The sequence below is a fragment of the Nicotiana tabacum genome, chromosome 10, assembly GCF_000715075.1.
Source record: "Nicotiana tabacum cultivar K326 chromosome 10, ASM71507v2, whole genome shotgun sequence".
NCBI classification, from domain to species: Eukaryota; Viridiplantae; Streptophyta; class Magnoliopsida; order Solanales; family Solanaceae; genus Nicotiana; species Nicotiana tabacum.
Genome location: NC_134089.1, coordinates 53,969,046 through 54,041,134, shown reverse-complemented (window position 1 = coordinate 54,041,134; position 72,089 = coordinate 53,969,046). Strand labels below are relative to the sequence as shown.

The 72,089-nt window shown below is 37.2% G+C and overlaps 3 protein-coding genes across 4 annotated transcripts; 2 read left to right on the top strand and 1 right to left on the bottom strand.

Annotated features, from left to right (window-relative positions):
• The first annotated feature begins 31,581 nt into the window (after positions 1 to 31,581).
• On the top strand, positions 31,582 to 37,672 carry LOC107764653 (protein PIN-LIKES 6). The gene is made up of 11 exons (XM_075222864.1): positions 31,582 to 31,730; positions 31,921 to 32,131; positions 32,626 to 32,705; positions 32,783 to 32,907; positions 33,246 to 33,367; positions 34,054 to 34,242; positions 35,423 to 35,497; positions 36,542 to 36,642; positions 36,880 to 36,932; positions 37,026 to 37,220; positions 37,369 to 37,672. Exons 2-11 carry the CDS (start codon positions 31,973 to 31,975, stop codon positions 37,488 to 37,490), a joined length of 1,221 nt encoding a protein of 406 aa, XP_075078965.1. The 5' UTR covers positions 31,582 to 31,730; positions 31,921 to 31,972; the 3' UTR covers positions 37,491 to 37,672.
• A 287-nt stretch (positions 37,673 to 37,959) lies between these two features.
• Positions 37,960 to 42,943, bottom strand: LOC107818206 (uncharacterized). Of its 2 annotated transcripts, none has more exons than XM_075222863.1 (3): positions 42,552 to 42,943; positions 42,226 to 42,313; positions 37,960 to 39,857 (listed from the first exon to the last, which is right to left on the bottom strand). In XM_075222863.1, exon 3 carries the CDS (start codon positions 39,855 to 39,857, stop codon positions 38,211 to 38,213), a length of 1,647 nt encoding a protein of 548 aa, XP_075078964.1. In that variant the 5' UTR covers positions 42,226 to 42,313; positions 42,552 to 42,943; the 3' UTR covers positions 37,960 to 38,210. The 2 variants fall into 2 exon arrangements, with proteins under 2 accessions (XP_075078964.1, XP_075078963.1); XM_075222862.1 differs by having other exon boundaries at positions 42,226 to 42,355; positions 42,552 to 42,942.
• Positions 42,944 to 54,641: 11,698 nt separating this feature from the next.
• Positions 54,642 to 60,664, top strand: LOC107820836 (uncharacterized). The gene is made up of 6 exons (XM_016647179.2): positions 54,642 to 55,070; positions 57,010 to 57,165; positions 57,367 to 57,492; positions 58,473 to 58,673; positions 59,202 to 59,366; positions 59,961 to 60,664. The coding sequence occupies exons 1-6, from the start codon at positions 54,864 to 54,866 to the stop codon at positions 60,315 to 60,317; spliced, it is 1,212 nt and encodes a 403-aa protein (XP_016502665.1). The 5' UTR covers positions 54,642 to 54,863; the 3' UTR covers positions 60,318 to 60,664.
• The last annotated feature ends 11,425 nt before the right edge of the window (positions 60,665 to 72,089 follow it).

Below are 72,089 nucleotides of genomic sequence, written 5' to 3'. Positions count from 1 at the left end.
AGGCCATAACCTGATCCACAATGGATCCTAACTCTCAATGTTTGGCTAGCAGGTTGGTCAGGGGTGTGCCAGCATTCCAATTGTTGGGCATGACCACCAGCCTGCCATGTCTCTCCCTGATTCCTTTCCCCCTGTGCACTTACACTTATTCTTAGACTCTTAAGTTCTGCCCCTCTCTTATGAGCTTTGGGACCTTGAGTTCCCTCTGAACTTGGACATCTGAGGGTTGGCATTTCCACACTGCACTATGTTCTTAATTCTGCAATGTTTTGGGGTGTAAGTATTGCCCAGAGCCCCTTTGAGACTCTTGGGAACTTTGACACACTCCAAATATGAGAAAGTCTTTTGGAAATCTGATCTTGGAAGTTGGTTCATCTCATATTGTTGGACTTCGAGTCTGAATTAGGCTGTTTAGATGTAGCTGGAACTTCTGATGTAATTTTACTTATTTCTCTGATTCACTCGGGTCTGTAATGATTTGTAATAACTATGGGGTGTATAGTAAAATGGGGGGAGGGTCTCTCATGTTGTGCATATTGGGTAGATATCATGATTTAGGTTATATTTCTACAATCACAACATTTTTCGTTTATATATCTGCATTTAAAAATTCTGCCTATAAGATTGTTTCATTATGCATTTAGAAATACTTCCTATAAGATTGTTTCATCATGCATTTAGAAACCCTGCATTTAAGTCTTTATAACTTATGCATTACTGCATTTAGAAAACATGCCTATAAGTCCTGCATTTCTGCATTGAAAACATGCTTATAAGTTCTATATCTTAGAGATTATGCCTATAGGTTCTTCATATAGAAAACATGCTTATAAGTTTTTCTGCACTTCTTCATATACCCACCGTTAGGCAAACAATCTTAGGCTTAATAATAACCAACCCATTCTAGATACCATGGCTATAGGGTTCTTGCATTTATGTAAAAAAAAAAATTAAAACCAATGACACTTAGAGATCATGCCTATAGGAATAAATCAACTGAACCAGTCCCGTTTTGAATCTAAAACCAGTCTTAAAGTCTGCAGATCTTCTTTTTTTTATAAAACCAGCAAACTTTTTCCTTAAAATCAATACAGCTCTATTAGATGTCATGCCTATAGGCCTCACTTAGGCAAACTATTAGTTGATTAATCAACTATGTCAGTCTTTGATAACTAAATCTAGACAAGGCTAATTCGGACTCCTCATATGTGATGAATCAGCCTATCCTGCGCCTTAATTTAATTCAGACCATAACTAGTACTTGTAAGTCATGCTAAATAATTTGCTGCTTTGAATGAGGAGGCATACTTGAGCCTTAATTGCTATTTGTTCCCCCTTTAACTGCCTTATATGTTTTGATTGTCGCCCTAGAATTTTATCCTTTTAAAATCTGAAAAGTCAAATCTCCCTTCCCTTTAGGACTAGTAGTCCCAAATGCCCCCGGGGCTGATAGGATTGGGGCGGGTACTAACATGCAATAAGTAACGATACTATTCTGCGCTCAATACCTTAACGGGGTAGGAAAGGGTAGATATGGATATGATGACGGGTGCGCTAATACCATGTGTAACCCCTCTTTTGAGGAGTGATTACCGGGTATTGCATTGATGTGATCCATATGGTTTGTAAACCTAGGACCCCCTTTCTTTTAACTTGTTTTATTGTCAGAACTATTTCCTTAAAATTTCTGCTTTCTTTATTCTCTTCAAACTTTCAATTTGCTTGCAATAATGTGTGAACTCCTTCTTACTTGAGCCCTTAATTGTTTATTTGATTATGTGAAGTCACAATTGTAACATGACCGGGAACCACACTAGTGGATATCTAGGGGTGCCTAACACTTTCCTCTCGAGATAATTTCTAGCCCTTACCCAAACTTTGGTTCTTCAAACTCAAACCCTTCTTAGTTTCCAAATGCACTTAATCATTAGGTGGCAACTCTTCATGTTCCAATACCTAATTCCCAAAAGGGAACGAGTTGTCCTCTCAAATGTCTTAAGCCTGATTTCGCAAGAAAAAGGGGGCACGACAGCGTGGCGACTCTGCTGGGGATATCTCTTTTATGCTTTTACCATTTCATGTTATTTGTGACTTTACTGCTTCTTTATTGCCTTTATTTAATGTCTTTATTTCTCTTCTATTACGAGACTGACTTGGCTCCTTGTTTCTTTTCTTTAATGCTTTCTTTTACTGCTTTCCTTCAATGTTGTTGTAATTATGAGCAATTATTGTAATCATTACTTTATGAACGTGCAAATACATGACAACTTGTAACTGCATATTCAACATCATATTCCACTTGTGCCAAACAAAATACCATAGCAACGCTTATAATGAGTGGTTGCGCACTTCCGATATCATTACCCCCCTAAATTTGGCAAAGGCGTATTTGCGGTAAAACCAGTCGATCAACGGTGTAGTCGACGGTTCCGTGTGTTTCCCTCTTGAGTTTTCCGCTCAAGGGTACCAGTCTAATACCCTATAGAAACCCTACTCTGTTCAATTGTGCATGCATTACTGTCAAAACCTAGCCAATACAATTATGTTGTCCTAATAATGACTCTTTAAGATAGCCTTGTCCAAAGTCCATTGGGTTTCCTTGGAACCTAAACGGACATTATCATATTCTGTGCATTTATTTGGAGAACAAAATGTTGCTTATGCTAATTGTTGGTTTAAATAGTCGAGTCTGGTGGGGGTAAGGGTCTAACCCTTTTTGTTTTGCAGAAAATGGAGAGCGAGGTACCCAACCTCAATGAATGGAAAGAGAGGGCCACCAAGGCTAGTGAAAAGCTGGAATCTCTGGAATACAGTCTGCTAGAATTGGAAGGAAAAGTGAGGAAAAGAGTCATCGATTGCCAGAACGCTGAAGGAAACGAAGGAGAACGCTTGGTAAAGGCATTTTTACTGGAGAATCTGTGCGAACTGGAGGATTTAATCAACGAGAGCATTCAACCTGGGGAAGGTCCTTCTGGACCAAATAGATAGGATTCTTTTCTTTTTGCTTTAAATGTAATAAGGCCAACGACCATTAGCAACATTTTATTTTCTGCTATTTTAGTGTCATTTTGGGATTCGTCTTATTTTTATCAATAAAATGAGGCATTTAGCATTATAAGTTCTCCAAATCAACTTGTCGCTAGGCCTACCTCTGGCACAACGAGGCTCCCAAATTAGGACACGAATTATATTCTTGCACTATGTATTTAAATATTGCAATGTTTTCTTCTCATAATCCGCACTAACTTGCTACCTTTTTGTTTTTTCCTTTTGTTTATTCCCCTCCCCAAAGGTTAGTTCGTGCACTCTGGCGTCGTCATCTTACTCCACAAGATCCAAGGACCCTCCACCTGCTCCTCCTCTGAGTCCTATCAGAAACAAGAACAAGGGAAAGATGGAAGATTTGAGCAACATCATAAAGGAGAACTCAGTTGAAAGGGTAGAGGTTCCTCAGGGTATTCATGTTTCCAAGGAAAGTGCCTCCCAGCTCGAACAGAAGTTATTGAAGTTTCAGGAAGAACTGGACCAAGTTCGGAACTTGGCGAATTTGTCATTTTCCCTCACTACCCCAAATGTCAACTTTGCAACACTCAAAACCCCAGACCTCCACAAAGCATCCGGAAACCACAAAACCAACCCGCTACCCATCACCACTGCAACACATGCCACACTTCATACAACACCCCACTACTAATTCCTGAACCACTAAACTCTACAAATGATCATCCCCACAACGCCCCCATCTATGTGGAAACCACACCACACTATACTCAAACTATTTCAAGAACACCTGAGTCTGATAACAAAGACTCTTTTATTAGGAATCTGGTCGCGAAACTCAAGAAGTTGACTAGCCGAGTTCAGGGTGTCGAAGGAAACAAGGGGATTGAGGGACTGAATTACGAGGACCTTTGCATACAACCAGATGTCGAACTGCCTGAGGGGTATAAACCTCCTAAGTTTGAAATGTTTGACGGTACTGGGGATCCGAGAGTTCATCTAAGGACCTACTGCGACAAGTTGGTCGGAGTAGGGAGGGACGAAAAGATTCGCATGAAACTCTTCATGAGGAGTCTGAAAGGAGATGCTTTGTCTTGGTACATCAACCAAGACCCTAAGAAGTGGTCAAATTGGGTAAGTATGGAGTTTGATTTCATGGACAGGTTCAGGTTCAATGCAGAAAATGCACTAGACGTGTTCTACATCCAGAACTTAAAGAAGAAACCGACGGAGACATTCCGCGAGTATGCTACTCGTTGGAGATCAGAAGCTGCTAAGGTTAGACCGGCTTTAGAAGAAGAACAAATGAACAGGTTTTTCGTCCGAGCTTAAGACCCACAGTACTATGAAAGGTTAATGCTGATTGAAAGCTAGAAATTTTCTGACATCATCAAGCTAGGGGAAAGGATCGATGAAGGTATCAAAAGTGGTATGGTCACTAACTTTGAAGCTTTGCAGGTCACCAACAAGGCTCTACAGTCTGGTGGTACGTCCAAGAAAAGGGACGTGAGCGCCGTGATGGTTGCACAAAGAACAAAATCCCCAATTGAATACCAAACCTACCCAATACCTCCACTCACCCCAAATTTCCAAGAACTCTCGCCCTCTTACCAAACTCCACCACCTACTTACCAATCACATCCACCTCCCACGTATCAGCCTACTTCACCCAGATATTCCCAACCCGCACATGTTTATCAAACCTATAATACTCAACCCTCTCAATATCAATCACCTCCCACCCGCCAAAACATTCCTAGACCCCGACCAAACTTTGACTGCAGCCCCCCCAAACAGTATACCACCATTGTCGAACCTATCGACCAGCTGTATGAAAGGCTCAAAGCTGTTGGTTACATCACCTCCATCCCTACTATAAACCCTGAAAACCCCTCCCAATGGGTCAACCCAAACAAAACTTGTGCATACCATTCCGGCATGAAGGGGCATACCATTGATGAGTGCCGCTCTCTGAAGGATAAGATCCAAGCTTTGATTGACAACAAGATCATCGTAGCAAAAGAGCTAGCTCCGAATGTCCGCAACAACCCTCTGCCTATCCACAAGAATGGAGGCGTTCACATGATTGAGATAAAGGACGATTGGGACACCAAAGTGTCAATCGGATTAATCGCTGAAGGTGACGAGCCAAAGGAACCAACGGTCACACTTAATCCAATTGTGGTCTAGATCCAGCCTTCTGAAAATGCTGAAGTAGACATGTCCATACTACTTGAGTTCAAAGCACCTTCTTCTGCAAAGATGCCAGGACCTATTGAGGTCGAGTTTGGGTCTCCAAAGACACATGTACCATTCGAAGTGGTTGTGTTACCATCCAAGGCAAAGGTACCCATTCCGGTGGACATGACAGCCGTAACACCATTCCATATGAAGGCCATACCGTGGGATTACACCGCCGAGGCGAGAAGGAGAGGGAAAACCAAATCCGGAGAAGTAATTGCAGCACAGGGTATGACAAGAACCGACAGGGTTTATACCCTAGAACATCTAGCTGAGTCCAGTAAGCAAGCCTCTGGACGACCAACCGTCACTGAAACTGGGCCTGATGATCTCTGGAGGAAGATACAAGCCAAAGAGTATTCAGTCATTGATCAGTTGAACAAAACACCAGCCCAAATCTCTATCTTGGCTCTGCTACAAAGCTCTGACGCACTTAGGAACGCCTTATTGAAGGTGCTGAGCAAGGCATATGTACCCAGCAACATAACTAGAGGAGAAATGGCAAACATGGTAGGGCAAGTATTGGAAAGTCACAAAATCACTTTCCATAAAGATGAGCTACCACCTGAAGGGCTAAGCCACAACAAGGCATTGCACATCACTGTACAGTACGAAGATTATTTCATCACCAGAATCCTGATTGACGGAGGGTCCAGCCTCAATATTTGTCCATTGGTGACTCTCAGAACATTGGGAAAGAGCCTGCATGAGATCAAGGATGGAGCCATCAATGTCAAAGCTTTCGATGGATCCCAAAGGTCCACTATTGGGGAAATCAGTTTGTGTCTGCAAATGGGACCGACTTGGTTCGACGTTGATTTTCAAGTGATAGACGTCCCAGCATCTTACAACTTGCTATTGGGACAGCCCTGGATCCATGCCGCTGGGGCTGTAGCATCAGCCCTACATCAAGTAGTGAAATTCGAGTGGAATCACCAAGAGGTAATTATTCATGGCGACGGTAGCAATCCCATATACAGTCGCCAGACCATCCCAGCAATCGGAGAAAGAAGGAAGATAGGCGGAGAAACCTACCATCACATTGAGCGAGTCAACACTGTGGACAAGGACAAATGGTGGGATAGCAAAATTGAAAGTATACTGAATTGGTGTGGATACGAACCTGGCAAGGGACTTGGCAAGAATCTCCAAGGAATCGCTAAGCCTATCAAGTTGAAGAAACACGGTACCACTTTCGGTTTGGGATATAAATACACTTGGGAGGAATTCAACCACTGGTCGCCACCATGGCGCAGTCCCTACTACCCACTGGAGCATCCGATACCTCGCTTGGAGCAGACTTTCCAGCCAGCCAATGTCATATATGGGTCGGGAGAAGAGGAAGCACTGGCGGCGATGAGGAATTTGTTTTTGGAAGATGATAATATGGACTGTTGTGTCATTTTCGAGGAGGATGGGGAGGAAAGCCCTTCTATACAAGCTGTGAGCCGAGGAGCACACCTCAACAATTGGTCCATCAGAACCACCAGGGCCCGGAAAGCTTCGGGGTAGCAAGGCTGAACAAAGCACCATACATTATCTTTATTTTTCGCTAATTGACTTTGTTTCCGCATTATAATACTGAAATAAGAGCTCTAATGTTCAAAACAATTATGAAAGTTACCAAAGCATTTCAGTTTCTTATAAATCTCGCTCTTATTACTTTTTATCATTTACTTTATTTACACAGCATTACTATTACTTATCTTGATGAACCGACGATTGTGACATCCAACGAGGCAACGCAACAAACAGATATGGACTCAGAAGAAGATGATATACCAGAAGAGGTTGTTAAAGAGGTTGAGAATTGTGAGAACCGACCTAAGTCTAATCTGGACGAAACTGAGATTGTCAACCTGGGAGATGCAGAAAATATCAAAGAAACACGAATCAGCGTTCATCTGTCACTATCAGAAAAGAAAGAGTACACGGAATTTCTAAAGGAATATGAGGATAAATTCACCTGGTCTTATGATGACATGACTGGTCTCAGCACATCTATTGTAGCTCACAAACTGCCAACCGATCCGACATGTCCACCAGTAAAATAGAAGCTGAGGAAGTGCAAACCTGACATGAGTTTGAAAATCAAGGAAGAAGTCACCAAGCAAGTCAAAGCCAAGGTTCTCAGGGTAGTAGAGTATCCAACATGGTTAGCCAATATTGTGCTAGTGCTGAAGAAGGACGGGAAGGTTAGAGTCTGTATCGACTACCGGGATCTCAACCGAGCCAGTCCGAAAGATGACTTCCCCTTGCCGAACATACACATTCTAATTGACAATTGCACCAAGCATGAACTGCAGTCGTTCATTGATTGTTTTGCTGGATATCATCAGATATGGATGGATGAGGAAGACGCGGAGAAAACAGCTTTCATTTACGCCATGGGGGATGTATTGTTACAAGATGATGTCGTTCGGTTTAAAGAATGCTGGAGCCACCTACATGAGGGCCATGACTGCTATTTTTCATGACATGATACACAAAGAGATCGAGGTATATGTAGACAACGTCATCATCAAATCCAAGAGATCCAATGACCACATGGAAGTTCTTCAACAGACTAAGAAGGTACAATTTGAAGCTGACTCCCGCCAAATGTGCATTCGGGGTTCCTGCCGGAAAACTACTTGGGTTCATTGTGAGTCGTCGAGGAATAGAACTGGATCTGTCAAAGGTAAAAGCCATCCAAGAATTGCTACCACCGAAGAACAAGAAAGAGGTTATGAGTTTCTTGGGAAGACTTAACTACATTAGCCGGTTCATAACTCAATCCACTGTCATTTGTGAGCTAATCTTTAAGATGTTGAAGAAGGACGCCGCTACCAAATAGACTAATGATTGTCAGAAAGCCTTCGACAAAATCAAGGAATACCTGTCAACGCTGCCAGTTTTAGTCCCGCCCGAGCCGGGTAGACCGCTATTACTCTACCTTGAAGTATTGGATGGAGCTTTCGGTTGTGTTCTGGGGAAGCATGATGAAACGGGAAGAAAGGAGCAGGCCATCTATTATCTCAGCAAGAAGTTCACCCCGTACAAGGCCCGATATTCTCTATTGGAACACACTTGTTGTGCTCTGACTTGGGTAGCTCAGAAGTTGAGACACTATTTCTGTGCCTAAACCACTTACCTCATATCAATAATGGATATTTTGAAGTACATTTTTCAGAAGCCCATGCCTACTGGCAAGCTAGCCAAGTGGCAAATCCTGCTGAGTGAATTTGACATTGTTTACGTGACTCAGAAGGCAATCAAAGGACAAGCACTGGCAGATCATCTTGCTGAAAATCCTGTGGATGGAGAATACGAGCCTCTAAAGACGTATTTTTCTGATGAAGAGGTATCTTTCATAGGAGAAGATATTGCAGAATCCTATGATGGCTGGAGAATGTTTTTCGACGGAGTAGCAAACTTCAAAGGAATTGGCATAGGAGCGGTCCTAGTATCAGAAACCGTCCAGTATTATCCGGTGTCCGCCAAGCTCAAGTTCCCGTGCACCAACAACATGGCCGAGTACGAAGCCTGCATCTTAGGGATCAAGATGGACATTTACATGAACATTCAGGAATTGCTAGTGATCGGAGATTCAGACCTTCTTATACATAAGGTCCGAGAAGAATGGGCAACCAAGAACTCCAAGATACTCTCTTATCTGCATCATGTACAGGAATTGAGGAAGAGGTTCATAAAGACAGAGTTCAGAATGAGTTTGTCGATGCATTGGCTACCCTATCGTCCATGATACAACACCCCGACAAGAACTTCATTGATCCTATTCCGGTAAAGATCTATGATCAGCCAGCTTACTGCACTCATGTAGAAGAAGAAGCGGACGGAAAACCTTGGTTTCATGATATCAAGGAACATTTGACGAAAGGAGAATATCCAGAACTCGCAAATCCTACTCATAAACGCACACTTCGGAGATTATCTAACAACTTCTTTCATAGCGGAGGAATCCTGTATAGGAGGACTCCTGATTTGGGGTTACTAAGGTGTGTCGACGAAAAGGGAGCATTCAGGCTATTGGAGGAAATTCATGCAGGGACCTGCGGCCCGCATATGAACGGCTTTGTCTTAGCCAAGAAAATACTCCGAGCTAGTTATTTTTGGATGACTATGGAAACGGACTGCATCTAGTATGTCCAAAAATGCCATCGCTGTCAGATACATGCAGACATGATAAAGGTGCCTCCAAATGAACTTACTGCAACAAGCTCGCCATGGTCATTCGCCACTTGGGGAATGGATGTTATCGGACCTATCGAGCCTGCCACATCAAACGGGCACAGGCTCATTCTAGTGGCAATTGATTATTTCACCAAATGTGTTGAAGCAGCATCGTACAAAGCAGTGACTAAGAAAGTGGTAGCAGATTTTGTCCGCGACCGCATTATTTGTCAGTTCGAAATTCCGGAGTCAATCATAACTGATAATGGTTCCAATCTCAATAGCGACCTGATGAAAGCCATGTGTGAAACCTTCAAGATCAAACACAAAAATTATATAGCTTACATACCTCAGATGAACGGAGCTGTAGAAGCCGCCAATAAGAATATCAAGAAGATACTAAGGAATATGATAGAAAAGCATAAGCAGTGGCATGAGAAGTTATCATTTGCCTTGTTGGGATATTACACCACAGTCCGCACATCAACCGGGGCAACTCCCTATATGTTGATTTATGGTACAGAAGCAGTCATTCACGCCGAGGTAGAAATCCCCTCCTTAAGAATCATACAGGAAGCCGAACTTGACGATGCAGAATGGGTAGAAAGTTGCTACGAGCAGCTAACTCTTATAGACGGAAAGAGAATGAATACAGTTTGCCATGATCAGCTCTATCAGAACAGAATGTCCAGAGTCTTCAACAAAAGAGTCAAGCCGAGACAGTTTACACCGGGGCAGCTGGTGTTAAAAAAGATTTTCCCACATCAAGAGGAAGCCAAAGGGAAGTTCTCTCCCAACTGGAAGGGTCCATACATGGTTCACCGAGTCCTCATTGGAGGAGCCCTCATACTTGCAGAAATGGACGGTGAAGTTTGGCTGAAGCCGATCAATTCAGATGTAGTGAAGCGATACTATGTGTAACTTTTATGCTTTCCTTATATGATGTAATTTGAACTACGCCTGACCTGATTCCCATTTAAGAGGGGATACGTAGGCAGCCCTATAGGCTCGGTCATAATTCAATAAAATTTTCATTTCCCCCCGCTGTTGGAAACTGGGGCAGAATTTTGAGGAGGACCCTCAAAATTCCGAAGTGATTTCAGCCATTCGATACAAGCAGCAGTCGGAAGTAGCAGCCCAGTAAACTGGGGAAGAATTTTGAGGATGACCCTCAAAATTCCGGAGTGAGAGAAGTTGCAGTATCTTGGGCCACGTCGCAGTCGTCAGTTCATCTAAAGAAAACTATTCTTAATTATGTATTTATTGTTACATTTCTTTACTAATTCATGCATTTCTGTTACAAAGTTGCTTCGTTTAGCAACGCTACCCCAATGATACACCCAATATCATCAGAACGAAGCCGAGCAGGTCAAGCAGAGCCAGCAGGAATACGAACTAACTTCCCCCCTTTACAAAACTCACGATTTTTCTTTGAATGCAGGCACTTAAGTTGCAAAATCATCAAATATGATATACACTCACGAGACTCACATTGCTCAGAAATACAACTCTCAGAACCATTGCACTTACCCACAGCTGCTATCCGCACGTAGTGCTCCCAGCAGACACAGTATCCCCAGCAGTCGCAATATCTCGATCCGCTATCAGCTAAGAAAATTCTATCATCATTTTGCCCTTTTACTCCTTGCATAAGGCTACCTTTCTGCCTTTTAAGACTAAGCTCTGTCTTCATCTGCATTTCTCTGCATTGCATAAGGCTACCTTTCTGAGCTCTATCTCCATCTACATTTCTCTGCACTGCATAAGGCTACCTTTCTGCCTTCTGAGACTAAGAATTGTCTCCATCTGCATTTCTCTGCATTGCATAAAGCTACCTTTCTGCCTTCCGAGACTAAGCTCTGTCTCCATCTGCATTCCTACAGTGCATAAGGCTACCTTTATGCCTTCCGAGGTTAAGCTCTACCTCTATTGCATAAGGCTACCTTTCTGCCTTCCGAGGTTAAGCTCTACCTCCATTGCATAAGGCTACCTTTTTGCCTTCCGAGGTTAAGCTCTACCTCCATCTGTATTTCCTGCATTGCATAAGGCTACCTTTCTGCCTTCTGAGACTAAGCTTTGTCTCCATCTGCATTTCTGCATTGCATAAGGCTACCTTTCTGCCTTCCAAGACTAAGCATCGTCTCCATCTGCATTTCCTGCATTGCATAAGGCTGCCTTTCTGCCTTCTGAGGTTAAGTTCTACCTCTATCTGCATTTCCTGCATTGTATAAGGCTACCTTTCTGCCTTCTGAGGTTAAGCTCTACCTCCATCTGCATTTCCTGCATTGCATAAGGCTACCTTTTTGCCTTCCGAGACGAAGCATTGTCTCCATCCTGCATTTCCTGCATTGCATAAGGCTACCTTTTTGCCTTCCGAGGTTAAGCTCTACCTCCATATGCATTTCCTGCATTGCATAAGGCTACCTTTCTGCCTTCCGAGACTAAGCATCGTCTCCATCTGCATTTCCTGCATTGCATAAGGCTACCTTTCTGCCTTCCAAGGTTAAGCTCTACCTCCATCTGCATTTCTCTGTATTGCATAAGGCTACCTTTCTGCCTTCCGAGACTAAGCTTTGTCCCCATCCTGTATGGCTGAAATATCACCACTTTATCACTCTTGCATGGCTGAAATATCGCCACCTTTTATTTACGTCTTACATCGGCTGAAATATCACCACCTTTTATTTACGTCTTGCATCGGCTGAAATATCGCCACCTTCTGCATTTCATGGGCTGAAAGATCACCAAATTGTCCAAAGGCGTCATTGTTCGGAGGCACCATTTGCATAGCTCGAGAATGCCATGCCATGGCCTGAGGATCCCATTTTATCTTTTGCATATCATTATTCAAAGGCATCATAGTCCGGAGGCATCATTCTCATAGCCCGAGAACATCATTTCATAGCCTGCGAATCCTTTATCATACGCTTTATGGCCCAGGACGTCATGGCCCGAGGACGTCATCCCAACCGTCCAAAAACAACATTCATGGTCCAATAGGAACTTGCATCACGTTTAAATTTATGCACAATATATGCTCATTTGCAGGTAAACCATCTAGCAATAGCCGTCTCAGCAGGAGCGATCTCGTTCCAGTTCCCGCAGCTTATCAAACTCCGACCATCCTTCTCAACCCGAACATCGTGTTCGCTTTTCGAAATCTCCATCAGTATATTCCGCCAATGGATCTTGAACTACATATGGCCTGATTCCTGTAAGACCAGGGATATATAGGCAGCTCAGGAACCAGAGCTCGGTCAAAATTCTTCAAATCGTTTCATTCGGTCAAAATTGGCCATCATATCTTTACCCGGCAACTCTTTCATCCTTCCTTGGTAAAGAGGGGCAGCTGTTGATACACAATTTTTTCCTATGTATTTTTTATACAAAATACTTTCAAAATAGCATGCCCAAGAGTTTTGGTATTTTTTCCTAATTTCTAAAGATTTTTAAAATCAATTTATTGTCTATTTTAGCAGTACAAAATCCATGATTATTCCCAAAATTATCAATTTTGGTGAGTAATTTACTTTATTCTCATTTATACCAAAATATAGTTAAGATAATTTTTGCATATTTTTTTAAAATTTATTTGGTATTTTTAAAACTAAATTGCATATAATTGCAATTATAGCATGTTCTATGATTGATAGCATTTTGCAACTATAAATCGTTTCCAGTATTTTTAGATTAATATTTATATATTATTAACTAGTTCAGTGCTTTTGATTTGTTTTTAAAATAATTTTAACTATTTTATAAAATGAATGAGGGGAAAATTGGCTATTTAACACATAGTCATTTCTATTTCAATTTTAACCTCAATTTAACCCCCAATTCCACCCAATTTAAAACGACCCAATCCCAATTTTAACCCGACCCCTTGACCCGTTTTTAGACCCGCCTGGCCTCCCCTTTAATCCTGGTTGTTGATCATTTTGATCAACGGCCGTGATTCGTTCTTTCCTTTTTTAATTTCCATACCCCCCTAACCCTAACTCATTTGTATCAAAGATGCCGCCTTTGAACTCTCTTCATCTCCCAAATCCTCTCTAGCCCTCCCTGAAACCCTAATCGATTCCCACCTACTTCTGTCATGTTTCCACCGGAATCTATGGCATTCCTGGCCATGGATGGCCTGTGCTCACTCTCTCTCACCATTAACCTAAGCCACTCGAGGTTTGAAGGCCGATTTCAATGGCTCCCTTTAGATCTATCTCAGATCTGTAAGATTTATGGCCTCTCCGGCCATTTTTCGGCGTATTCAAGCAATATGAGTTTCTTCGACTCAGGATCCGACTTTCCTCAAGACCTTCTCATTCTAGGGTCTTCTCTGCTGTTTTTAAGCCGACTAAGGTTCTATACTTACTTATTTTTTCTTAGATTTGTGCCATGCCTGGTCAAAATCATTCAAATTCGATTTTTAGGGTTTCTAGAAAGTTTCTTTAAATGTTTTCTCACTCCTTTGTTCTCTCTTTATGTGTGTTTATACTCGTATATTTATTTCTTATTATGCTCGAGTTTTCTCTCTTTTGTTTCTTTTCTAATTATGAAAGACCTTTCTGTTCTTTTTGTCGCTCTCATGCTCACATGTTAACTCGGTTTGTTGTTCCTCATTCTTTGCTATATGTGTTTAAGTTTGAGCTCTTTGATTTTGTTTCACCTTACTAAATTTTGTTGATGTTCCTGCTAAGCATATTTTTACCTGCTTTGTTTAAAACTCATAGCCTCTCTTTCTTCTGAATTCGTTTGTGTATGTTTGCCTCTCACAAGCCTTTGAAAGGGGCTTCTAACACTCTCTCAATGACTTTGATTTCTCACCTCTTATTCTATTTGAAACCCTAAAGATTAGGGGGTTTTCTTTGATAAGTGGCACTAGGGTTCCACTTTGGGACCTTAGGTTTGCAGACTCACTATGACCTGTAATCGAACTTGAATCCTTTTGTTTGTGACTCTAAAACTTTCAGTAACTCTTTTCTAGGGTAAACGACTCTTTTGTTTGATTTAGGTGCTTTATATATGAGAAAAACTCCTCTTTCAAAAGGTTTTCAAAACCAAGTGATTGATTCTGAAATCCCTTTAATAAGGCTAATGATTCCTTACTGATTTCTTTCGATTGAACCTCATTTACCCTACGGGCTGTTTATTTTGATCTTTTTGTGTAGAAATTCTATGCTTGTGATGTTTTCCTTAAAAACATGGTCTCGTGTATTCCTTCTGTAATTTTGTACCAATGTTTGAATTATTTCTATACTTATATGATTCTTTCCGTTATTACCTTGATTCCCAGTGATTACAATTGGATCCGAGATCCTCTTAATTGATTTTCGAACTGATGCCCTATTTTTACTTTATAAATACACTATTATTCCAACTTTCCTTAATTACCCATTATGTATTTGACCTTGTTTATGCACTATGTGGTTTCTCTGCCCTAATCAGCCCTATTGAACTAATTTCTTTCCTTATTCTATCTTGACTAACTGTTTGAACTAGATTCCTTAATTAAAGGATTCCAGTTGTCTTAATTGACACTAATTGATTACTATTTCCATGTTTGTGCATCCTTTGCCTATGTATTACTTGTTTTCAAAACTATATAAAGACCTAGTCTTCCCTCTTTACACACACTGAAATACACACGAACAAAAATACTTCTGATTACTTACTATCTTGCAATACTGTTTGAATTCAATACTTGGCTCTGCTTGAGATCTTTTGGAACTACTTTGTTTGCAACTTGGCTCTCTCAAGGCTACTGCTTTCTTACTTATTTCCTTTGAAACTGGTATGTCTTTTATCTAATTTTCTGCCTCACCCCTATGTGTTCACTCTATAGTTTTAGACTTTTCGTTTACTTTACTGCTCATGTTCAATAATTTGTGCTAAATATTTTTCTTCTTTGCTTCTGTTTCTGTTATGAATCCCTACTCATATTCCCTTCTATATGCCTGAGTTAAGGTCGTGGTCTGACAATATCCTAATTACTGCCTAGGCCATAACCTGATCCATAATGGATCCTAACTCTCAATGTTTGGCTAGCAGGTTGGTCAGGGGTGTGCCAGCATTCTAATTGCTGGGCATGACCACCAGTCTGCCATGTCTCTCCTTGATTCCTTTCCCCCTATGCACTTACACTTATTCTTAGACTCTTAAGTTCTGCCTATCTCTTATGAGCTTTGGGACCTAGAGTTCCCTCTGAACTTGGACATCTGAGGGCTGGCATTTTCGCACTGCACTATGTTCTTAATTCTGCAATGTTTTGGGGTGTAAGCATTGCCCAGAGCCCCTTTGAGACTCTTGGGAACTTTGGAACACTCCAAATATGAGAAAGTCTTTTGAAAATCTGATCTTGGAAGTTGGTTCATCTCATATTGTTGGACTTCGAGTCTGAATTAGGCGATATAGATGTAGCTGGAACTTCTGATGTAATTTTACTTATTTTTCTTATTCACTCGGGTCTATAATGATTTGTAATAACTATGGGGTGAATAGTAAAATGGGGGGAGGGTATCTCATGTTGTGCATATGGGGTAGATTTCATGCTTTAGGTTCTATTTCTATAATCACAACATTTTTCGTTTATATATCTGCATTTAGAAATTCTGCCTATAAGATTGTTTCATTATGCATTTAGAAATTCTGCTTATAAGATTGTTTCATCATGCATTTAGAAACCCTACCTATAAGTCTTTATAACTTCTGCATTACTGCATTTAGAAAACATGACTATAAGTCCTGCATTTCTGCATTTTAGAAAACATGCTTATAAGTTCTGCATCTTAGAGATTATGCCTATAGGTTCTGCATATAGAAAACATTCCTATAAGTTTTTCTGCACTTCTGCACATACCCGCCGTTAGGCAAACAATCTTAGGCTTAATAATAACCAACCCATTCTAGATATCATGGCTATAGGGTTCTTGCATTTATGTAACTTTTTTTTTAAAACCAATGACACTTAGAGATCATGCCTATAGGAATAAATCAACTGAACCAATCCCGTTTTGAATCTAAAACTAGTCTTAAAGTCTGCAGATCTTCTTTTTTATATATAAAACCAGCAAACTTTTTCCTTAAAATCAATACAGCTCTATTAGATGTCATGCCTATATGTCTCACTTAGGCAAACTATTAGGTGATTAATTAACTGTGTCAGTCTTTGATAACTACATCTAGACAAGGCTAATTTGGACTCCTCATATGTGATGAATCAGCCTATCCTACGCCTTAATTTAATTCAGACCATAACCAGTACTTGTAAGTCATGCTAAATAATTTGTTGCTTTGAATGAGGAGGCCTACTTGAGCCTTAACTGCTATTTGTTCCCCCTTTAACTGCCTTATATGTTTTGATTGTTGCCCTAGAATTTTATCCTTTTAAAATCTGAAAAGCCAAATCTCCCTTCCCTTTAGGACTGGTAGTCCCAAATGCCTCTGGGACTGATAGGATTGGGGTGGGTACTAGCATGCAATAAGTAACGATACTATTCCACGCTCAATACCTTAACGGGGTGGGAAAGGGTAGATATGGATATGATGACCGGTGCGCTAATACCACGTGTAACCCCTCTTTTGAGGAGTGATTACCGGGTATTGCATTGATGTGATTCATATTGTTTGTAAACCTAGGACCCCCTTTTTTTTAACTTGTTTTATTGTCCGAACTATTTCCTTAAAATTTCTGCTTTCTTTATTCTCTTCAAACTTTCAATTTGCTTGCAATAATGTGTGAACCCCTTCTTACTTGAGCCCTTAATTGTTTATTTGATTATTTGAAGTCACAATTGTAACATGGCCGGGAACCACACTAGTGGATCTTGAGGGGTGTCTAACACCTTCCCCTCGAGATAATTTCTAGCCCTTACCCGAACTCTGGTTCTTCAAACTCAAACCCTTCTTAGTGTCCTAATGCACTTAATCATTAGGTGACGACTCTTCAAGTTCCAAAACCCAATTCCCAAAAGGGAACGAGTTGTCCTCCCAAATGTCACAAGCCCGATATCGCGAGAAAAAGGGCGCGCGACACAGAAAAGGTCACCTGAGCAAAGATCTCCAGTCGGGATAAGGCTGATTGAACCACAAAACACTAATGGTATTGGAAGCGAAACAATCAGGATTGATACAAGAAGTAAAGGTCCCTTGAAAGTAACAATAGAGTCTCCCAACAGTGTAGTCAACTACCAATGTAGTCGGTCTTCTAAAAGAGAATGGACACAAAGCCAAACTGCCAAAGACGTCAAGTCCACAAACCGACCACCACCTTTTAAAACTAACAAAGTTTTCTTTGTTTGAAACAGGAACAAAGTAGTGCAAGGAAAGTGGTACAAAAAAAAAGTAAAAGAAAAAAAAGAGAAGAGCCGACAAAGGGAAGTTTCTCAAATCTCTGCATTTATTTGTCTTGATATTGTGCAAAAATGTTTCCATTGAACTCACATTTTTCCTCCTTGGGTAAGAAATCTAGTTTGATTAACTTTCTCCTAGGATCAAAATCTTAGTCTGATGAATTTTTCTCCTAAGATAGAAAACCTAGTCTGATGAATTTTCTCCTAGGATTAAAATCTTAGTCTAATGAATCTTTCTCCTAAGATACCCAAAAAAATAAGAAAAGAGACTTAGTCTGATGAATTTTCTCCTAGGATACAAAATCTTAGTCTGATGAATCTTTCTCCTAAGATAGAAAACCTAGTCTGATGAACTTTCTCCTAGGATCAAAATCTTAGTCTGATGAATTTTTCTCCTAAGATAGATTACCTAGTCTGATGAACTTTCTCCTAGGATAGAAATTTTAGTCTGATGAATTTTCTCCTAGGATCAAAGTCTTAGTCTGATGAATCTTTCTCCTAAGATAGAAAACCTAGTCTGATGAACTTTTCTCCTATGATCAAAATTTTAGTCTGATGAATATTCCGCCTAAGATAATAAATTAGAAAACCTAGTCTGATGAACTTTCTCCTAGGATAGATGTCTTAGTCTGATGAATTTTTCTCCTAAGATATAAAAAACCTAGTCTGATGAATTTTCTCCTAGGAAATTAAAAAAAAAAAGAGATGTCTCGATTAAAAAAAACATTGGAGCAATTTGTTTAAAATAATAATTTTCTCAAAAGAGAAAAAAATGATGATTTTTCTATTAAAAAAAAGAAAAAGAAAAAAAACAAAAACAAAAAATCCTTCTTGGTTCATTTTAGCATAGGTACACAATTCAGTAGTCTCACTTTCCAACATAGGGTCTCACTCCCTTGTGGATGTCAGCATAACCTGGTAATCTTTTCCAACATAGGGTCCAATTCCTTAGTTGTTGCTAGCATAACCTGGTAATCTTTCCAACTTAAGGCCTCCAATACCTAGTCGATTTCATTTTAGATATAGGGTCTCAACTCCCTAATCTCTTTTTCTCAAGGATACACAATCCTGATTTTATTGCTTTCAATAAAGAAGTAGTTTAGAATTTTGTTACAATAACTTACGAAATTATCCTAGTGAAAACTGGGGAAGAAAGTTTTTGTTCGTTTGTTTTGTTTTGGTGTCTCAGCAGGTTTTACCTCGAGGCACAGGGTTCGAGATGACCAAAAGAATGAGTCTCAATCCAGAATAAAGACAATAGAAGAAAAAGAAAAAGAAGTGAACTCAAAGTGCAGAAGCAAAGAAAAGATGTGGACTGCTCAAGACGTGATTGAAGTCACAAGCTCTGCATGTCCCGTCTTGATCTGAAAAAGCTGAAGAAGATTGAACCAAACCTGCAGCTAACAAGTATCGAGATTCAGATCAGAGTCCGCATGAAGAACCAACCAAGACTCAAGATCAAGCTTCAGAAGACTCATAGATAGGAATTTTATAACTCGTAGCTGATAGGGTTAGTTAGTCTCTTTAATTTTGATTTTGATGTAATAACAGGACCGCGGATCGGAACCTCGATGGCACCTCAATCGGCTCTCCACCTCAGTATACTCCATCACCTCATTCACTTCTGAACTACACGTGTCATGATTCCTTTATAGCCAAGGATATGTAGGCAGCTCAGATACCAATGCTCGGTTACATTCTCCTTTCTTTTAATTTTTGGTCTCTCTAAATGAGGATCGGGTCAAAAACCTGTCTCATCGTTCTTTGTCTAAAAATTCTTCGCGTTTCCAGTCAAAGAGGGGCAGCTGTAGACATGTAATTTTTGACCCTTCCCAAGATTTTACACATTTTAGCGTAAATATTTATTTTAGGTTTAGTATCGCTATTCTAAATAGTTTTGATTCTTTTACTTAATTTTATCATAAAATTAAAAATTATAAAAAAAATATTTTTTATTTTTAGTTTAAAGTCAATTACTATATTTATATTTATAGTATATAACATTTAAAAATACAAAAATTAGTTTCACTTTTAGTATTTAGTTTTATATTAGTTTATTTTAATTAAGAGTGAGTTTTACACTTTATAGATACATTGTATTATTTGGTCTTCTTAGCCTAAATTTAAACCCAAAAGACATTGTCCAACCAAATTACTCTTAGCCCGAATAACCTTAGCTCGTTACCCCATCCTTAACCTAAAACCCCAAGACCTTCACATTTTAATCTCCGAATTCCTAACACAAAGAAAAAAAAACGACAGACGGCCTCATTCTTTAACCTTCAGCGCCGCTGCTCAACTCCTTCTTCCTAAAAAATCAAAAGCTAAAAGAAAACTGAATAGTCGACCACTCTATTTTCTCATTTGTGTGTATTTCCTTTGATTCCTGAACTTGAATGTGAAATGGGCCCTTAATCTTGATTTTTAAATTCATGATTGCATTGTTCCACGTTTTGGTAGGATGGTTATTATCATTGGATTTGGAGGAAAAGGAAGTTTTAGAATTGAATGATTTGAAATAAGGAATTCGCTTGGAGTTGATAATAAACTTGGTAATGATGCTCTTTTGGATTCCACATAATTAAATGACTGCTTATTTCTTGGGATACTGAAGTTGGGGTAGGCAGAGGCAAATCTCAAATTTCCGGTCCCATTGAAGTTCGTGTTCGAGTTACAGTCCTTGTTCGAGATTCCGGTTCGCGATTTCTGTATTTCACTCCAACGATTGTTGTTTTGTTATTCCAACTGAATTGTAAAATTTTAGCTTTGTTCATCAATAAAAGGCCCATTTCTCAATTTTCGTTCTCGTTTCAATGTGTTATAATAGCTTGGTGCGCGTGTTGGTTGATTTGTGATTCGACGTTGTTTGAGTAGCATGTCTTAGTTTTCATTTAAATTGTTTTAATTAGGTTTTATTTCGGTTGTGATGTATGCAGTTTTGGTTCAAGAATAAATGTTTTTAATCGGGTAGATGAAAAAAAATGGAGTTGTTTCTTTCTTGGCAAAGAATAAGAATGGGTCATAAGGTGGGTCTTGAACCATAAGGAATCTGGCCAAGTAGTAGATCACGTTAGCTGGCCTATTTTTTCCCCAATAATATCTTGTTCATAAATTTGACATCACAACAATCTCAAAGTAGCTTAAGAATAATACATGAACATCGTAGTTTGCTTTAGGCGCGATTAATAATAAATCATCGTGACCATGGATACGGTTCCCGTGGCATGGTCACGATACGTAAATTCCAATTTGGGGGTGCATTTCATGTGACCCGACCATAACTTCAAATAAGAATAAAATAAACATGTTGTAGATCGTAGGTACGATTCCCGTGACGCGATTCACAATGTGTAAAAAAATAAATGAGTGCGCGACATCGCGACTTGTTCCAACCAATTCCATAAATAATTAAAAGCGGTTTAAAAGCACAATAGGTTTAAAACATGTAATAAATCAGATAATTAGGCCAATTATTAATAGTTGAGTGACCGTACTAAAACTACGGAACTCGGGAGTGTCTAACACCTTCTCCCGGGTTAACAAAATTTCATATCCGGTTTTCTGTATTCGCAGACCAAAAATAAAAGTCAACTTCCTCGATTCGGGATTTTAAAACGGTGACGTGGGACACCATAAATTATCCTAAGTGGTGACTCTGAATTTGAATAAATAATCTCATTTCGATTTTGTTACTTTAATTGGAAAAACTCCTTATATCCCCTTTCGGATGAAAAAGGAGGTGTGACAGCTCTAGCGACTCTGCTGGGGAAAAGAACCCAGAACTTCTGGTTCAGGGTTCAGAATTCGAGCTTAGAATAACTGTTATAGTTGGCTTTTATTGATTATCTTATTTTTACGTGTTTGAGCCTAATGTGCTAAATATCACTTTTACCGCTTTGATATTGTTTGGACTGTATATAAAACTGTTACAAAACCCTTCTTCTCTCTGAGTCTTCTAAATCTTCTGGGGAGTGTGCGATTCGCGTGACTTCTTTTCTGTTAGAGTCATATCCTAATTTTAGAACGAGGTTCGGATAAGTTGCAAAGCCGGTGAAGCTTCTTGTCACGATCCTAAATCCGGACTCAGTCGTGATGGCGTCTCTTGTGAAGACAAGGCCAGCCGACACCACACCCAATTCCATTTAGCAATTAAAAATACATAATTTAAGTTTTTAACACGATTAAATCATCAGTTAAGCAGTGAAACAATACAATTTGCGGAAATAAAACCAACACAGCCCGACATTGGGGTGTCACCAGTCATGAGCATCTATAATAATACTACAAGTTTGAAAGAGTCTACTCGACTATTACATAACTAAAACAGAAGGAAATAAGATAGAGGGAGAAACACTGGGCTGTGAATCGTCGGGCAGCTACCTAGTGAACCTCCGGAATCTACTGGAAGCTCTCTCAACCCTCGCAAGCAGGACCTAATGCGCCTGAATCTGCACACGGGGTATAGGGAGTAAAGTGAGTACTCTAACTGAGTGAATAATAATAATAAATGCATACTAAGTAATAAGAAATCACGTAAAGGCACATCAACAGGCTATAAAGAAGCAGTAAAAACCAATAAAAACAATGAAACGGTGAAAATATGTAAAGTCACTTTAGTTTAGTTTAAGCTTCTTTAAAATACTCGTTTAACAGTTAAGCAAGTAAATGATAGGTAGCTAGAAAAGATAAACACATAAAGAACAGGCCCTCGGGCACAATACCAACAGAATTAGCCCCTCGGGCAACACATGGAACAATACCAGCCCCTCGGGCCATATCTCATAACACAATGGGTACCCGCTCTCACTGGGGATGTGCAGACTCCTGGAGGGGCCCCTTACGGCCCAAGTGCAATATCAAGTCATCTCGTGGCATAATCACATAGGCTCTCGGCCTCATATCAACAAGCCACCTCGTGGCGTACAAATCTCAGGCCTTCGTCCTCATAATCATAATCAGGTGTTTCCTCACAACATAGACCCTCGGCCTTGCTCAGTCAGAATCTCACAAGCCACTCGAGCAACAGTAAAACATGATGCTCAGCCCAAAATATCATTTAAAATATTATATTAAGTGTTAAAGCAGAGTAAACATGGCTGAGTTATGAAAACAGTAGAATATAGCATGACTGAGTTCAAGTATAAAGTCAAAACAATGAGGAAATATCAGTAAAAATCCCCTAAGGGTTCAAATAGTTGGCACGAGGCCCAAATATGGCTTTCAGCCCAAAACATGATGATATCAAACAGTTTTTAGTCAAATACGCGGTAAAACAATCATTCGGGATGAACTAAGTCACGATCCCCAACAGTGCACGACCCCACGCTCGTCATCTAGCATGTGCGTCACCTCTATAGAGCACAACGATGTGCAATCCGGGGTTTCATATCCTCAGAACAACATTTACAATCATTACTCACCTCAAATTCGGTCCAAACTCTAGCCCGCGATGCCTTTGCCCCTCGAATCGGCCTCAACTCACGTTGAATCTGTTCTAAATCAGAATCACAACGTCAAAATATGCTAAGAGAACGAAGCCCATGCAAAAATAATCAATTTAAAACACAAATCCCGAAATTACCAAAACCTGACCCTCGGGCCCACGTCTCAGAATTCGATAAAATTTACATCAATAGATTCCTTATCCCCACGAGTTCATACATATCAAAAGTCCCAAAATCCAACCACAAATGGCCTCTCAAATCCTCATGTCTAGGTCTCCAATACCAAGCCCTAGTTTCCTCAATTTTAACCCTTAATTTCCATTAATTACAGCTCTAATCCGTAAAATAATATCATAGGATCGATTATTAGACTCGAAAATCTTACCTCCAGATGATACTCCTTGATTCCCTCTTCAAAATCTCCCAAAAATCTCTAAAACTGACTTGAAATGGTGAAGAACAACTCAAAAATTGCGAAGTATTGCTTTTATACCTTCTAGCCTAGGGATTTCGTATCTGCAGCCAAAATCCTGCTTCTGCGGTCCATGAACCGCATCTGCGGTCCTCACTTAAGCCCTACAGTCTCCGCATCTGCGATGCCTAACCCGCACCTGCGCCATCGCAGGTGCGGTTCCTCAACCGCTTCTGTGGTTCTTGCCAACCTCACCTTCTTTCGCTTCTGCGACTCCTTTCGGCATCTGTGGGGGTCGCACCTGCGGCCTTCCAACCGCAGATGCGGTTATGATAGCAGATTCCAACTTCAGCTGCCATTTCAAACTTCTATTATTTCCGTCAACCATCCGAAATCACCCCGAGACCCCCAGGACCTCAACCAAAAGCACAAGCACGTCATATACCACCATTCAAACTTATACCAATCTTCAAAACACCTCAAACAACATCGAATCAATCAAAACACATTGGATTCAAGCCTAAGTTTCCAAAATCTTTCGAATTACGTTTTTGATCAAAAAGTATACCAAACCACGTCTGAATGACCTGAAATTTTGCACACACATCCCAATTGACACCATGGAACTACTGCAGCACCCGGAATTCCATTCCGACCCCTATATCAAAATCTCACCTATCAATCGGAAAACGCTAAAAAACCAATTTCGCCAATTCAAGCCTAAATCTACTCCGGACCTCCAAAACACATTCCGACCACGCTTCTAGGTCTCAAATCACCTCCCGAAGCTATCCGAACCATCGGAACTCACATCCGAGCCCTCTAACATATAAGTCAACATTCAGTTGACTTTTTCAACTTAAGCTTCCTCAAAAGAGACTAAGTGTCTCAAACCTTACCAAATCCTTTCCGAACCCGTGCCAACCAACCCAATCATACATAGAACCGATAAACAAAGAATAAGAAGCAGAAATGGGGGAAACGGAGCGGTAACTCATGAGACGATTGGCCAGGTCGTCACACTTGTGTATTCCCGGTACGTTGCCCCCTTCGGCTCGAGCTGTCCGCTCGGGTAAGCCAGGTCTAGAACAATACACCCAGGTTTTTAAACCTAGAATAACACAGCCTCATGTCGGATCTCTAGTAGGAACGTTTGTTTGCATCACGTGTATTTGACTTTGGGGACTCAACACAGGAGTTGGGTCCGTCTAGGACAGGTGTACCCAAATTAAAAGACCATCCTGATGCATCTTACGTGCTACTTGCGTATCTGTCTGTTCAGGCTTGCATGTTGACTAGCTTCTAGAATAGGGAAAGAAAATGAAAAAAAAATAGAAAAAAAGGAAAAGGAAAAAAAAACAAGAGTGAGAGGTAGGTATTTGAAAAAATTCAAAACTCTACCAAAATTTTGAAAAAAAAAGAAAGAAAATAAGCCAATATTTTTAAAAAGTCATGTTTCTTTTATTCCGTCAAAACTGGACGAACTACATGGATCTGATTCTCACTGGATGTGAGATACGTAGGCAAATCTCATCGGTCCCGGCCCCCAATTTAAAAAAAATCTAAAAATATTTTATTTTACTTCATTCTTTAGAAAATTCTTTCTTTTAGACCCCAATTTTTCAAAAATCCAAAAATATTTTCATTCTTCTTTAGAAGTTTTTCTTTCGGAAATTCAAATTAAATTTCAAGATTCAAAAAATATTTTCTCTTTTCTTTCAAAGTATTTCTTTCATAAATTCAAAGTAAAGTCCAAAAATTCAAAAATATTTTCCCTTTTCTTTAGAAGTTTTCCTTTCGAAATTCCAAAAAAAAAGTTAAAATCCTAAAAAAAATACTTTCTTTCTTCTTTAGAAGTCCTTCCTTCCAAAAATTCCCACACACAAAAAAAAATTAAAATCCAAAAATATTCTCTTTCTTTTTTATAAGTCTTTCTTTCGAAACAAAAATCAAAATCTTTGCTAGGAGTTTCATGGGCTGATTTGTATAAATTAAAAAAAAAAGTTAGATTATTTTATTTCTAATCTTCCCGAACTACGCAAGATTTGATTCATGTTCCCACATGATACGTAGGCAACCCATATCAGGTTCGATCGAATGGTTTAAAAAAATATGGAAAACAAAAGAGAAAAGAAAAAAAACAGAAAAGAGAAAAAGAAAAAAAAAGAAAGAGAGTGTTTATCCTAACATGCTTGCTGTTTTGAAATAAAAGCTAGTCAAAGGTGGTCAGTTTGTTGGTTTGCAATGGCGAGTCACAAAAACCATCCAAGATTTTTCGGAAATAAAAGTATATTCTCAACTGATGGAGCAAGCACCATTGTTGTTGATCCAATGTCACAAAAAGGCAAGTTGGCGGTGAAAAATAAAAAAATGGAGGCAAATGTGGGGTTGACGTTACTAGATTTGAGCAATAGGACATGGGCTGCTCGGGATGATTGTCAAAATTTGAGTGTTGAATCCAAAGCAATTAAAATGGTCAAATGCCGTAGTAATCTGTGGCTAGACATCGCTTAGCAACTGGAAAGTTACTCCTCTTTTAGACAGAGAGGAGTCATGGTAGCTTATTTTGTCGTCTTTTCTTCTTCTTTTTGTGCTATCGGACCCTTCTATCCTTTATTCAATAAAAAAAGGCAGTCAGTCATTGTGTGTCTATTTTGTGCATAGTTCTTTTCATGCTAGTTCTAGTGACATGACATGCATGTGAAATTTTTGGTCAGATCTTAGAAAACTGATTTAGTCTTGAATTGGACAAGTGAGAAAGAGATACTTTTGAAGATGAATAAAGACATGAAACATTGGAAAAATGAGCATGAGCCAAGTTTACATAGAACCAAAGCAGTCATGCTCATGGAAGTTAAGGATCTCTACCTTTTAAATCATTTGAGAAGATCGGGCTTAAGGATGATTGGATGGGTTGAAATTTGTTTAGCACTAAGAGATAGAGTATTTTTCAAAAGAAGGTGTATGTAGTTTTCATTTAAATTTGAGTACCATATCTTAGTTTTCATTTAAATTATTTTACTTAGTTTTTATTTCGATTGTGATGTATGTAGTTTTGGTTCTTGAATAAATGCTTTTAATCGGGTAGATAAAAAAACTGCAGTTGTTTCTTTCTTGGCAAGGAATAAGAATGGGTCATAAGGTGGGTCTTGAACCATAAGAAATCTGGCCAAATAGTGGATTGTGTTAGCTGACCTATTTGCTCCCCAATAATATCTTGTTCATAAATTTGGCATCACAATAATCTCAAAGTTTAGGAAGAATAATGAACACTGTTAGTTGCTTTAGGCGCGATTAATAATAAACATCGTGACCATGGATACGGTTCCCATGGCATGGTCACGATACATAAATTCTAATTCGGGGGTGCATTTCATGTGACCCGACCATTACTTCAAATAAGAATAAAATAAACATGTTGTAGTTCGTGGGTACGGTTCTCGTGATGCGATTCACAATATGTACAAAAACAAACGAGTGCGCGGCATCGCGATTTGTTCCAACCAATTCCATAAATAATTAAAAGTGGTTTTAAAAATGCACAATAGGTTTAAAACATGTAATAAATCAGATAATTAGGCCAAATATTAATAGTTGAGCGACCGTGTTAAAACTACGGAACTCGGGAGTGCCTAGCACCCTCTCCCGGGTTAACAAAATTCCTTACCCGATTTTCTGTGTTCGCAGACCATAAATAAGAGTCAACTTCCTCGATTCAGGATTTTAAACCGGTGACTTGGGATACCATAAATTATCCTAAGTGGCGACTCTGAATTTGAATAAATAATCTCGTTTTGGTTTTATCACTTTAATTGGAAAAACTCCTTATATCCCCTTTCGGATGAAAAAGGAGGTGTGACAGCTCTAGCGACTAAAAAGAAAAATCACAAATATATATATATATATATATATATATATATATATATATATATATATATAAATATATATATATATATATATATATTTTTATTAACAAATAATAACAATTTCACAATTTTTACATATTTTTTTAGAACATTAATATCTTAATCCGGATAAAAATAACATATCATTTTAATCGCAAAAAAAAAAATACAAAACAACATGGAATACATTCAAAACAACTAATATGCATTATTTATACGAGTTTCGACATAAACTAAATCGGAATACCTCCATTTATGTTTTTCGGAAAGTTGAAGAATTGAAAATTTGACTCCGAAACAAGCAACCCACAACAATACTTGGCTAGAAGGTGGGACCAACTTTAATTAGTTTTTGTGGGACAGGTGGGGTCTACTCGATGATTTTATCGAGTTAGGGGGTGGGGGGGGACCGCCAAAGGTTTTTAAAAATGGGGAGTGGGGAATTTTGTCCAGAACGTGGGGGAAAAGGGAAGGGGACGATTACTTATATATGTAGAGCGCGGTTCATCACTGCATTTTGTATAAAATGCGTTACTGAACCGCGCTTTACATAGCCGTCTTATTAGCTTCCAAGTAAAACGAGGTAGTAAAAAGTGTTTTATATAAAACATAGTAATGAACCACGTTTTACCTTAACGTCCATTTACATATTTTGGTAACTAAATTTTTTTTAACCTATTTAAGTACTTTGAGTCCAAAAAGAAAACATTTCGGTTCGGACTCGCAAGAAAACGGGAGTAGCTGTCATTTCGCTTTCGAAGATCAATCAGGCATCTACTATATTAAGTAATGAATAAAGACGATATATTTTATTATTGTGTTGTTATCATTAGTAGTCATGTTTGTCACTTGCCAAATGCCTTGCTCAATTATAAATACCATAATTATTGATAAGGCATCAAATTAAATATTATTCTTAATTATACACCTGATTGTTTGATTGAATTACTCACATGTATGCAAGTATATGTTTTGCTTTGTACACTGATGAGATAATCTAACCAAACATATACGGAGTATATAATATTGTGAAGCACATGGTGTAGTTTGTCGTTTGTGAGACACATTTCTGTCTAGAATCCTTTATGTATGTAATTTATACGAACATATTCTGATCCATGGTCAAAATTTTCAATTCAACTTAGGAAAAATGAGGAAGTAACGTATCACACAATGAGAATAGTAGCGTTTGATAAATAAGAAAGGGTGAATTAGGAGAGTCTCTTCTTTAGTATGTATCAAGGGTGAATTATAACATCAGTGGACAGCTCTTCGAAGCCGCGAACGGTCACGACTCAAAAACTTGGGAATCGACACTTTCAACTGATAAATTCATTAGGTAGGAGCTGCGTTTGTCTATCCAGCCAAAAAAGATTGCGTCGCTTTCAACTGATTTCAAACAATGTTTACTATTGTCAACTGCCACGAGTTTAGTTTACAAAGCGTAAAATAGACTACCAATAATGCAATAATCCAAGTCTAATCATTCTCAACTCCTTTCAATAATTCAATCTGAAATATAAACATTAATTGCCCGAATATATATTCTCATTACAGTACTATTCTTGGTGAAGTAGGAAAAAAAATGATTCACATCAACATAATTTTGGGGGGAAAAGGTAATTCTGACTTGACATAAATTGTTATTCTATATATAATTAATAAGAATGCTTCTCAAAATAAATTAGTCAAACAAGCTACTATCTCAACGTACTTCTACTGAAATTGAAATTAAGTAATCTTCAAAATTTCTAAGGGTTTCAAACTAAAATCAAAATTGTAAGTCTTTCACAACAATACTTGATACTTTGTTCATAATTTTTTTTTATTTGTTTGATTATACACCGGAAGGATTTTTTGAATTTTTTTGAAGATGAGTTTCAATAAGTAAAACTTTTTCCCTCACAAAACGAAACATTATTTTTAAATAAAATACATATTCAATGGAGTATAATTTTAATTTTCAAAATCCTTAAAATTGGATAACAATTAAACTTATAATGTGGTTTTAAGGACATGTGATTTCACCTAATACCAATTGATAAATGTGAAGATTAGTGATAGAAATTAACAATAAAGTAAAGCAAACTAGTATTGAGACGGAATTCAACCCTCGAGTTAGAGTACCCTCGAGCTGATTGATACCAGAACAAGTAAAAATATAGCAAACTGATGAACAAGAAAATATAAGTTAAAAAGAGTATTATATGGCTTTGATACGCAGGAATACAAGTGGCTTACAAATGATTGGAACTCCTCTTTATATAGTAGAGGCAAAATACATAAGTTACCCCCAAACTATGACCCAAATCCTTGTTACACACTTTCTAGGAACGAATATTACTTTACACACCCAACCTTTCTAAAGTGTATCTAATACACACTGCTTTGCCCACGTGGATAGTGCGTGTTTTTTCCAACAAATGGGTCGCGTGAACAGAAGAATTTTGTGTCAGATGTCAATTTTTTTTTAGTTTTTTAAAATTTTAAATTGAGTCATCTTCTTCCTTTTTAAAAATTCTGCCATAGCTACTCCTTGAGCTCCACCACTCGATCTCCTTCTTCTCAAATAGATATACCACGATTTCTTATATCTCTTCTCGTTATAGAGAAGCTTAACTTGAGTTTTACCCATGGCGAAGTCAAATTTTTAGGAAGCGAGAATTTTTTGAAATTTTTTCCAACCATTAAAGCTTAGCTCAAGATTTTGCACATTCTTTAATTTTATTAATGGATGATTTTTAAATAGTTGACTTTGTGGCGATGGCAGTTAATGGCGGTCGAACTTTTACCAAAGTGAAATGAAAAATGAGTTGGATCTGGGCTCAAAAATTTTGATTCAATTTCAGCGGAAAAGATGGAGTTTTTGGGTGCGTTTTCTGGTGATTTTTGTTAATTAATGGTGGCTTTGTTATTAAGTAAAAGGTGAAGAAAGAAGCTATGGTGTTTGATGGTAAGAGAGGAGGAAGATGGCCAAGGAGGAAGACTGCCATGGTAGTTTAGACGAGGAAGATGAGGGTTATAATTTTAATTTTTTTTTAAATGACACGTGTCACTGTTTGATTGGTGCGTGATATTGCACATATTCTGAAAAACTGGTTAAGAAAAAAATGGTGTGTCTTAGATACACTTTGGAAAGGTTGGGTGTGTAAAGTAATATTCGTTCCTGGAATGTGTGTAACAGGGATTTGAGTCATAGTTCGGGTGACAACTTATGTATTTTGCCTAAAGTAGAAGAATTCTAATTATGATATAACTCTAATTACATAAGGAAATCCCATGATTAGCTCATTAACCGTCCTTGATTTGATCCGTTCCGAGATTTCCGCAATGATCTTCAACCAGTTAGGGATATCTCGTCTTTCTCTTATTATGATATCTTCGATCTTGCTCGATGTATGTCTCATTTGGTATTAATCACTACAGGCCTCGATCTTGATAGGTACCTCGAATCTCGAACTCAGTACCTTGTCCTCGTGCCTCGGTTTGATCTATTACGGGATCGATTTTCGATCCTTCACACTAGTCACGGTAAATTAGTAAAATCGGGTGGGCCCGATTTTAATCGTATACAGAACCCCTTTCTCAACTTAACTTCAAAAATTAATTTTTTTCCCCCATTGAAATACTCATGTCCAAATCTTTGCAAATTAATAGCCTATTTGGCCTAGCTTCTTTTTGGCCAAAAGTGTTTTTTTTTGCCAAAAGTACTTTTGGCCAAAAATTGAATTGTTTCGCGAAGCTTTTGGAAGGAAAAAAAGTATTTTTGAAGAGAAACAGAAGCACTTTTGGAGAAGCAGAAAAAAATAGCTTCTCTCCAAAAGCATTTTTTTGATAAATGTTTTTGAGAAAAATATACTTAGAAACAGTTTTTTAAAGCTTGGCCAAATACTAATTGTTGCTCAGAAGTATTTTCTAAATTAATTAGTCAAACACAAACTGTTTCTCGCCAAAATACTTTTACTCCACAAAATAAGCTGACTTTTACTCATCAATCATTAACTTTTGAATGACAATTCGCATCATTTTCTTGTCATGAATATTCGCGAAGCTGTACAAATATCTCCTTTATTATTTATACCCTTTTCGATGATTGCTTTCTGAACTCCCTTCCTCACCTTTTCTTTTGGTGGGTTTATTTTCACGACTTGAAACTCTTATTTGCATGTCAGTAGACTACATTTGAATGGCCTGAAAGTTTCCCTTTTTGGTAAGTCTGCTTTTTATTAAGGATCATGGTTACACTAGTTTCTTGTGAATCTATAGCTACAGTATTCGTCTTTTTTTATATGTTGACAACTAAGTTTTTAACTTTTCTTTATCATTAAGATGCTTGTTAATTGACCAAGAATCCACCTTTGATTTAGAATGATAAGTAATTATTTGGTAATTATTTGCAGAAAGGAGCAAAGCTCAACTTTGTAAAAGAATCTGAATCTTTAGCAGTAAAAGATGGAGTTTCTTCTGCAAGGAGGAGAGTCTTTAATTGGGACCATTAGGATTGCTGTTTTGCCCATAGCAAAAGTTTTTACCATTTGCTTCATGGGATTTCTCATGGCCTCCAAGTATGTTAACATCTTGCCAGCCAATGGAAGGAAACTTTTAGACGGGGTTAGTTCTTTTTCCTCACTCCCTACTAGCCAGCCTGTTTGGCCAAGCTTCTTCCGAGGCAAAAGCGCCCTTTTATGGGTCAAAAGGTTTTTTTCTAAAATTAAGGTGTTTGACTAAGGTTTTGAAAGGAACAAAAGTGTTTTTGAGGAGAAGAGTTTTTTATAAAATATTTTTGAGAAAAAAATACACTCAGAAGTAGTTTTTTAAAGTTTGGTTATTACTTTTCAAATTAATTAGTCAAACACAAACTATTCTTAACAAAAGTATTTTTGAGAAGCACTTGTCAAAATAAGCTGACTTTTGCGCCAAACGGGCTATACATAGGGAATACATAGTAGCGGCAGTGCCGGATCTAGGAACGGTACAACCTTTAAAGTTATTTAACACCATTGTACATATATGATGTTTGTCACACACACATATATTGCACCGGCCTCTGTCAGTAGGATACTTAGACTGCTTCATTTTAATCTCCAATTCATGGTTTTATGCAGTTGGTGTTTTCACTTTTGCTCCCATGTTTGATGTTCTCTCAACTTGGACAAGCCATTACTTTTGAGAAACTGCTTCAGTGGTAAGGATTGAATACAAACTTCTCAATTTCGCAATTCCAAAATAGTTGATTCAACTGATATTCATTCATTTTATCAGGTGGTTTATCCCTGTAAACGTAGTCATTGCCACCATATCTGGTTCTATTATAGGTTTAATTGTTGCCACAATTGTACGCCCACCATACCCGTATTTTAAGTTTACCATTATACAGATTGGAATTGGTAAGTGTTATGCTGTTCCCTTGTTACCACTCATAACTAGTGTTATGCTGTTCCCTTGTTACCACTCATAATTATTCTGAATTGGTGGTTATGGAGTTAACTGCACTTAGTAGTATGGTTGCCTGAAGTTGGTAGTTGGAGAGTGCATTTATAACTTTCTTTTCACAATACACCTAACGACATAATAATAGTTAAAGGTTCCTTCTATGTATGGTATGCTTAAAACATAACTAAATTTGTAATATGGCTGAAAGTTCACATATACTATTTTTATGTGTTGGCATCTGGAATTCATTACATGATCAGATGCATTATGAATTTTTACACCTGTAATGCAGGGAATATTGGAAATGTACCTCTAGTCCTGATTGCAGCATTATGTAGAGATAAAGAAAATCCTTTTGGTGACTACGAGAAATGCTCTCGAGATGGAAATGCGTACATCTCATTTGGCCAGTGGGTATGCAATACTTTAGAATTAATGTTTTGGGGTCTTTGCCATCCATTTTAATTGATGTAGTTCTATATTGGATGTATCTTTTCTTTCTTGACGCTTTTGAGTTTTTCTACTACTACTTATTTTGCATTTCTGTCATTATGAACTTTGGACGCAGTCTCGTGTCTGACTGAAACATACTTTAGTGGATATTTCAGTTTCAAGGACAACGCAAAAACTATCACTATATTCCCGATATCCTATTAGCTATGTTCCATTAGAAGCATCAATTGTGTACGAAGTCTAGATTCTTGTGGATATGAGTACATTATTAATGCATTTAGACACCAAAACATTTGATTCATTTATTTTTGAAATTTTGGAACCATGTTCCACGCTAAAACGTTTAAATTCTTACACACTATGTCCTGGCTGACAGGAGTGCAGAAATCTCGTGTTCATTTTTGAGTGTATTTTACCAACCAATGGGTCTTCTTGTCCTGCTTTTTATTTTCTGTCTAACCGTCCCCTAGAAAGATAGAACCCCCAGAGTTCTCAATAGAAATTATTAGGCAATATAGTATAGTAGTTTGTGTCAAACACATAGCTCTAAAAGTAATGACTCCTGGATCTTTCTACAAACTTTTTTGAAGTATACAAAACTGTTTTTGCCAAAGTTAACAGTGATTCAATGTTTTATTTGTGCTTAGGTTGGTGCAATTGTCGTGTACACCTATGTATTTCATATGCTCGCACCTCCTCGTGAAGGTACCTTTGATGTTCAAGATGGAAATATTCACATCAAGACTCCTAACAAAGATAGCCATCCAATGGGTAGTTCCACAGAGAAAGTTCCATTACTCACAACAGCTGGCCCAAGTTCTTCAACGGAAGAAAAGGTGAGACTGCCTTGTGCTATGTTTAGATAAATTGCCCCTTTGCCAATAATGTCACTGTTACAAAAAAAGATTTCCCCTTATGCAACCGGAGAAGAGCTTTAAAATTTTGGTAGTAGGGTTCAAAGCATGCCGTAAACTGATTTCTCTAGCGATATTCCTCAGTTATTCTAGTAACATGTCTAGCTTCTTGTAAACAGAAAATGCTGTTTGTTAAGACCCTGAATGATTATGGCACTCAAGCTTCTCCTAACCATCAAAAGCTCCTTTACTCTCTTCAGAGGACTTAATTCAAATAAAGATTAATCACAAACCAATTTCCCATTTAGGTGCATCTGGATTTGCAATGTTTCAAGTGAATTGAGTTTGACAATCTAGAGTAATTACATTTGGGTGAATTAGGACTCCTAATAATACCTAGATATCCAAGAGTGGTGGTTAATGCAACCAGTTCACATTTAGGTGCATATGCACTCAGTGTTTGAAGTGAATTGACTTATAAAAAATCTAGACCATTTACTTTTTTGGTGAATAAGGATTTCAAATCCGTAGCTAGATATTTAAGAGTCATGTTTAGTGCATATCAAATTCTCGCTTAGGTGTTTCTGGATGAATCAAAATTAATGTGTGACTATTTTAACTGCAATCCACAAATTTCATATCCGTAAATCATGGATTTTCACTGGAATATTAAACTTATGATTTTGAGTTTTTCAAAATTCAACCTTAACTTGCTTGCACGTTGAGGCATGACTGTAGCCTTTCACTTTGGCCAATAAGATGAAGGCATTGATGGTGTCTCTTCATTGCTTTTAGGGGTTGAATTACAGTTGATAGATAACTGGATGTTGTTGTAGGTTCATATTTTTTTTGTTTTATGCCAACATAGTGATACAACAAAAATAATAAATATGCCTCAGTCGCAAACAATTTGGGGAAAACCAAACTAGCTGAGGAACTTTTGATGGATGATTGGATCAACCCGAAAGGATCCAATCTCTCTTGTCATATCAACATAGTGATGAAGGATAATTAATCTTTCTGTTGTTTTCTGGATCCTGGATTCTCATAATGCAATGTGATACTAATATTTTGATATGGATTTCAGTGATCCAATTTTGATTTTATTGTACTGATACTGACGGTTTCATTGTTCGTCTCTTCTTTTTTTTTTTTTTTGCAGAGTAAAAGTTTCTTTAAACTTCTCTATGAGAAACTGAAACTCAAGCAAATCATTCAACCCCCCATTATAGCTTCTGTAAGTTCAATATGTTGGAATGGACACGCATGATGATTTCTCCTCTTTCAACTTACTTCATTTCGGTGCTCTATAATGAATATTTTCACTGACAAAACAACAACACAATAACAACAAATCTAGTGTAATCCCACAAAATAGGGTCTGAAATATTTTCACTGACAAATTATCTTACAAATTAATTTCGGCTGGAGAATGCTTTTTCTTACTTGTTTAACATATTTTGTAAGATATTATGCTAGGGAAGGCTTCACTTTCTGTTTATAGGCAATTTTTTGCTATTACATTTAGGCTAAGTTGCTCGGACTCTTTATTTTCGGTGCCGCATTCGTGTTGACACGACATGTGTGGGTGTGGGATCCGTACCGGATCTGGTCAACCAATTTTGGGTCCTTTGACCAAAATCGACGGACAAATTTGAGATGGATACATTGTTTTTTGAAATCAAAACTAAAGCTAGGGTGAAATTGAAGAAAATAGAATACCTTGTGTATAAAAATTTCTATGTCAGTCATTTCCTTTTATCTCCTTCTTGGATTCTCCTCTTGATCAATATTTTCTCTTTTTTGGAATACCTTGTAAGTTTTCCACATATTGTCTCACACCTGGATCCGTATCCCCAAATCTTAAATTTTAGATCAAGAAGGATCCGACTTCTAGATCCGCAACTGTATCAGACACCCGCACCCGCAACTGAGTCCAAGCAACTTAGCATTTAGAAATAAAAGAGCATCATAACCTTAATCACAAAGTTCTGAACTATGGGTGCTTACTGACCAAATGTTTAGATATGGTCTTCTTGGGGTACTATCGAAATTTCATTTAACAGCTTCGACTTGCTGCTTGATGTTTAAATTACTGCGAAAATGCTATTAAGCAGATATACCACTTCTAATGTAACTTAAATTTTCAGAAACAAATGTTTTATCTGTATATCTAACTGTTCTTCAGATAGACGGACTTTCAATGTTTGGAACTTTGGGAAATTATGTTGTTTAGTATTTCATTAATTCAGAGCATATGAGTTGTTGATCATTTCAACAGATCCTAGCTATTATCATAGGCTGTGTGCCAGTCCTAAGGCGACTGATATTTACTTCTGATGCTCCATTTTACTTCTTCACTGACAGCTGTTTGATTCTTGGGTAAGTTGATTTCATTGCAGAATTTTTTTTATGAAGCTACTAAGGTTTTGCACTACATGCAAAAGTTCCTGCATCTATGATGTTTCTTAAGATTTTCTTTCATCCTAAGATATTCATATGAAATTGATCCTTCAAGCTATTCTCACATAAGTAAATGTCAATAGAACCTTTTTTATGGAGTATGATGATGCTTAGTGAACTAAATAATGTGATGGTCTTTGTATTACTTATTACCAGGGACGCCATGATTCCCTGCATATTGTTGGCTTTAGGAGGCAACCTTGTTAATGGCAAGTCCACTCATTTTTTCCCTTTTTCGTGATAAAGCTCATTGACGTGTGTTAATATCTTATGCCATGTCCTTAATATTTAATCATGTACAGGACCAGGAACTGGAAGTGCAAAGCTTGGTCTAAAGACAACTGCTGCCATTATTTTTGGGCGGCTGCTATTGGTTCCTCCAACTGGGCTTAGCATAGTTATGTTAGCTGATAAGCTTGGCTTCCTCCCCCCTGATGATAAAATGTTCAGATTTGTTTTACTTCTTCAGCATACTATGCCCACATCTGTACTTTCTGGTAAGAATACTGTTTACTTATCAATTAAAAACCTGTAGCGAGAAGTAAAATTCCACGCCATATTTAAGATGGCTGTGTTTATAACTTTTTATCTCTCTGAGTTAGTTATTTGTATACTGAGTTCGACTATTTCTGGTCTGGTTGGTAGGTGCTGTTGCTAACTTGAGAGGATGTGGGAAAGAGGCAGCTTCTATCTTGTTCTGGGTTCATATCTTTGCTGTGTTCTCTATGGCCGGATGGATCACCCTCTATCTCAACATACTCTTTTGAATCATAAACGAAGGATTTTGATGAAGATATTTTATATTCCTCTCCTAAGATTCTTCCAGCTTCTACAAAGTTGCTGCTTTTATGCCATCATTGTTAATAGTTACTCGAGAAGATGTATTTAGTATGTAGGAAGACCAGCTACGACTATAAATAATTATTGATAGTGAAGATATTGATCATTATTCGTTGTTTGCTGCTTCATATTCTAAAAGCAACTTGTGCCAACTCAGAAAAGTTTATATCAGAGATGGACTGAGTACCAGTTTGTACACTCAGAGCAGAAATATCATAAGTTAAATATGGCAAAAGCTTGACGTTCTGGAAAAGGCTGTAAATGGAAAGATCTCAAGCATTTTAACCCGTATATAACAGCTCGGAGTCAGTACTACCACAGGATGTGCAACCCTAAGAATCTATCCAAATTTTGGGTGGTGAATATTAACGGAAATGTGAAAAGCCAATCAACTAGTAAATACAAATTAGCATGTCGACCGAGGTCATCGAACTTGCCTTGATTTATTCAAGAGCAGAATAAGCTCCCACATTGAATACTGATGAGATTGACAAAATCCAAATACAAACCGGTGTGTTCACAACATACGACCTATATGGTGCCTCGAATACGTTTCTTCACCGAGTAAAACCTATTCTTTGAAGCTTTACCAATCTAACGACCAGTAACATGTTAAAACAGACGGATCAAAACTAAAAAATAAAAAGTTAAAACAGAGACCACCATTTCCTGCTTTGGTTATTAACCTGCTGAGAGGTAAAAGATTGATTTGTACGTCTCCCTTGTGAGCAGAAAATAGGGAGACTAAGGCTCCTCTCCATCAATGGGTTACCTAACCACAACATCAGAACAACTCCAACAACACCGACAACAGGAGCAGCAGCTGCAAAAAACCATCTTCCTCGTGTACCCTCACTACCAGATTGTTCATTGACAGTGTCATTATGGATCACTTGCGCTGATTCTGCTCCACCATGACCAAATTCATCATTTTCTTCACCATCGGTGCTACTAGAAGAACCATCTTCATTTATTTCATGCCGTGGGATTCCGTGAGCCATCAAATTGCTACTGGCCCTCTGCTTTCTGTACTCATATTCCAGGTCATCAGTTGGAAGTTCATAGCGGCAAAGGGGGCACGAGTTTCTTGACATTAGCCAAGGCAAAATACAGGAGGGGTGATACAGGTGAGAACAAGGAAGTTGGTTTACAACTATGCCAACAACAAGAGAATCCTTGCAGATTGCACAAGTCAAACTGTCAAGCTGTTTGTGGTCTTCTTTAACAACCAAACGTGGTAGATGATTTAAAACAGAGACAGCTGCAGGTGGTGCTCCTCTTCTTAAGCCATCTGCTTCAGAGAGATGCTCTAGTAACTCCTCGAAAGTTCTAGCATCAAGATAGTCACTGGAATCAGTCCGCAGTTCTAACTCCAGTGAGTTGGCTGACATGTCAGTAACATGTCTTTGACTGCCCTCGGGAATTCTGAAACGAACTGTACCCTGAAATTCAGGAGAACGTAACTGTCTGGGCCAACTTCCAGGGTGACTGCTTTCATTAGGGCGTAATGACCTTTGAAGCTGAGCTCTAGCATCAGTATCAACCTCCTCCAATTCATTGTCATCTTCTTCCTCTTCCTCGTTATCAGAGTCCCAGTGATACATACCAGCACCCATTGGGTCAATATCAGTATCAGTTTCGAAGTCACTTCCTTCATCTGAGTGAGCAGAATGATCATTATCAAGGTAACTATTACCATCAACAGAAGCATCAGAGTTCCCTCCATAAGCACTATAAGAAATGGACTCAATTTCACTATTAAAGTTCCTATACCCGTTGAAGGTGACATTTGATTCAGTCTCCCCAAATAGAGAATCAGCACCATCACTTTCAGTGTCAGAATGAACCCTCCTCCACCTCCTAGACCCACTTGGAGTGGTCCGAGAACTGGTGTGCTGCACTGACCTTAAACCAGCATCTCCTTCTATTGATTGATTATCATGCTCTACACCATTGGCTGGGTTTTGCCTTGCCAAATTTATCATTTGTGAGAAGTGTTGAGAAAAGAGATTCTCAATTGACTCAGAACTACTGTACAACCTTCTTCTCGACACAGGCATCCTCCTTTGATAATCTCGCATGGGTGTCCCAAGATCCTCCAGGAGTAAAAATTTACAATCAGCACACATATTTATTTCTTCAAACTCACCAGCCTCGTTATCTGACATCAACAATCTATGACATAAAGCACATGAAGGAGCAAGTCCAGCTTGGCCAACAGCCAAAATGCTACTCATGTGGCCAAACACATAATCAGAAAACTCAGGTGAAACAGCATCTGAGTTTGCATCCATCTGCATAAAAACAGTGTGCAAGATGAAATCAAAAAACAGATGAATATTCAGTAACTGAAACTTCAGACACTACAAGTGGAAAGAGGAGCCACATTCAGATGAGTTAGACATGATGAACTATCTTCTGCTGCTTGAGAATTAGTTCAAAACTACAAATTGTACATGGTTCAACAGCAATGGGGGACTTGGCTGGCTAATTTATAACCCCTATTCTTTACCGAGCTACAATGACATTTACCTCCAATCATTGCTCAAAATACAGAAGAGATACATATATGATGTATTTGCATGCTCGTGCATCTCGCATATTTGATGGCTACTCCTTAGAATAACTCCAGAATGACCTTAAGATAAAATTTTACAACTAAAGAACAACCAACAAGCTTGTTTGAATTGAAAAGGCCGGAGATGCATAATCCACGTCAGTTTGGTGGATATGATCTATTACATATTCTGAGTGCTTTGGGAAGTTGAAAGTTGAGGATGGAAGCTACCGTCTTTACCACTGAGATTTAGCAAAGGTTTTTCTTTCCTAAGGCAGAATAGATACTAAGTTTGAGAACCTTCTCCTGGTGAGTTTGTGGTTTTCATTCAGTTTGACTGGTTCCAGATGGGGCTGGCTTCATTTGTTAACCGGATATCCTTCTTTCAATAAATGATTTCTCCTCCTTGAAGTACCCTTCAGTCTTTGGAATACAACAACAACAATAACAACAACAACAACAAACCAGTTGAATCCCACAAGTGGGGTCTCGGAGGATAGTCTACATGCAGACTTTACCCCTACCTGGGGTAATACAACCAGTGTTTTAAAAGGCGTGGCGAAAGGCGAGGCATTTTACATATGCCTCAGCGAGGCGTAAGTCTCGAGGCACGGGGCGCAAGCCCCATGGGTATTTTATTTTTAATATTACATAAAATACTATAATTACAGTAAATACAAATAAAATTGCATAAAAATTGAAGAAAACTATAAATATGTAGAAAAATATATATATAGATGTGCTCCATCCCCATAAAAAACTAGTCAAAACAATATATTATACGCTACTTACAAGCACAAGTAACTTGAGTCGAAAAGAATAAAGTTTTCTACATGGAGGAACAAAAAGGCTGACTAACCTACAATTTGAACTTTAAACTCGCTGCTATGAAGGAGAATGGAGTTCTCTTTGTATTTGTAAAAAAATTGAATATTCGTTGCTTTTGGGAGATATTAGCAGACTAGGGGGCCAAGATAAAGAATCGGGAAAGACCATAAATTAGGGCTTCAATCAATAAAAAAGGTCTTAATACTTTTGAGTAATTACAAACTGACTTTTGAGAATTTTGGGTATTGCATGAAAGACTTATTCAACAAATTTTATTTAATTTGAAAACGTCTTTGGGGCTTACGCCTCACTACAAAAGCGCGCCCCAAACGCTCAGGCATACGCCTCTTGAAACTTTCGCCCCACACCCACGCCTCGGGGCATTTTTGGTGCGCCTTGCCCCAGGGCTAGCCCCGAAAACGCCTTTTAAAACACTGAATACAACCAAAAAAATAAAAATAAAATTGGATATAGTGTCACCCTTCCCAAACACAATCAAGTTGCTTCTGATGCAGCTATTTTCTATGTTGACCTATATGACAATGATTGCCAATTCACTTAAATTGCCAAATTCTGCTATGAATACAACTACATAGTAACGTTGCACAAAATTATCCAAACACATCCCTGTCTACCACAGCCACCATTCAAAGGCCATCCGCTTAAGCTACAAATTTTCTTTAACAAGCACATGGATTATTTGTTTAGAAATAACTATCCACCATAGAAACATTAATCGCGATCCAGAGTTTTCTTTCGAAAATAGGGGGAAGAAGGCCAGTCCTCAATTAACTCATTCTTCTGGATAGCTGCTTCACAGATTAAGGATCATCAGAATTAACCTCAGTTGGTGCTCATTCCAGCTTCCACATTTTCCCATAATCTTTACCATGAAAGCTCCAATATAATGGCAAACTGATCAAGTTGACGGTTCATTTTTTAATTCTAACAACTGATCAATTGCCAAAGTTTTCATAATGTAAAATCTCACTGATCCTCTCATCTAAGTCTTGATAGAATAGAGACCATTAAGCCCCTAGCAAAGTTTAATAAGTCGATAGAAGACAAAAGGGAGCAAGATAACAATTAAACTGTTTATAATTGAACAATTAGCCAAAAAGAAGGCAAACTAATTCACAGAGGATCCAGGTGTAAAGGAACTGGCATTTTTTGCAGGAAGCTAAATTATTAGACTATGAAATCCACAGAGCACATTTGACAATACACACACACAAAAAGCACAATAATTTTGTGAAAAGGAATAGGAAAATACGCACCAGAAAATTTATGGGTGCAGTCTACCGATCGTCAATTTGTTAATAGAAGAAGCAGCACAGTCGATCTCCTAAATTAAGCAAAAAACAACTGACGCAAAAGCAAAAGGAGAGTATAAAGGGTCAATTCCAGCTGCAATGAGAAAAGACAACGCGCTAAGACTTGAAATTTTTATTTACAGTAACAAAAAAAGAAGTAACTTTGGAAATTAATTGACAAATATAAGTTGTTAATAAGCAGAATAACATCAGAATTGAAGATTATTAAGTAACACAAAACCAAAAAAGGAAAAGAAAAATAGTGAATCAGAGGAGAAATTAGGGCTTACCCAGAAGAAAAGCAGACATTTTGAACATGAAAAATGAAGAAAAAGTATGAGAGGTAGGAAAACCGGGTGTGGGGGGGGGAGAGGGGGAGGGGGGGGAGGGGACGATAAAGAAAATGGGAAAAAATATGTTTTTAGTACTAGTCATAAAAGTTGAGAGCTTAGAAAATGGGGGAGCCCCAGGTTAGGAAGAAGCAGTCATTGGTGTGAATTCCGCACCCCACCAAATAATAAAACATTTTTTTAGGACAAGATACTTTTGGGATACAGAAGCTTTCTCCTGCGTAGTCTCATCTTGATGACCCACCAAGTAGTTCTTTTACGGGAAGACAAATGGAAAAAGAGATTATAACGGAAATAGTACAAGCCTAAAGCCAATAACATAAATAACTGCATCAATACATAAAATTTTCAGAACTGGTAATATAGAGTTATGAGCTTCAAAATAGAGGTACAGATTTGAAAGTACAAATGAAAATAATGTCCGAAAGTAATAACAACAACAACTGAAATGAGAAGAGATACCAAATACTACGGTCAAAATGCAGCTCTACCTCGTCTCTCGGCAAACACACAACAAGAATCACATCAACTTACGGCTCGGTTTAACACTTGGATCTGCACAATTAAGTGCAGAGTGTAGTATGAGTACAACCGATTCCATGTACATAACAAGTACTATAACTAACTTTGGTGAGGTAATAGAGGCAAGAATTATCAATGATACTCGCTAGTTATCTTCTCAACCCATGAATTTTCACAATTATACAGCAATAATATCATCAAATCATGAAAACACAGATAAAGTCACCTCGATATACAAGAGATAATATGCTAAACTTTGTATCAGTCAACAATCCAGCATGTAGAGAAGATTTTCTCATAAAATAAGTATACAACCAAGGAAATTTGCAAGTAGAGAAGAAATGCAATAATCGAACCAAACCACTAATCAGTTTATTCTCGTACCGCGTGTACACTAATACTAAGAGAAACATGAGAGGTGACCCTAGGAGGATAGATCTTTATCTGCATGCTACACAGATTACTCACGAGCCATATATATCAACCGCACAGACAACTAACGTGCTATTATATTTCAATCGCACGGACAACTTACGTGCCAATAATATCAACCGCACGGACAACTCTCATGCTATCATATCTCGGATCCGCACGGACAACTCATGTGCTATCATAGCTCAACCACATGGACAACTCACGTGCTATCATTTCTCAACCGCACGGAGAACTCACGTGCTACCATTCCAATCCATATCACACAATACGTAGATGTACCAGATTACATGTAGATGAACAATTGATGTCAAATTTTATTCTCATGTACTAGTACAAGTAACAAGCTAAGGTGTATGCATGTGCAAAGTGTGCTACCACAGCTCAAATCGGGCAATTGCATCACGAAAGTAGCAATTATCATGTTCAGTGAGAAGATTAACCTATATGTAACCTTAAACATGGTTCAAATAGCTCACAAAAAGGGTACAAACATAAGATAGCAACATGAAGCTTAGCAATCAATTCAAGGCATATCATAGCCTAAGCACTAACCCGAGCATGGATAATACCCTGTGCACGCACAAGAGCTCAACTCTTCACAAGTGTGCCACCTGTAGCACGTAGCTATCAATAATAACTCAGGCAACTAGTGGCTAAACTAAGTTTAGGTAAGATACTTACCTCAAACTAAGCAAACCAAATCAGTACTCTAGAAATCTCTTCACACGTGAATCAACCTCTGGACGACTCGAATTTAGCCAAAATAACTCAAAAACATCAATCAAGCCATAGGAAACAACCTCAAACAATAAACTTCGATCTTTATCAAATAGTCAAAAAATCAACCTGAACTGGCCTCCCAGAACCCGATAAAAGTCACAAATTTCAAATACTCATTCGAATACTAGTCCAACCATACATGTTTCATCCAATTCTGACACCAAATCCGGGTTCAAATCCTCAAATTTCATTTAGAAAAGTTTTTACCAAAATTTCTAATTTCTTCACCTAAATTCACCAGTCAAATACTAAAATCAAGGTTGTAATCATGAATAATAAATAAATCCGAGTCAAAAATACTTACCCCAATCCAAATCGTGAAAATTCCCTCAAAATTGCCCAAATCCGAGCTCTCAATCTCAAAATGTGATAAAAGGACTAAAACCCTTGAAATAGAGTACTTAAGAGTCTGTCCAGGCATACCCTTCGCAAACGTGGCGCATGCTTCGCGTTGCGAAGCATAAAATGATGACTGCCTCCAAATACCCCTCACTTTCGCGTCCATACACTCGCGAACGTGGTGAAGAACTCACTCGAACCTACACGAACGCGACCCGGACCTTGCAAATGCGTAAGCCAAACTCTCCTAGCTCCTAGTTGCTTCACGAACGTGGCGCCCAACCATGAACGCGATGAAGGGAAACTATGCAGCTCACACTAACCCTCCGCGAATGCGAGTTCCTTGTCGAGATCGCGATGAAGAAAACCAGACACCACAAATTCAGTAATCCAAAACAAAGGAAAATGGTTTGAAACCTATCCGAAACACACCAAGACCCCTAGGGACCCCGCCCAATCACATCAACTAGTCCTACAACTTAACATGGACCTACTGGAGGCCTCCAATCATACAAAATAACATCAAAACCACGAATTGCACCTCAATCCAAACTTAATGAACTAATCCAAATTTTCGAATTCAAAACGTACGCCGAACATGCCTAAACAACTCGGAATGACCTCAAATTTTGCATACAAGTCCAAAATGATACAACAGACCTATTCTAACTCCTAGCACCAAAATCCGAACCCGATATCATCAAAGCCAACTCTAGGTCAAACCTATGAACCTTCCAAACTTTTAAATTTCTAACTTTCGCCAATTCAAGCCAAAACAACCTAGGAACCTCCGAATCTAAATCCGGACATATGCCTGAGTTCAAAGTCACCACACGAACCTACTAAACCCTCAAAATACTATTCCGGGATCGTTTACACAAAAATCAACCCTCGGTCTAACTCTTACAACTTAAGCTTTCAACCTAGGAACTAAGTGTTCCAATTCACTTCAAAACCTCCCCGAAACCAAAACAACCATCCCCGCAAGTCACATAACAACAAATATACATACGGTGCATCAAATAGGGGGAACGTGACTCAAATACACAAAATGACCTATTTACAAATTGTCAGGAAATTCCCCTTTTGTTTCAAAAGCTTTCTATTTTCTTATGAAGCAAGATATTACCAATTCTAATGGAAAAAGGAAAAGAGCATCCAAGTTTAGCTCAGCTCTAGTTTTCCAACAAAACATTTATGATGGTCGACAAGTCAAGTTTGTAAACTTGGTAACCTTGACCTTGATCATGATCTTAAAATGTAGGGCCATGTTTTCTTATCCCACATTTCTTTTTCTGGTAAATAATCTTGAGAAATAAATACATAGTGAAATTTTACTTGGTAAAGGGATATAAATGAGCATGTTACAGAGAATTCCAATAACTAATAAAAGAAGAAATAAACTCATTTGGTTGAAATGGAACAGTTACGTTTAAAGAACCCCAACGTAAAGCTGCATATAACTGACATACATCGATAAATATTGAACCATTGCTGTAATTTGGAAAGTAATTAGTAGCCTTAGGTATACAGTTGCTGCTTTATTGCAGATCTGGTTCTACTTAAGAGTAGCAATATACAATTAATATAATTAAATCTCTCCAACTATAGTAATGTATCATTAAAAAATTTAAATATAAATGATCTCTCCAACTGTAGTAATGCATTATTAGCAAATTGACACTTACTCATGTATAATAAACGAGATTTTACTTGATATATTTCACCTGATTTTCATTCACTAAGCTTTTTAAGGCTTTCTCCTTTGGGAGATCCTAATATTAGTCATAACTGCTGCAGGCAATTAACTTGTAACACCCAATGATCAATCATTCTAAATCCTTTTTATCCAGATTTAGAGCAGTATCCATTAAGTTGCCTAATTTGCATGCGTATATTTCTTTTACTTAATGTTTATATCAAGCATGCAGGTCGCGTCCTAGATTCCGAGTCATGTCCAGGTGAGTTTTGGATTATTGACTAAGTAACAAGTTATATGGTATAGTAATAATGAATTTTGTTTAGGAAAATGCAAAGGTGGAAAAAGAAGAAGGATCATTCTCATTCTGATTCCTGCACAAGGGCAAGTATCAAGAGAAAGTTCCATGATGTTGGAGATATTTGTATTTCTGTTTCAACTAAACACAAGGGTGTTGCTGAGGTTAGATTTACCATTGTGGATGTTTCACTATGTAATTAAACTTTTGATTACTTCCTCTCATTTAAATGTTTTTGCAGGAGGAGGGCGAGCCACATCATGAAAATTCATCCAGTAAACCAACAAAGTTACCAGAAAAGCGTATACTAGAACTTATTCTGGACGTGCTGCAAAGGTCAGTATTCATTTGACTCAGTTCAATATTCCCACATACATCATTGTAAATTGTTATTTCACATTGTAATACTTTGTTGGTTTATTTGATGTTAGGAGGGATACCCATGAAATATTTGCTGAACCAGTTGATCCCACTGAGGTTTGATTTTATGAATGACTTTACATCTTGAAGGTCACGTCATGTCTTCTTACAGAGTAAAATTTGATTACATTTTCTGCTTCTTGTAAGGTGGAAAATTACTATGAAATCATTAGAGAGCCTATGGATTTTGGTACAATGAGGGCTAAACTTCACGAAGGAATGTATCAGAATCTTGAACAGTTTGAGGTCTGCTTTTTCTCTCTCAATAATTTTGACTACTTGAAAATGTGCAGCTCTCAGTTTTGAAGTCAGATCTCTATTGTGCTTGTCAGTTAATCATCTTTTCAAACTCATGATTCTGCAGCATGATGCATTTCTGATTTCAAAGAATGCGATGCATTTCAACTCCTCTGGTACTGTCTATTTCAGACAGGTATTAGGATATTACCCTTAAACAATTTTGATTTTTAGAAGTATCATGAGGACCAACAATTTGTGACAGATTCTAATGATTTACAGGCTCGTGCTATATATGAACTAGCTAAAAAAGTATTTCATCTTCTAAAAACTAATCCCGGAAACTTTGAAGTGGAATTTCCGGGGACCAGACTAAGATCGATGAGGAGATTGAAAAATGAAGCCAAGGAAAACCATTCTAGAGGTGTAATACCAGATGGTGCCCTTGATGATTCTTCCAAAAATATCGGACTTGGCCAAAGTGTTTCATCAACATTTAGGAGAAGCAGCAAACAAGGACCTTCATTAACCAGTGGAGCTGCTCCGATTGACAGTGCATTCTTATTAGGTAAGACACTTGTGTTCTCTGAGCTTTATACATTTATTTCTTTGATTACCAGTTGAGTTGGCTGCGGAAATTATACTATTGAGAAGTACTCAAATTGGACAAGTAGTACAATTCTGATTCCTATTGCTTCACTGTCTTTAAACAGGTAACAGACATGGCCAAAGGTTGTCTTCTCTTCATGCTAGTCGTCGTTCTACATATGAAACTTGCAGGCTTTCGTCTTACCATGGAACCAACTCTTTTATGTGTAACAAGAATCCTCAGTCACTAATTTTTGTAAGTTCTTTTCTCCGGCCTGCTTCCTTTAGAGCCCAAATCAAAGACTTTGGCCCCTCTGACATGCAGTTTATTTGGAGAGTGTATTTTTTTGTCATGTATTTTGTACTAAGCTACAACATACATGACAAAAATATAAGTGCATTACCATAATAATTGAATTTGTCATTTGTAGAACAGGAATAGTAGTTACCGAGAGAGCTTGATGTCATTTGTCAAAGATTTAGGACCAACAGCACAAATGGTTGCCAACCGGAAATTGCAAGGAAACCATTCATTCCTTCCCTCTCACACAAATATAAGTCTAAACTATGGAGTTCAGCCTCGAACGTGCTTAGGATTCGCTGCCTTTGCCACCGTACAAAGTCAATCTGATACTGGAGTTTTTACTTCATCTCAGAAACTCTCTACTCCTGTCGGAGGATTTGGCTCAGTGCTCAAAAGCACCAGTGATAAGTTCGATCTGACTAATGGTGCAAGGGAAGACGAGACTAGCAAAATAGCTGGAATGAGCAGCCAGAAAGGCCCCCTTCCTCGTACAGAAAATTCAGAGAAGAAAAGCACATCAATTTTGTGCTACAAAAGGAATGTTCATAAAGTAACAGAAGAAGCAGCCAAGAAAACTCAAAATGGAGGCAGTAGTAAAGAAAATAACTTGGATTCTCATATCTGCACTAATGGGAAATCAGGAGATAAATATTCTTCAGCCATGAAGAAAATTGGCAGAAGTAGTAAGGTGGAAGAAATCAAAGTTCTGCCAGTTGTACTAGCTCTAGAACAATCTCATTCAAGTCTATCTGAGTTGAAGTGGAGAAACAAGAAGAATTCCAATTCCACATCATCACGCATCACACGATCACAAAGCAAGATTGCAAAGTCTTCTCCGGCCCAGTCCAATTTAACTGGGACTATTCCAGATCAAACCAAAAATAACAGCTTTCGATCAAAGACTGAAAAGAAAGCAGTCATTTGTGATAAAAACGAAAATTTTGGCAGCAGCTCGGGTAGCAACCTCAGTTTTCTTGGGCCAGTTAGCCAATCTTTGAAGTTGGAACTGAATAAGACAATGCCTGCAGTGCCATTTCCAGCAAGAACGAGCCCCGAGTTCATTTTTGACATGCCATTCTTGAAAGCTCAGCTAAATCAAATGAATCCAATAAGGCAAAATGAAATGTCAGAGGCATCAAGATTGCAGAGAGATTACAGGGAAAGGTCCTTGTATGGTCAGGGAAGTTACTATAAGATGGGCAGGGAAGTGAATCCATCACTGTCTCTTCAGGAGAAACCAAACATTCTTCAGACCATGCCATCTTTCCTTTACAACAATCAATCATCATATCGTTCGTTAGCTCCTGTAGACACTGACTTGGCACTTCAGCTTTGAGTAACTTGAACAAAGGCAGTGAATTTCTTCTAACATTTCTCCGAAATATATTGGTTGCTGGATATACAATCATGTTAAACTAATACATCGTATTGTAATGACCCGTAATCATCGGATATGTTATAATCAAGCTCTCACTCTATCTTTCCTTTTTCTGTTACTATTTAATGGTTGGTCATATGATTGATCAGGGACCAAAATTTGATTACTTCTGATCATTCTTCATGAATAAGTCAAATTAACTTCAGAAAAGATGGGATGGCTACTATCATTCTGATCATATTTCATGATTTATGCAGGAAAAGATGATCCACCAGATAGTATATAAGAAAAGTGCCACCATGACAAACTAGTATTGCAGTTTCATATAAGGGGATGACCTATTCAGTTAAATGCTGTTACTAAAAAATTTAGTATATTCAAATGAAAGCGGGTACAAAAATGAAAACAAAATTGACTTTTTCAAGAACCTGTATATACGTTTGAACTAACGTAGATTCCCAAACGCTATTTTGATTGTATATTGACGAGAACAGATTTGTAAGTCAGCGGGGAAAAAAAAGTTATTCCTAAAAGTAGACAAATTTTGAGATAGCAATCGACGCTAGGCCTTTGCCTAGACTAAGGGAAGCCGATCTAGTGTGGAGCTCAGTTATGCTTCCTAAACAAAGAATTGTGGTTTGGTTAGCATGTCAAAGTAAACTGCTAACTAAGGAGAGATTAGCTCGACTAATGATACCTGTAGATGATCAACAATGCTGCCTATGTGATCAGGCATAGGTAAAGACACAGAAACATATCTTTGGCAAATGTGAGTGGATTTCAAAACTAAGAGACAAACTGAGCACTTGGCTGGACATCAAGATACAAGATAATGAAGCCAGTCAGGTGAGCAAGTGGATCAAAAGGAAAAGATGGAAGTAATTCAGAAGGAAATAGTTGCAACAGTATGGGGTGCCATGATATATTACACTTGGCAAGCAAGAAATTAGAAGATTTTGAGGAAAGGTACGGCGGGGAGAGACTTTGTAGTTGCTCAGATTCAAAAAGAGGTCAAGGATAGAATAGGTATACTGTGTAAGTCGTATAGAGCTCGTAAAAGTCAGTTGTTAATTTATGTAACTAGACTTTTGTTTCTTTGCCTTTGGATCTAGTGTTTGAGGTACTCTTCCTGGAAGGTGGCCAAGGACACTAGAGGCTCTGTAGGTTGTAAATTGCTTTGGTTGTTACGATAATACTTCACATTTATTACCAAAAAAAAAAAAAAAGAGAAGAGATAACATGAAATAAAAATTAGACATTTCTTGGAATAAAAAGTGTACTAAATGGTGTGGGATGGACAACATTAATACCTTGAACAAGACTAGTATTTAAAGCTCCACTTGCAACTTTCATATTTGGTCTTCTCTCCAAGTTAGCGATCATTGCTCCAGCAAGTTTGGAAAAGTATACCATAGTAAAAGCTGCTGCACTATTGAAAATAAGAATAATTATATATATGTAAATCTATAATTTTGAATATTTTTTTTAATTATTTAAGCGCATCCCTTCTTGCAATTTACATTGTCTTCGTCAACGTTAAATTGTGGAGAAGAGACGTTTTAAAATGAAAATTTTCACTTTTAGATTATAAGTGTATTTTGTATATTACTATTGACTTATATTTTAAATGGAGATAGCTAAATAAAGCTGACAACTAAAATTTTTATCAAGAAATTCAACGTTTAACCAACACGTAACTTCAAAGTATAATTCGCCTAATTAAATTTGTGACAATTGTGTAATGGGGCCAATTTTGCGCTGTAGTGGAAATTGGGGCAAAGTGAAAAGAAAAAAAAAAGAATAAAAGAATAAAAGACTTTCCAGTTATGAGACGGTGGGATTAATCTATATTATTATAAAAGCATAAATATAATGTCGGTTTACAAAAATAACCTTATAATATTAAGTATAATAACTCATAATAAAAGGATATAACCGGAATTCTACATATTAGCCTTATAATCCTATTAGTTTTAGGACATAATACTACATGTTAGGAATCTTATTAGTATAATTACTTTCCGACTGTAACTGTCCTCCTCAACTTTGCCCGAGTAAATATCATCCCATATCTGATTCATAATGTCAATTAAAAAACTATCACGGTGAGATGACACATACTATTAAGCTACATAACAGATTGCAGAAGAATTTTCACCCAATATGTGAATTAAGTACTCCGGTACATTTGAGAAAAAATAAATATCTTTAGTCATGTAATTATATTACTTTCAGGATATATTTGTTAAAAAATCCTATTATTAATTTAATTTGAAAAAATATTATAATGTCCTATTACTAATTTAATTTGAGAATGTATGTTATTGTCCATATTCATTATAAAAAAGAGAGCATATGTTATTATAACAGCATAAATACAATTTTAATATACAAAAATAGCCCTAAAATATTAAACAGTAGAATTCATAGGAAAAGGACATAACTGCAGTAACCTTTTTTTTGGATTACAATACCTTCTATGCTAATTTTTAATTTTTAAAATTAATAAAATTTTGTCTATTAAATTCTTATAAAAATATGTAGTAAGGTTTAATAAAATTAATTTCATAAAAATACTCTGTATTGGCGATACATTACCATTCTATAAAGTATAATACCAAGAAAAAATAAAAGTAGTATTAAATGGACTTCATAAAGAGTTGAAATTGGAAAAAAATACCTCCATGAAAATATATTTTTATATTATATTTAAACCATTTTTCTACTCAAATAATTTTTTTAGTCAATTTTTCGTGTAATATTAAACAATTATTAAACAACAACTACAAAAATATTTAAGAATATAAATGTGTGAGAAAGAGAAAAAAATGGTTGATAAGAGTCAATATCACTAATGATTCTACAGACATAAAGATCTAAAAGTGAAATGTCATATCAATCTTTTAATCTTTGAAAATAAAATTTATAGTAGATAAAATTATAGTTAAGATTAAATATTTAAAACAATAGTTGAACTAATATTAAGATCTGAATCAACATAGAATAAATTATTTTTTATGTTAAAATTAAATAATTAAATTTTTTTAATTAATTATTTAGCAAGAGAATCCTATTCAATTATTTTTTAAATTCATCATATGAGTAAAATTTTTATTCAAGTTTAAAAAAAATCTTAGGGTACATAAATTTATTCCATAAAAAGAGCGTTTGAACACAAAGTAAAAAGGTTAGTATATTATTAAGAATCAAAATGCTTACAAGTGTTTGAGGAAGCACAATCAAAGCTAAATCCTAAACAAGAACAAGCTTTCAACATTATATTATAAAGAGTTGATTATGCTATAACGGGATTATTCTTTGTAGATGCCTTCGGCAGAATCGAAATAATATTTCTATGTCATGCATTGCTTACAAATATCATATCAAGAGGAATGACACTATTAGCAATAAGAGCAAGTGGTGTACCAATAACGATTTTATTGCGAGGCCACCCACTTTAGATTTGATATACATCTTTAAACAACTTAAAGAATCATCACAAATATATCAAAGCAGAGCAATGGTGCAAAATTTATAAGGAAAGCAAAATTGATAATATGATATGAAGCACTTATGGCTAAGTGTCAAACAATCGAAATAATTACCCGGAGTTCTAGAGATATATTGAATATTAATGAACTGTTTGGTGGAAAATTAATGGTTTGGGAGGTAATTTATGTCACGTACTACCAGTAATTCCAAAATCGACAAAAGCATAGACTATCAAAGCTAGCTTGCCAAAGTTATACTCCCGACCTCAAATGAAAAAAGATTCAATTAACAAGAAATATAAAGTAAGAGCAGATCCAGTATACAATGTTTTCTTGCTTCGCGTCGAAAACGAAGAAGAACATCCAATAGAATATGATTTGTTTCTTCTTGAACACTTGGTTATCAATCTCAATGGTAATAGTAGTGCATTTAATAAGGAAAATATTTCTATCATTAGATTAAAACGTAATTTGTGCAAATCGCATGATAGAATTAAAAAAATATCTTAGCTAGCATAAATGAATATGTTGATCAACTAATAAAATGTTGATTGCAAAATTATATAGTCAAAACAAAATGTTTTTTTGTTTTTGACTCAGAAGAAAACGGTACCAATAATTATTATCCAGAAGAACGCTTAAATACTTTAATACCAAATGGACTTCTACCATATATGTTTGTTGTCAAATATATTATTTCTTACGTATGTTAGTGTCACCGAATATATAATAAACTAAGTTAAAAGTGATATTCCATTGTATATAGGTTGATTTTGAAAAAAAATATGCCCGTCTTGTTACTAAAAAACTTAGATACGCCGAATAACTTATGTAATAGCACATAGATGGTATATTGAAGTTTTAACAATAACACCATATATGCAAAAATTATGATACTGGTCAATGTGCTTCTAAGTATATTCTTATCCCTGAATTCAACTTTCATCTTCCGAAACTAAGGAATATTTTTTTAAATTTGTGTGAAAATAATTTTTAGTATTTTATATTTTACAAATATAATAAATAAAGCAGAAGGACAAACATCTTAAATATTAGACTATATTTTCTTACACGAACAACTGTATGTTGCACTTTCAAGAGGGATATTAAGATCAACAACAAGAGTTCTGGTTAAGGCAGAGCAACCAAAGCATTAAGAGAAAACATACACAAAAAAATATTGTCTACAAAGAAGTGTTTGTTAAAATACCATCACATTAAATACTTTTAAACTAAAATACATAATTATTTAACTAACAAGACAAAATTGATAATTTGTGTAAGTTTTGATGATGTCTTTTAATTTTCAATTTATGTATTATGCTAATGTAATAATATGTTTCGACAATTAGATGATTGTTGTATTATTATACATAAAATTTCTCTCACTAATTAAATTTTATTATTCCTTTATATAAATAAATATTTAATTATGTATCATTATTAACGTGCAATACGTTCATAGATACTAGTAATTAAAAAAAGTGCATTAAATAATGTCAACTTAAAAGGAGGAGTTGGTTACAGACTTGGATTCCTTTCCCGCACATTCTCTTTCTTTCTTTCTCTCTCTCTCCAATTCTCCATCACCCTCTTCCGTGACATTTCTGCGAATTATAAATCCAATTTGGTGGTGGCGGTGGCGGTGGCCGTGTCCGTGGCAGTTGATCGATGGTTGCTGGTGGCGTCAGCCTCCGTCTAAGCTAAAAAAATTGGTGCTGTTTTATTTGTTATAGGAGTAGTAGGAAGTGATCGATAAGGATGGCGTACAGAAGGAGGCAAGGGATGAGCAAGTCGTCAACGTTCAAGGAGGAGAGCTTTTTCCGTCCGCCTCCCGATGATGATGATTCCTTATCTTCTTCTTCTTCTCTTGCCGCTCAGGCTATTAAAGCCTCTGCCGCTCATCGGGACTCTTCTCTCTCCTCCGCTTATGCCGATTCCGCTTTTCCCCATCCTCATCCTTCTCAGGTCAGATCCGCTCACTCTTCTTTTCTTATATTATATATATACATACATACATTGTATTGTATTGTGCTCTCTGATCATCCTGTCTTCTTCGAACTGGTCATGTGCTTATATAACTGCAAAATGGATTAAGTTATATGCATTTTGTAAGCAACTTTTTACACTATCTGTGTATTTTGACCTTGCAATACAGGTATTGGATCAAAACTGAACCAGGCCCTTGATTCTTTGTAGATTAGAGAATAAAAATCACTTCCTTTGGAGTAATTTGCATATCTTTCTTCTGCTGTTAACCTGAAAACTCCTATATCTGATGCTGTGAGCATCAAATTCATATACATTCATTTTTTGAAAAAATAGAAAGTTTCAATTTTTTATTTTAGCAGAGTTACTTAATATTGGCATAATGCACCTGATTGATTGGAATTACAAAATATTCGTACAGCAGATCTCAATTAATTTGAGTTTGGGGCCTAGTTAATTGGTTTGTTCATTAACTAATTAAACTATCTCTTACCAATACATGTTCTGATTTTTAATTTGAACTCAACATATAATTTGAACGGAAAAGGGCCTAAGCTACCCCTATAGTTTGCTAAATGGTTTACAAATATCCTCCGTCCACCTATCCGTCCCAAAAAGCACACGACGTCAATTCTATTAACAAAAATACCCCATGTCTAACGGCAGAATTTGTGGGTTTTTCATTTAATGACGTGATAATTTTTAACTGGGCCACGTGACATTATTGACCAAGAATCAAACATGGGTCTTATTTTTACCTATTTATCTGGTCCGACCCTATAGCATAAAGTAATAATTAGCTGGGTTATTATAACCTTTTTGACCCGAAAAACAAACCATAGAAACATCAAATTTCATTGCATTATTACTCTCAAACTTTCCTAAAATTCTCACCCATTTCGTCGTCAATCTCATCGGGAAATAGAATCACACTCTGAAACCTATGAACCACAAGCCATTCATTATAAGGCAAAAAATCCGGATAGCAATTTCAATCCCATTAACAAACCTAACAACATTAACCTTTATAATATTCAAACTACGCCCATTACGTAATTCCCAAACTCAGTCCGATTCTTATTCAACTCATTCAAATCACTTCACTAAAACACACACGACACTTAATGCCTCAAAAATAATTGTTTGTGATACATTGAGGACTCGATATGAAATTCAAGTTTCGATTTGAATTCTGGTGGGTGAAATTTTGGCTGAAGAATTTTTTAATTGCAAAAACGATGACATACTCGTCATCGTAAATAGGAGACCCGAAGATTTTGATGTTATTTATTAAAAATTTGGAAATCAGTAGCTGAGCTTTTGATGTAAAGGGAGCTGGAAGGGGAGAGTAGGGGTTTTGGAGGAAAGGGAGGGATTGAAGGGAAGAAAGAAAAGAGGGATCGCATCGGTGACAGTGCTGGTAGGAAGGTGGTTTGTGAAGTGAGAAATAAGAGAAGTGAACCGAAGATAATAAAAAGAAGGAGAGTGAATTTAAGGAAGCTGCCATTGTTGTTAATTATCATTTTAAGATTGGAAGAAGAAAAGGGGGAAATGGGGCATTTTTTGACCCGGGTAACAAACCATAGGGTCGGACCAGGTAAATGGGTAAAAATAAGATCCATGTTTGATTTTTGGTCAATAATGTCACGTGGCCCAGTTAAAAATTGCCACGTCATTAAATGAAAGACCTACAAATTCTGCCGTTAAACGCGAGGGTATTTTTGTTAATAGAATTAACATGGTGTGCTTTTTCGGACGGATAGGTGGACGGTATTTGTAAACCATTTATCAAACCATAGTGCAATTTTAAGCCCTTTTCCGTAATTTGAATAGTCAGCATTGACTTCGTTGTGCCCCATAGTTTAGCATAACTACTTTCTTAGTGCTGATATTCGCGTGAAATTTACTTTGGAACCAGGCTGCTGCTTCCTATGAATATACATCACTGTCAAGTTCCAATGAAGCAGGTGGTTTTTGGGGTGTTCTGGCTAGAAAAGCTAAAGCAATTCTTGACGATGACAATATTTCCCAGCAATTCGAAGCTCCTGCCAGCAGCACCCTTAAAGAAACCCAGGTGATAATTGACTCCTCTCTTTTCTTCTGATAAAAAACAAGCATAAGCTCAAGCAGGAATATAACTACAACTATTCTCTCATTTTATCCCCATTTTCAAAACCTTCTTTCTTCTGTTTATGCAAGGAAGTGCTTCTATGACACTTCATGCTTGTATTATGAGCTTTTTATCTAACTTCCCCATATCCTTCTCAATATCCAGTATTATCGGCAATATCAGAACCCAAATGTTTCCAGAAAAGTGGACAATCCTAAACTGCGTAAGGGCCTGGATGCACTCACATCGTCTTTGAACCACATTGGTGATACCATCGGGAATGCATTGGAGGTATAAGTGCATTCTTTTCTTTGCGAACAGCTCCGGGGGCTAGCTTTTGAAATTTGTTAACTAGGGGTATTTCCCATGTTCATTTAATTGACATGACTCCTACTCTAATTTATATTTTACTGAAAATCTTTTATCTGTTTCAAATGTTTTCCAGTTGATACAGTTATCTATGACATATTAAGCTGAAAGTTATAAGACTGTATAACATATTAACATTGAATGACCGACACGAATGGATTTTCGTCAGTGCAAGGCTCTGTTCTAATTTCATATTCATAATCCCTCATCTCTATAATGTATATAAAAGCAAACTGTTCATTGGAAATTATATCATCTCTTGCTACTCTATTGTGCCTAAGGATGAGGATCATGGTGTTAGGACCGAAATAATCAGGTGTCATGCGGAAGCAAACAAAACATACCTTTAATGACGATAAATCAGATAACAAAAGAAAAATATACCAAAAGATACACAAACATTTAACGTGGTTCGGTCAATTGATCTACGTCCACATGCGGAGATGAGCATTCAACTATATAAAAAAGAGTACAAAATATCGAGAGAACAATCTCACAAAGAGGCATAGACAAGTGACAGCATAACACTTGTCTCACAAATTCTCCCCCTAAAGAAGACTCTCAAATCCTTTAAGGGGCTACATTGTGGATGCTACTAAATGAGAAGTGAGAATCCTCAACTTATAGAGTTCCAAAAATTTTTCCTCCAAGAAAAAAGACTAGCCAAATATGAAAGAATTGTATTTCCTTTTCGTAAAAGGTAAAATCAATTATGGTAAATATATTGCTATTCCTTTAAGGAATATGAAAACCAAATATGGTAAGAAAATGAGGACAAACACCTAACCCATGGCTCAATTTGTTATGTGAAGCTTGTTGATTTTCATGAGAATAGTTTATAGTTTATGTGATTTCCTAATCAGGTACGTGCTGCTTCAACATAAGTTTTTCTTGATTCTCAGGAGGGACGGACAATTGTTGAGAACAAGACTGCTGACATTATTCAAGAGACGCGCAAACTGCAGATCAGGAGAAAAGGTACCAACTTTGAGGAACAAAATCATGTTTCTAGTCTACATAGCACATGGCAGCAATCCTCAAGGCAAACGACTCAGCCGCATACACAAACCAATCATGAAGATCAACTAAAGGCATCTCGTGATGTGAGTTGGCAACTTGTTATTATGTATTTCTTGCTCCTGTAGTACTAAAGCCTTAATTTTCCAGAGAGAATGCTTTTAAGAATTTCAAGTCTATTTCACAACTGCAGTCAAAATCTGAAGTAACTGCAACATTACGTTGTACTTTTGGCAAGTGGCAACATCCTGTCTGAGTGACTAAATAATGCAATAATTGCTGTAACCGCAACAATTATGAGAAAAGATTTCCTTCTTTTTACATTTTGAAGCATGAGGAGGTTTAAAGACATTATCCGAGCAAAGTACATAAATACAATTATTAATCTCGGACAACATATTTTTACATTCGCATTTTAGCAGTAGTTTATCTAATTACCTTCAATACCAACAATGTACTTGACAGAACGAGATCTCATCGTTACTCTAAATGGTAGAACACAGGTTCATAGAGCTCTCATTATTCTGAATTCTTGTGTGGGTTTACTATGAACTTCCTTTGGTATTATATCCTTACTAGTGAAGTGCATTATTGGCCTGTCTTTTGGGTTTCAGGTGGCAATGGCAACTGCTGCCAAAGCCAAGCTTCTTTTACGAGAGTTGAAAACTGTTAAAGCAGATCTTGCTTTCGCAAAACTAAGGTGTTCTCAGCTGGAAGAAGAAAATAAAGTCCTTCGAGAGTCTTGTGGAAAGGGAGACAATCCTGCAGATGATGACATGGTAATCCTCCACCTACTTGCACAAATGTAATATGGTTTTCCTGTATTAAACATTCCTTTGATAGTACGTCGTCTTCTTCCTTCTTAAGTCATCTGGGGCAGCCAGATGCAGTGGATACAGTCTGGAAAAGTTTGTCTTAGAGATTGAGTTTCTTTTGCATAAGAAATCTAAGCACTATCTTAAACCAACTTTGCTAATTGGATACAGTATGGTTATATTGCTAGTGACTTTAATCATGTATGTGTTCCTTTCTGCTAGTATATCATATGTTATGCCATTGGGCAGGGCCGGGGAACTAGGGGGTTGCAAGGGGGTTTGAACCATCTTCAGTCAAAAAATTATTTACAAGGTCAAAATTATTTTTTATGTATATATAATATATGTTGAATACCATTAGCTTTCTCGTGTGTTTAGTTTTTTTATATTTTGAATTTTCTTAGTGAAAAGTCCGGCTCCGCCACAGGTGCATAGAGGAGATGAAGTGGCATAACGACCTACACAATGCCTTTATCGCTTCCATTTCAACATTTGAAATCCTTAAACTCCGTGTGTGGTGGAGAACCAATTAATGCTTTCTATAATTTGAAATTTCAGATACGCCTTCAGCTTGAGACACTATTAGCAGAGAAGGCTCGTCTAGCACATGAGAATTCCGTGTATGCTCGTGAGAATCGCTTCTTAAGAGAGATTGTAGAGTACCACCAATTAACCATGCAAGATATTGTGTATCTGGATGAGGGCATAGAAGAAGTAACAGAAGTGTATCCTATACCTGCCGTCTCAAGGATGCTTTCAACTTCCCCTCCAGCACCTGCATCCCCATGTACTCCCTCGGAAGTACCCTTATCACGCAGCTCCTCAGTGACAGCTCTTGCTTCCATTGCACCCCAAGTGGCAGCAGATCATGAAGCTCCACCAACTTCCACGGGGGAAGATTTGAGAAGTCAATGATTGCTGCTGGAGAGCCAGTCCTGACTTTCTTTCAAGTTTTAATATTAGTGTAGTGCCGTGCCACTTTTTCTTCGGTTTTTTTATGCAGTTGGGAATTGAAGAGAACTGGTCCAAAAAGTCTTTTGATTCTTTTTTCCTTTTTTGTTTCTTCTTGATTGTTTAATCCTTTTCTTATCCTGTAAGTTACGGATGCGCGAATTGGGAAGAGTTGGACAAAGGTGTCCTTTTACTCTCGCACTCTCTCTGATTGTTTCTAATCTTTTTCTTGTAAGGTACAGGTATTGTACTCGGACAGAAAAGAAGTTGGCTTAAGACTTTGACCGTTGAGATTGACTGGTTCTTTGCTTCTTTTCATTAGTTTTTTTTTCCTCTTTCTTTTCACGTGAATGTTAATCGGAAAAAAGGGTAGAGTGTCTAAAATCATTTTAAGGGACACGAGTTTCTTATAAATTGGATTTGTCGATTGTGCTTGTATTGCACTAGTAGAAATGTCTGTTTTGACAATAAGATTCCTAAACATCCTATAATTGAATGAAACAAAATAAGAAAATAAATTTATTTAAACAAATAGAGGAGATAGGAATATTCTCTTTTGTATTTCCAGTTTTCATGTCTTACATACAGAGATTTGTTTCAATTTTATGGAATATAGATACTCCACCAACTTTGCAAGGGGAGTTCTTCTCTTTTTTTTCGAAGAAAATCATCTTTGAGTTGACCAGGATATTTTGGTTTATCAATCTTAGTGGTCAATCATTAATGTTTGGCTATTGCATTAGAAAATCAACTTAGTACTAACAACATACTGGTATCTTCAAATCAATCGAATTTTAATCAATTATCAGATAATTACCCGTTTTAAAATAAAGAGAAAAATAGTTCAAGGCCACACGGAACATTAATTGACTAAAACCCACTATGCCATTTTTGTTCCTACCACATCACTGTGCATAAATGGGACGAAAACTGCGATCATTTAATTTCTGCCATATATAGGTAGCAGGTTTTTGTAGGATTTTTCTTTATTTCTTTCGTTAAAACTCATTTGGATTGGATTATTTTAAGTATTTTAAAGCCAAAATAACTCTTAAGCCATTTTGTAGTATTTGGATAAAGTAAAAAAGTGCTTTTAAGCACTTGTAATTAAGCTAAAATGACAAAAACAAGCCAAAAGTCAAAAGCTAGAATTCCTAACTTATGGCTTAAAGGCTATTTTGGCTTAAAAGTTACTTAAAATATGCTTATCCAAACGAGCTCTTAGTTAGCACCTAATGCATTGTATTTATACAACCCTTGCTTATTGGAATAATACACAAGTTATTACCACAAATTTCGGTTACAAGATATCATAGTCGGTGTTGGGTTTGAAATCCGGCCGAGAAATAAACTGTCTCACAGTAACTTGACTGGTTTTAGGAGAGTCCTTTGGTCTGGCGAAGTAACTCTCACCACAAACCCTTGAAGGACAAGTTAATTTTTGATATACATGTTTCTAGAATTCGATGGCCACATTCTTTGTTTGTGAAGCCCATGCACTAGTAGAGGAATTCTGACATAGTCTGTCCGGACAGTGCTTGAGGGCGTGTGAGAGATTGGTCGGAGACTTAGTTCACTATGTGGGAAATGAGAGCAAATTTTTTAATAATAACACTGCTTCAATATTATTTATAAACGAATACACAGATTGACTTGAGTCGTGCTGAGCAGTGTCCTAAGAAACTATTTCAGGAATGTGAAATGTCTCACCAGGATTAAACAAGTCTGCCTCAATTTAAGAGGATACATGAATCAGCAAAATTAAATTACAAATCCAGCTATTTAAAAGAGGGGAACAAAAGAAAATAGATTACTAATTTTGAGAAGCAAAGACAACAAAGAGAGGCTAATGAAGAACGAAAAAGTAAGGAAAGCTGGTGATGATTGATGCCTAAGTTGAATGCATATTTATAAGCTTTAAGAGAGGTTTGAAGCATGACATGTGTGTAACACTTGTCTTGAATTTTTCATGCAATTGCCACACACATTTCTCCATTGTCACTTTGAAGGACATTTGTCCAATTTTAAAAATATCACAACAATTCTTCCACATATTTTCAAAAATTCATACAAAGAGGGGTAAGATTTGCTGGATTTGTATGGTTCAAATGCAATAGGTTTGGTGTCTTTTGGACTATGAATCAAACTTAGACTAATAAAACTTTACTCACAAAATTATTGGTGAAATATAATATTTCTATGAACTAATAATTCATGTTGTAAATTCGAGATTTTATCAATCACATTTCGACCCTTACAATTTTGTTGTTCAACGCGATTTTGCGCTACTAGACCATGCGCGTGCCTGGTAATTCATGAGAGATCTAGAGATTAGGCCAAAATCTCATAGGAGCGGCCCCACTCCACTCTCATATTGGTAAATTCATCAAGTGTATACTGCTTTTAAGTACACAATTCATAAGGAATATGAATTTCATTAAGAGTTATAACTCATCCTCTTAATTAGTAGCAGTTAAGCACTCTCTTTTAGTGCTTCAGTGTCAATATCGACTTGTCATTACCCATATGAACCTACTTCATGGGATCTCCAATCACATAGGTTGAGTTACTATCTCTATTAACAACATGTCGACCTTAACCCCATCTCTTTTGAGATTTGAAGAATTAATTTTCTTCCCACATGTTTAGTTAGAGAATCGGCCAAATTTATCTCTGACTTCACATGGTCAATGAAAATTATTCCATCTCTTAACAGTTATTTTATGACATCATGTCTCAATTTCTCCAATCATATAGGTTGAGTTACTATCTCTATTAACAACATGTCGGCCTTAACCCCATCTCTTTTGAGATTTGAAGAATTAATTTTCTTCCCACATGTTTAGTTAGAGAATTGGCCAAATTTATCTCTGACTTCACATGGTCAATGAAAATTATTCCATCTCTTAACAATTATTTTATGACATCATGTCTCAATTTCATGTGTCTACTTTTATAATTATAAGAATTATTATCTGCAATAGCTATTACCGCTTGACAATCACAATGCATAGACACAGGAGGCAATATGTCCTTTATTAAAGGAATATTAGCTAAGAATTTTCTTAGTTACTCAACCTCATAACTCCAGAGCTGCAAACTCTGATTCCATAGTCGATCTAGCAATGATCGTCTGTTTAGCTGATTTCCACGATATTGCACCACCACCAAGGTTGAATACATAACCACTAATGGATTTTGTCTCATCTAAACCAGATATCCAGTATGCATCATTGTACCTTTCTAAAATAGAAGGAAATCTACTACATATGATACCATAATTCATGATCCCTCTCAAATATTTCATTAGTCTAGCTAATGCAGACCAATACTCTCTGTTAGGATTATGAGTACATCTACTCAGTCTACACACGACATAGACTATATCAGGTCTTGTAAAATTTATTAAATGCATTAGACTCCAATAATCTGAGCATATTTAGACTGAGCAACTAGTTCACCATTATTCTTTTTCAGTTGAGAGTTAGCATCAAAATGAGTGCTCACAGATGTGACATTAAAATATTCAAACTTCTTAAGAAGTCTCTCAACATAATGTTCTTGTGATAACATTATACCATCTTCACTCCTTATAATTTTAACTCCAATATTGTATTTACTTCACCTAGATGTTTCATATGAAAATTAGCAGACAAAAATAATTTAGTACTTCGCACAATATTTAAACTCGTACTAAATATAAGCATGTCATCAACATATAGATATATTATCATACAATCATTGTCTATCATTTTAGTATAAACATATTTATCCACCTCCACTGAAGAAAATTCATCTCTCAGTAAGACTTGTCCAAATTTCTCATACAACTGCTTAGGAGCTTGTTTAAGGCCATAAAGAGATTTCATTAATTTATAAACTTTATTTTCTTATCTAGGAATGACAGAGCCTTCAGATTGAACCATATAATTTTTTTCTTCTAAATCACTATTTAAAAAAGTTGTTTTTACATCCATTTGATGGATACAAAGCTTATGGATTGAAGCTAAGACAATTAAAACTCGAATCGAAGAAATTCTAGTCACTGGTGTAAATGTATCAAAATAATCTATCACTAGTGTAAATGTATCAAAATAATCTATCTTTTATTTTTGAGAAAATCCTTATGCTACTAACCGAGCTTTATATTTATCTAAAGATCCATCAAGATTAAATTTCTTTTTGAAAATCCATTTACAACCAATAGGCTTTGCACTAACAGGTAAATCTGTTAGATTCCATGTTTTATTTTTCAAAATAGAATCAATTTCAACTTTTATTGCCTCTTTCCAATAATTAGCTTCTGAAGAAGATATAGCTTCAAAATAATTTGATGGTTCATTAACGACAAGAAAAGTTTGAAAATCATTTTCATAAGAAAAATATTCTTTCCTAGGCCTTTTGCTCCTTCTCGGTTCCTTGTTAGAAGTAATTTTACTATTTGTTTCAACAGGTGTATGAGAAACTTTATCAAACAATAGATAAATATATTCAAAGAACTCAGCATTTTTTGTCTCAATTATAGTATTGCAATCAGGCACATCACTTTTTAAAAAAGGAAATCTATATGTAACACTATGTTCAGCATATCCAATAAGCATACAATCAACAATTTAGAACCTATTTTTTTCTTTTAGGTTCAGACAAAAGAACTTTAGCAATGCACCCCCACACTTTTAAATATTTCAAGTTAAGTTTATAACCCTTCCACAATTCATATGGAGTTCTGCCAATTCTTCTATACGGTATTCTTTTTTGTAAGTGACATGCAGATAATATAGCTTCATCCCACAAATTATCAGGAGCATTAAAACTAACTAACATAGAGTTCATCATCTCTTTCAATTTTCTATTTTTCCTTTCAGTTACACCAATTGACTTAGGAGAATAAGGCAGAGTTACTTCATGAATTATCCTTCCTTTTCCCAAAAATTATTCAAAGATAAATATTCTCCACCTCTATCAGATCTAAGTCTCTTGATTTTTCTACTAAGTTGATTTTCAACCTTAGTTTTATAAGAAATAAAAGCATTAAAGACATCATCTTTATTTCTAAGCAAATACAACTTAGTATATCTGGAAAAATCATCAATAAAGGTCACATAATACCTTTTATCACCGCTAGTCATGGTTTGTTTTAAATCGCCTAAGTCAGTGTGAATCAGGGATAATAATTCTGTTTCTCTATTTACAGAAAAATAAATTTTTTTGGTACTTTTAGCTTCAACACATATTTCATACTTGTCTTACTCTAAACCAGATATTAAGCCTAGTGACTGCATTTTTCTTATATATGCGATATTAATATGTCCTAGTCTAGCATGCCATAAAGAAATAGACTCAACCATATGTCACGATCCAAATTTTCCTCCGTAGGATACCGTGATGACACCTAGCCTTAGGAACTAGGTAAGCCGAACATTAACTGAAATAATAACAATATTTAACTAACATCTGACCATTTCGAAATAAAATCTCTATACAAACCTACAAATCCCAAAGCCGGTAGTAAAAGTCATAAGCTCTACTGAGTTTGCTAGAAAGCCTATAAAATACAATTTTTTCAAAATGGAAATCACAAAGTATAAAAACGAAATCAGAAGGTGACTCCAAGGCCTGTGAATGCGACGACATGTTTACCTTAAGTCTCCACAGCTCGACCATCCAGGTAATAATCAAAAACAACTGGCACCTGCATCTGCATAAAAATGTGTAGAAGTGTAGTATAAGTACACCACAGCGGTACCCAATAAGTATCAAGACTAACAACAAAGAACAATATTAATGTAAAACTAGACAAGATAAGGATTACAAAACAGTAATGGCAATGATACACTAGTACAACAATAAGCAACAAGAATAATTTTATAGAGTCTGATCTCAGTCCAAGTCCGGGAAAAAAACCACGTAAAGGGAAAACCAATAGCAACTTAGTAAAAACAACCACTTTCACACTAGGCCTATCCAAGCATTTCCATGAGGTACCGAACCTCCTAATCACAGCTCATGAGTCACAATTCTTGAACCCTAATCACTTGGCATCTGGTGCCCACATTTCGATTCATAACCGCACAAACGACTCACATACCCACAGGATAACTCTCACACAAAAGGCAAGTACACGGGAGTACATGGAAATATTTAACAACATTAGGATTCATCTTTTTAGACCGATATGAGTGATTTGTTTACGTGCATGCTTGTGCAAGTGTGCTATCACAATTCAGGTCAACAAGTAAGAGTAGAGACAATGAATGACATGTAAGAAACTATCAATGTACACGGTATAATTCACACAGGATAGGCACAACACTACACAACTAACAATAATAAAATGACCCCAAGCCATCACAAGTTACCACAAATTATTCCTCGACATAGTCTACCTTGTCTCGCCACGTATGCAATAATAAAGTAAATGCCTACCTTATCTTGCCACATGTGCATAATAATATTCCCACCTTGTATCACCACATGCGTAACACACATATATAGCCCGCCTTGTCATGCTGCATGTGCGCATATCAATAGTAACAATAGTACGACAGAAACCTCGTACAATACAATAACATCTGCATGGTAGAAACCTCGTGCATCACAATAACAACCGCACGGCAGAAACCTCATGCAATGCAACACTGAGTACCACAGTAACAATGGCAATAACACAAGAGTACGATAAGTAAATCAACTCTGAAATTCCAGAATATAAAGAAGTGGAAGAAAAGAACTCACAAGGAAAGACACAACAGGAAATAATGGTACCACCTAGCAGTAGCTCGATAAGGAAGAGATACTGTGTAACAATGATTCCATATAAGTACAATTCAACAACAAAGAAGATAACATGAGTCGATAATTCCAGACAAGGATAAGTCAACTAAGATAAAGGATAACTAAACTTCTTTTAGGGTTGCGCAATTACGAAGGAGATTCAACAAATTCAGTTAAGGATAAGCAACAGAAAGATAATCATAACCTCAATTAAGGATAGACAACTACAGAAGAGATAATAATAATTTCAATTAAGGATAAGCAATTTGGGAAGATTAGCATGGCAATAAAAGAGGTAACAACTTCAATTAAGGCACATAAGGGTCAAATAGGCAACAAGAGTGGAACATGAAGTAACTAATTCCAGTTAAGACACGTAGGGGTGAAACTAGTAAATGGGGGATTTAACATAACCAAACAACTTCATATCTATTAAACAAAAGAACCTAAGAACTCTAAAGATAAACTTTCCACAAATAAGCCCGAGCACGTACTCGTCACCTCGGGTACACAGACTTCACATGACACTATTAGCATAAAAGACTCAAATCCTAAGGGATAGTTTCCCCACACAAAGTTAGAAAAGATACTTACCTTAAGGAATATAGACCGTTACTCTAAAATGAACCTCTCAGGTGAAATAACCTCCGGACAGCTCAAGTCTAGCCAAAATAACTTCAAAGCATAAATAAAACTCATAAGAAACTATTCTGGATAATAAAGCTTCAATCTTTATCAAAAACTAAAAATCAATCCAAAAGTCGATCCCCGGGACCGCACCTTGGAACCCGACAAATTTAACAAAACCTGAACACCCATTCCGATATGAGTTCAACCATACCAAAATTATCAAATTTCGATACCAATTCGTCTCTCAAATCATCATTTTACATTTTGAAAGGTTTCTTCAAAGATCACATTTTTCCTCAACTCAAACCAGTAATTATAATATAAGAATAAAGATGGAAACATGGAATATAATAAATTTTAGGTGAAGAACACTTACCCCAATGATTTACTTGAAAAATCCACGAAAAATCGCTCAAAACCGAGCTCTAGAACTCCAAAAAATGTTAAAAATGGCTAACCCTCAGAATAGAGTACTTTTATATTCTGCCCAGGTATTTGTACATCGCGATCGCGGAAGAACTAATGCGATCACAAAGAAGAAAATGGCTACCACCCAAAATGTTCTACGCAATCGCAAACAGACAGGTGCGATCGCGAAGAGGGAAGTTCTGATGGCCCAAGGACTGAGTTACGTGAACGCGTGAAGCAGTACGCGAACGCGAAGAAAGGAAATGCATACTTACGCGATCGCTGACATGTATGTGCGAATGCGAAAAACAAATATTTCTTCCTCCAAAATTGCACTACTCAAAAACAGAGGAATTGATGCGAATGCGATTAAGGAAACCAGGTACCTGCAAAACAGTAGTCCAAGAACATGGAGAAATGGCCCGTAGCCCATCCAAAACACACCCGAGGCCCCGTCTAAAAACACCAACAAGTTTCATAACCTAATGCGGACTCGCTCGAGGTTTGAAATCACATAAAACAACATCGAAACTACGAATCGCACCATAAATCGAACTTATGAACTTTAAAATCTTATAACTTCTAAAACTCGCGCTGAAACCTATCAAATCAACCCGGAATGACGTCAAATTTTGCATGAAAGTCCCAAATGACATGAAGGAGCTATTCCAACTCTCAAAATCGCATTCCGACCCCAATATCACTAAAGTCAACTCTTGGTCAAACCCTCAACCTTCCAAAAACTTCAATTTTTCCAACTTTCGCCGAAATGCTTCAAATTACTCTACAGACCTCCAAATCTAAATCCGCACGTACGCCTAAGTCCAAAATCACCATACGAAGCTGCTGGAACCATCAAAACCCCATTCCAGAGTCATTTCCACAAAAGTCAAATTCCGATCAACTCTTACCGCTTAAGCTTCTAAAATAGAAATTCTTCTTCCAAATTGACCTCGAATCATCCTAAAACCGAACTCGACCACACACGCAAGTCATAACACATATTACAGAGCTGCTCAAGACCTTATGCTACCGAATGGGACATTAACTCTCAACGACCGGCCGGATCGTTACACCATACAAGCAGAAGTAGATGCATTTCCATTGATAACATCATAAATATAAAGTACAAAGAGTCCTTTGTTACAATAGCCCTTTTTCACAAACACATTATTTTTGGTCATTATAATCTTATCAGATTTAAATGACACTTTCACTTTGGCTCTTCCCAACAAGGATACAGATATCAAGTTTGCTCTCATAGTAGGAACATGCAGCACATCAACAAGGGCTAAAGTTTTTTCCAAAGTGAATTTCAGGAGAACTTTACCCTTACCCAAGACTTTGGTAGTATTTGAATCTCCATGGTTGACCTCTTCTCTGTCATCATCTACAAGAGTATAAGAAGAAAATGTTTCTCGATTTACACAAATATGTCGAGTAGCCCCAGAGTCTACCACCCATTCTTTTGCATGTGCTACAATGTTTACTTGAGAAATGATAGTTGCAATAATATGACCTCCTTCAGCTAAGTTAGACTTAAGAGTATTAGTTTTATCTTTGTTATTTCCTGCTCTATACTTGCACTGTGAGGCATGATGGCCTGGTTTTCCACAAACAAAACAAGAGCCTTTTTCTTTTAATGTTAGGATTTTTAGGCTTGTAAACTTAAGACTTATTCTCGTACCTTTTGCGGTTGTTGTTACTATTTTGCACTAAGTTTGCTTTAAAAGTTGTTATCCTAGCTTTGACAGATTATTTTCTGTTGGAATCTTCAATTAGGATTTGGGTCACAATTTCCTTAATGGTAAAAGTTTTTTGTTTGTGCTTTTAGTTGTTCTTGTAGTCACTCCATAAGTCAGGCAGCTTCTCAATTAGCACTCCAGCAACAAACTTTTCTGGTAAAGACATCCCCTCGGCCTTCAAGTCTTCTAGCAATTTTTGATATTCGTTGATTTTCACATTCATCTTTTTATCATCTCTCATCTGCCACTGATAAAATTTTCATACTACAAATTTTGTTTTGTAGCATTTTCAGCAGTGAGTTTTTTAAGCAAGGCTTCCCAGATAGCTTTTGCTTTCTTATGACTGTAATACACGTCAAACAGTTCAGTAGAAATAGCTTGCAATATAGTATGGCGACATAACTTGGTGGCGTGTTGCCATGATTCTACTATTTTATTATCAGCGTCTGCACTAGGTTATGGATGCAGTAGTGCATGTGCAATACCATGTACATCAAGCAGTGAGAAAATACGATATTCCCAATGTTTGGAATTTTCATTGGCAAAAATTTCAATATTTGACACATCTGGAAATAGCCTGGCATATGGCAGTGCAACTGGGGCTGGAGTAGCAGACGTAGCGCCACTATTGGCGGTATCGATAGTATTTTCAGCATCAGTGTTATTTGCCACAATTTCCTAGATTTTAGGAAATGAGAGCAAGATTTTTAATAATAACACTACTTCAATATTATTTGTAAGCGGATACACGGATTGACTTGAGTCGTGCTGGGCACTGTCCTAAGAAACTCTATAGCAATGCGGTCCACAGTTGGGTCAAGTAGCTTTGATTTGATCGACTTCCCCTCGGAGTAGCTCGATCCTTTCTAGCTTTGCTGCAACTGAGATACTGAAGTGTTAGCCTCCACAGTTGGGTCAAGTAGACCATACCCTTTCAAAATGATAGTTACCTGCATATCTAGCTCAGCCTTATCCTTACGAGCCTTGGCCAAGTCTGCTCGAAGGTCCCTTAGCTCCTCCTCTTTTTGACCGTAGAGGAGCTTCAAAGCGTTCCTCTCCTCTGAGGCCTTCTGGATCTCGACCTCACATTGGATCAGGTCGGCCTTAAACTTGGTGAAAGCCTACACAAAAAAGAAAGATACAAGTTAGGATAAAGAGAGAAGAAGGAAAAGAAAATTGCAACAATAAGAATTAACACTTACCAGAGATAAAAGGCGATGGGCCTCTTCGAAAAGGGTGGATGCGTCGTTGAGATCAGCAGCGTCATCAACCCCGATAAAGCAATCCCAGAAGGGATCCTCTTCACTAGGGACTCTGCCTAAGTCAGGCATCTGCAAAGCCCGAGCCTCCCTTATGGCCTCCTCAGAATAAGACAGTAAAGAGGGAGAGTAACCTATTGTCATGGCCCAGAGCAAATCACTCGGGGCACTCTGATCAGCCCTGGGGATCTCCGAACCTACCCCCTCCGGCGTGCTTGTTGATGGCCGAGGAACAATCTCGACCTCGGGCGATTCAGGGGTTTTGCCCGAATCTTGCTTCAAAGCCTATTCATCACGAGGCAGGATCTACGGCTCAGAGGGCTTAGCAGCCTCGACCGGCTTCCTAGCTCGAGCCACCAGCGTCGAGTCGTCACACTCGTCTTCTTCTTCTTCACCCAGCCGGTGGACCGATTCTATATCCACAGGAATGATATTTCTCCTGTATCTTTGAGCTAGAGCCTTTTTATCTTGGGGGTCCTCGGGCTCCAAGACCCTCTTCCTTTTATTAACTTTCCCCGATTTTGGAATCGGGGACTCAGTCTCTTCCTCAGGCGGGGACCACCTTATTTAAGAGACATCTCCAATGCCTGCATAAAGGAGAATCAAGTGTGAGTGAAGAGAAATCTCTGATAAAAGGGAAGGCATCAAAAGCTTACAAGATGAACTTACCATGATGTTTGGCTTACCATCTGCTCCTCGCTAGGTCACGCCAGCAGTGCTCGACATAAGAGGAAGTCGAGGCTAATCTCCAAACCCAGTCTTCGAGGTTGGTGACCGCATGAGGCATCCAAGCGATCGCTACAAAATAGATGAAGGCATTACATAAAGCAGGAATAGAGTACAAAGGCTAATGGGTAAAAACGTCACTTACGTTTGGGGTTCCACTTATCTGGGAACAACAATTTCTCCTCTAGGATGAT

Bases quoted from the DNA above. Each gene is read 5' to 3' on its own strand.
- LOC107764653 (XM_075222864.1), top strand. From the start codon at position 31,973: ATGGAGTTTCTTCTGCAAGGAGGAGAGTCTTTAATTGGGACCATTAGG. The intron at 34,243-35,422 runs GTGAGACTGCCT...TTTTTTTTGCAG, and splicing joins GTTCTTCAACGGAAGAAAAG to AGTAAAAGTTTCTTTAAACT. The intron at 36,933-37,025 runs GCAAGTCCACTC...AATCATGTACAG, and splicing joins AGGAGGCAACCTTGTTAATG to GACCAGGAACTGGAAGTGCA.
- LOC107818206 (XM_075222863.1), bottom strand. From the start codon at position 39,857: ATGGATGCAAACTCAGATGCTGTTTCACCTGAGTTTTCTGATTATGTG.
- LOC107820836 (XM_016647179.2), top strand. From the start codon at position 54,864: ATGGCGTACAGAAGGAGGCAAGGGATGAGCAAGTCGTCAACGTTCAAG. The intron at 58,674-59,201 runs GTGAGTTGGCAA...TTTGGGTTTCAG, and splicing joins AACTAAAGGCATCTCGTGAT to GTGGCAATGGCAACTGCTGC. The intron at 59,367-59,960 runs GTAATCCTCCAC...TTGAAATTTCAG, and splicing joins ATCCTGCAGATGATGACATG to ATACGCCTTCAGCTTGAGAC.